At 48.9% G+C, this 66,978-nt stretch overlaps 7 protein-coding genes across 22 annotated transcripts in view; 4 read left to right on the top strand and 3 right to left on the bottom strand.

Annotated features, from left to right (window-relative positions):
* The window catches only part of LOC119133922 (cullin-5), a 7,949-nt gene extending 2,865 nt beyond the window's left edge, over nucleotides 1–5,084 (top strand). The window contains exons 10-19 of one of the 2 annotated variants that reach the window (XM_037270216.1): nucleotides 105–212; nucleotides 287–351; nucleotides 412–544; nucleotides 771–902; nucleotides 987–1,110; nucleotides 1,881–2,056; nucleotides 2,132–2,293; nucleotides 2,405–2,523; nucleotides 2,773–2,896; nucleotides 4,017–4,211. In XM_037270216.1, the coding sequence (XP_037126111.1) occupies nucleotides 105–212; nucleotides 287–351; nucleotides 412–544; nucleotides 771–902; nucleotides 987–1,110; nucleotides 1,881–2,056; nucleotides 2,132–2,293; nucleotides 2,405–2,523; nucleotides 2,773–2,896; nucleotides 4,017–4,211 (1,338 nt within the window). Of the gene's footprint in view, nucleotides 1–104; nucleotides 213–286; nucleotides 352–411; nucleotides 545–770; nucleotides 903–986; nucleotides 1,111–1,880; nucleotides 2,057–2,131; nucleotides 2,524–2,772; nucleotides 2,897–4,016 lie in introns of both variants that reach the window. The other variant, XM_037270214.1, reaches the window with a different exon arrangement.
* Nucleotides 5,085–9,069: 3,985 nt separating this feature from the next.
* On the top strand, nucleotides 9,070–21,585 carry capn5b (calpain 5b). Its single transcript, XM_037270246.1, has 13 exons — nucleotides 9,070–9,289; nucleotides 12,553–12,719; nucleotides 14,679–14,810; nucleotides 17,697–17,905; nucleotides 18,072–18,264; nucleotides 18,653–18,846; nucleotides 18,978–19,055; nucleotides 19,254–19,449; nucleotides 19,522–19,644; nucleotides 19,817–20,013; nucleotides 20,361–20,482; nucleotides 20,613–20,749; nucleotides 21,069–21,585. The coding sequence occupies exons 2-13, from the start codon at nucleotides 12,555–12,557 to the stop codon at nucleotides 21,249–21,251; spliced, it is 1,929 nt and encodes a 642-aa protein (XP_037126141.1). The 5' UTR covers nucleotides 9,070–9,289; nucleotides 12,553–12,554; the 3' UTR covers nucleotides 21,252–21,585.
* On the bottom strand, nucleotides 16,235–17,198 carry LOC119133963 (olfactory marker protein-like). The gene has a single exon (XM_037270332.1). The coding sequence runs from the start codon at nucleotides 17,180–17,182 to the stop codon at nucleotides 16,610–16,612; it is 573 nt and encodes a 190-aa protein (XP_037126227.1). The 5' UTR covers nucleotides 17,183–17,198; the 3' UTR covers nucleotides 16,235–16,609.
* Nucleotides 21,586–25,111: 3,526 nt separating the features above from the next.
* LOC119133905 (unconventional myosin-VIIa-like) lies at nucleotides 25,112–40,302 on the top strand. 7 transcript variants are annotated; one of them, XM_037270135.1, is made up of 49 exons: nucleotides 25,112–25,141; nucleotides 25,354–25,770; nucleotides 25,895–26,008; nucleotides 26,224–26,376; nucleotides 27,103–27,287; nucleotides 27,460–27,581; nucleotides 27,775–27,917; nucleotides 28,108–28,221; nucleotides 28,286–28,439; nucleotides 28,588–28,664; nucleotides 28,741–28,860; nucleotides 30,141–30,286; nucleotides 30,349–30,559; nucleotides 30,622–30,757; nucleotides 30,941–31,047; nucleotides 31,226–31,267; nucleotides 31,570–31,707; nucleotides 31,798–31,956; nucleotides 32,029–32,121; nucleotides 32,270–32,364; nucleotides 32,442–32,526; nucleotides 32,631–32,849; nucleotides 33,571–33,888; nucleotides 33,958–34,167; nucleotides 34,246–34,422; nucleotides 34,496–34,585; nucleotides 34,673–34,800; nucleotides 34,861–34,987; nucleotides 35,084–35,203; nucleotides 35,266–35,439; nucleotides 35,498–35,725; nucleotides 35,801–35,971; nucleotides 36,036–36,153; nucleotides 36,226–36,352; nucleotides 36,417–36,586; nucleotides 36,803–36,993; nucleotides 37,057–37,181; nucleotides 37,269–37,426; nucleotides 37,606–37,759; nucleotides 37,818–37,973; nucleotides 38,046–38,151; nucleotides 38,234–38,347; nucleotides 38,414–38,501; nucleotides 38,571–38,677; nucleotides 38,759–38,944; nucleotides 39,029–39,145; nucleotides 39,225–39,308; nucleotides 39,461–39,580; nucleotides 39,775–40,302. In XM_037270135.1, the coding sequence occupies exons 2-49, from the start codon at nucleotides 25,753–25,755 to the stop codon at nucleotides 39,865–39,867; spliced, it is 6,588 nt and encodes a 2,195-aa protein (XP_037126030.1). In that variant the 5' UTR covers nucleotides 25,112–25,141; nucleotides 25,354–25,752; the 3' UTR covers nucleotides 39,868–40,302. The 7 variants fall into 7 exon arrangements, with proteins under 7 accessions (XP_037126030.1, XP_037126029.1, XP_037126031.1 ...); XM_037270134.1 differs by having other exon boundaries at nucleotides 36,800–36,993; XM_037270136.1 differs by lacking the exon at nucleotides 31,226–31,267 and having other exon boundaries at nucleotides 36,800–36,993.
* LOC119133898 (glycerophosphodiester phosphodiesterase domain-containing protein 5-like) lies at nucleotides 40,300–43,740 on the bottom strand. Its single transcript, XM_037270094.1, has 4 exons — nucleotides 43,618–43,740; nucleotides 43,249–43,473; nucleotides 40,502–40,590; nucleotides 40,300–40,433 (listed from the first exon to the last, which is right to left on the bottom strand). The coding sequence occupies exons 1-4, from the start codon at nucleotides 43,738–43,740 to the stop codon at nucleotides 40,424–40,426; spliced, it is 447 nt and encodes a 148-aa protein (XP_037125989.1). The 3' UTR covers nucleotides 40,300–40,423.
* A 17,432-nt stretch (nucleotides 43,741–61,172) lies between these two features.
* On the top strand, nucleotides 61,173–63,025 carry LOC119133954 (aquaporin-11-like). 2 transcript variants are annotated; one of them, XM_037270310.1, is made up of 3 exons: nucleotides 61,236–61,994; nucleotides 62,402–62,518; nucleotides 62,636–63,025. In XM_037270310.1, exons 1-3 carry the CDS (start codon nucleotides 61,403–61,405, stop codon nucleotides 62,734–62,736), a joined length of 810 nt encoding a protein of 269 aa, XP_037126205.1. In that variant the 5' UTR covers nucleotides 61,236–61,402; the 3' UTR covers nucleotides 62,737–63,025. The 2 variants fall into 2 exon arrangements, with proteins under 2 accessions (XP_037126206.1, XP_037126205.1); XM_037270311.1 differs by lacking the exon at nucleotides 62,402–62,518 and having other exon boundaries at nucleotides 61,173–61,994.
* A 21-nt stretch (nucleotides 63,026–63,046) lies between these two features.
* The window catches only part of rsf1b.1 (remodeling and spacing factor 1b, tandem duplicate 1), an 18,378-nt gene continuing 14,446 nt past the window's right edge, over nucleotides 63,047–66,978 (bottom strand). Inside the window, exons 7-17 of one of the 8 annotated variants that reach the window (XM_037270147.1) lie at nucleotides 65,759–66,001; nucleotides 65,564–65,668; nucleotides 65,412–65,491; nucleotides 65,294–65,348; nucleotides 65,051–65,228; nucleotides 64,768–64,981; nucleotides 64,490–64,692; nucleotides 64,243–64,422; nucleotides 63,863–64,098; nucleotides 63,785–63,826; nucleotides 63,047–63,715 (exon numbers count right to left, since the gene is read on the bottom strand). In XM_037270147.1, coding sequence (XP_037126042.1) covers nucleotides 63,563–63,715; nucleotides 63,785–63,826; nucleotides 63,863–64,098; nucleotides 64,243–64,422; nucleotides 64,490–64,692; nucleotides 64,768–64,981; nucleotides 65,051–65,228; nucleotides 65,294–65,348; nucleotides 65,412–65,491; nucleotides 65,564–65,668; nucleotides 65,759–66,001 — 1,689 coding nt within the window. In that variant the 3' untranslated portion in view covers nucleotides 63,047–63,562. Of the gene's footprint in view, nucleotides 64,099–64,242; nucleotides 64,423–64,489; nucleotides 64,693–64,767; nucleotides 64,982–65,050; nucleotides 65,229–65,293; nucleotides 65,349–65,411; nucleotides 65,492–65,563; nucleotides 65,669–65,758; nucleotides 66,002–66,978 lie in introns of all 8 variants that reach the window. The other 7 variants (XM_037270146.1, XM_037270141.1, XM_037270145.1 and 4 more) reach the window with 7 other exon arrangements.

The raw sequence follows: 66,978 nt of genomic DNA, 5'->3' as shown, positions 1-66,978 counted from the left end.
GTGCCGCAAAGGACCTCGCTTTAAAATGACAGAAGAGGCAGCTTTGGGATGGGTGGATTTTTGCTCTCACCCTTTCAGGACGGGTATTTGCTCTTTTGTTGCAGGACTCGGAGAAGTACGTGGAGCAGCTGCTCACGTTGTTCAACCGCTTCAGTCGGCTTGTGAAAGAGGCCTTCCAGGACGACCCTCGGTTCCTCACCGCCAGAGACAAAGTGAGCACGGGTCCTCATTGTCGCTGGCGCTGTTCCCTTTTGTTTTTTCTCAACTTTTTCTCACCTCTCGGCAGGCCTACAAAGCCGTTGTCAACGATGCCACCATCTTTAAATTAGAACTTCCTATGAAACAGAAAGGGTAAGACCTTGTGAGATAGCCCCACCCCAAACACTGTCTCACGACTTTCTGCGCCTGTAGCGCGGGCTTGAAAACACAACCTGAGTCCAAGTGTCCAGAGCTGCTGGCCAACTACTGCGACATGCTGCTCAGGAAGACGCCGCTCAGCAAGAAGCTCACGTCCGAGGAGATTGAGGCCAAGCTCAAGGAAGTGGTGAGCGTGTGTGTGTGTTTTTTAGTTTTTTGTTTTGCTCTGCCTGTAGGTGCACACAAATGACCTACTCTCTTAAATATTAGGTCCACGTGACACAATAGGTAGCTTATTGCATCATGTCTTTCTATTGCAGTCTGGAAAGGCATATTGTGCAAAGACACTTTTTGGTTTGGTGTGTACCTAATCAAAGTGAATGGCGATTCCTTCATGTCTCGTTGTCTCGTAGCTGTTGGTTCTGAAATACGTCCAGAACAAAGACGTGTTCATGCGCTACCACAAGGCCCACCTGACGCGCCGCCTCATCCTGGACATCTCGGCCGACAGCGAAATCGAGGAGAACATGGTGGAGTGGCTCAGGGTGAGATGAAGTGAAAAAAGTTGCCTCAAAAATTGGAACCTGGACAAACATCACCGAGGTTTGGCTGTCATTAATCCCAAACAGGAAGTGGGGATGCCGGCGGACTATGTCAACAAGCTGGCCAGGATGTTTCAGGACATTAAAGTGTCTGAGGACCTCAACCAGTCTTTCAAAGAAATGCACAAACACAACAAGCTGGCTCTCCCAGGTAAAAGACAGCGACACATCGTCGCTTTCCTCTTCCTGTAGGTCAGCGGTGGCCAACCCGCGGCTCGCGAGCCGCATGCGGCTCTTTGGCTGGTTTCATGCGGCTCTTCAGGAGATTTCACATGACAAGCGTCAAAATGCTTGGCTGGCGCTGCCATTTATCCCCCCTAGGTGGCGCGCTGACCAGTTGAATCGGTTTGAGTTGAAAAGAAGAAGAAGAATGACGTACTCTAAATGATGACAAATGCGCGCGATCATTTGAGTTGTAAATAATTTGTTTCAAGTTCGCTCTCAAAATGGCAGGGAAAAAAGCACAGCCAAACGAAAATATGAAGAACACAGGACGTTTTTAACAGAGTGGGAGAGTTTATATTTTTTTGTTGAACGTAATGGCAAACCATTCTGCCTTATATGTCAGGCATCATTAGCGCATTTCAAAGCTTCAAATCTTCAGCGTCACTTCAGCTCAGTCCATCCTAATATCGACCAGGAATTTCCAAATGGGACTGAACTTCGCAAGCACAGGTTGGTCACTTTGAAAAGTCAGGCAGAAAAGCAGATGCAGTTTTTCCAAAAATTTACAAACCACTCAGAGACCGTAACGCTTGTGTGTGTGGGGGGGGGGATGATGTGGCTCTTTGCGATGACACAGTAAAAAATGTGGCTCTTAGTCTCTGACTGGTTGGCCACCCCTGCTGTAGGTGGTGGGAGAACGCCGTTTTACGTGGCGGCTTAAAATGCGCTAAGCAAGCGGCCTCTGTGTTTCTTTAGCCGACTCTGTCAACATCAAGATCCTGAACGCCGGCGCGTGGTCACGCAGCAGCGAGAAGGTGTTTGTCTCGCTGCCCACGGAGCTGGAGGACTTGATCCCAGAGGTGGAGGACTTCTACAAGAAGAACCACAGTGGACGCAAATTACATTGGCATCACCTCATGTCCAATGGCATTGTGGGAGTCGCGCGCACGCAGATCTCACCCAATCGCACCGAACCCAGCCAGCGCTGATATCTGCCCTTCCCACAGATCACCTTCAAGAACGAGGTGGGCCAGTACGACCTGGAGGTGACGACCTTCCAGCTGGCCGTGCTCTTCGCCTGGAACCAGAGGCCCAGGGAAAGGATCAGCTTCGAGAACCTCAAGCTCGCCACCGAGCTACCCGATGCTGAGCTGCGACGCACTCTCTGGGTGAAAAGCACACAGAGAGGGATTGAAAAGACAGTTGAAACCGTCGTCATTATGGGACTCCTTCTGTGCACTTCTCACGCTCGGCGTGTCCCCCTCCCCCCTCTGTTGCAGTCCTTGGTGGCGTTCCCCAAGCTGAAGCGGCAAGTGCTGTCGTACGACCCAGCGGTGTCGTCGCCCAAAGACTTTGCTGAAGGAACGTTGTTCTACATCAATCAAGAGTTTTCACTCATGTAAGCAAAAGTCTTGAGTTCCTCCAATACCAGTCCCGTCTCGATGAGATACGTTCTCCATCGATCGAGACCGATATGCGCCGCAGTTGGATACCTCGCTTTGTCTCTGGGCCCATATGAAGTGCTTATTTCTCTTTGGATTTTTGTGTGTGCCACGTAGGACGATGAAATGCAATGTTAAATGTCGCAACATCCGTGTGGATTCATTGGCGCCTTTTTTTTTTTTTTTTTGTCTGCATATCTTTTCAGAAAAAATTCCAAAGTCCAGAAGCGGGGAAAGATCAACCTGATCGGTCGACTGCAGCTCACTACGGAGAGAATGCGAGAGGAGGAGAACGAGGGCATCGTGCAGCTCCGGATACTCAGAACCCAGGTTCGTCGCCGCTGTCGTCCTGCTGTATAGAGCTAGCGGTCGTGCATTCCCTTTTCCAAACAGATTCTCCAAGTGTTGAGTGTGAACAATTTGCCAAAACCATCTTATTGCCATTATTTAATTATTTCAGTATTAAGATGATGATGAATTAAGCGATTACCGTGTTTTTCCATGCAAAATGCGCCCCCGTGCATAATACGCACCCTAGAAATGGCATGTCGATGCTGGAAAAAAGCCTGTACCCATGTATAATACGCACCCAAATTTTGACTCTTACTTAAGTCCGTAAACGTAAAATTATTTCAGAAAAAAGATAATCTTTGGGAACAACCGGATGTTATTCAGTATCACTGCGCATGCCTAGCAAACTCGATAGCGAAGAAATGTTTCGGATTTGTGTAGGGTACCTTGTGACAGCAAACGAGCAGGTGATCGAGCAAGCGTCTGATACGAGAGCATTGTGTTCGTATGGAGCGTGTTTGAAGTGAACAGCAGAGAAGAAAGGAACAAGGCAAAGTGTTGTTAAATAAAATATTACCTGTAATACGCATTTTGTTATTTGCTGATTGAAACTGCTAATTAAACTGTGAATTGAAACTAATAGGTAGAGAACTGAACTCTCGCTCTTTATATAGCTGACGTGTCTTGCGCATCCGTTCTGCGCATACTGTCATGGCGGCCTCCGTATGATATCCGGTCTGCGATGGAGATTAAAGAACAAACAATATTTGACAATAACACACCATCAAGGATTGCACCATTGCATCAAACGATGTGTCGTCAATTATGAATTTTACTGACTAAGTGTGTTGGGCAGGATGGCTGAATGCGATGCACGATTGACAACAAACAAGAAGAAAGGTGTGATTTCAAGTTTTATTTCGAGGGAGATTTTCTTCAAAAATTGTTGTACCCATGCATAATGCGCACCCCAGATTTTAGGACAATAAATTAGTTAAATTTTGCGCATTATGCATGGGCAAACACGGTACTCCTCCCATGTATTTTGGAACACATTTTTTTACATCGTTTTTACTCCGATACTTCCTGTGATTTTTTTTTCTTTGCGTATAGAATCACTCCTTGCTCTTAATGCCATCCCATTTTCTTTTGCACACAGGAGGCCATCATCCAGATCATGAAAATGAGGAAACGCATCAACAATGCACAGCTGCAGACAGAGCTCGTGGAGATCTTAAAGAACATGTTTTTACCACAGAAGAAGATGATCAAGGAGCAGATCGAGTGGCTTATCGACCACAAGTACATCAAGCGGGACGAGGCCGACATAAACACCTTCATCTACATGGCATAGCACGACGCTTTGGACAACCCCCCGCCCCCCCTCCACCCCCACCCCCACTCAAAGGGGCCTGACGGACGCTCGACCACTTCTCGGCCCGCTCTGCCCCCGTCGCACCATTTCCCACTCCCCCGTGCTCTATTTAAAATGAAATCCTGTGCAGGGAGGCATGAATCAAAAGACTACTTCAAAACACTTCCTGCCTTAAGGTTGCATCAAGAAGAAAAGCAAAGCCTGCCCCTCATGGTTTTCACTGTTTTTATTTGGGAGGCTGCCATTCATGTTTTGTTTCACCCCTTCCGAAACGCTGCGACGGCGTGCCGGCTAGCTCACGCCTACCCGACGCTTGTGGAATCCTACAGACAAACGCTGCGGGATGTGGGGGAGGAAACACACAATTTGTCTTTGCCTGTGCGAGCAAAGCCTCCAGCTAGTCGCTTTAAGGCACTGTGGGACTTGGGCTTAGTTTGTGTTGTTCTTGTGAGAGTAAGTATCACTTAATCAGGAATTCCTTTTTTTGCGTACAGTGCCAGATCGACACGGGACCGCCTTTACCCCACCCACCCCACCCACCCCCAGAATTGAAATTTCGGTTTTCTGAGGGGGATAAAGGAAGAAGTGGGATGGACGTTTTGGATTGCGAAATGTCCTCAGGGTCAACGAAGGGCGGTGTTGAAGGTTTAAACCGGGTCAGAAACCCGAGTCAGTATTATCAAAAGCTTTTCAGCAGTGTGTACCGCGAGATGTGAATAAATAAAATAAACAGCACCTTAACATGAAAGATTTGCCGACGCGCCTCTTTGTGCTGCCTTAACTACATAGTTTGTTAATTCTGACCTTTAAAGCTTGCGTATCACGGTAATAAATTCTACTGTTTTACATTTTACTCATTCAGTTGTGGTCTATATGAAGTGGAACAGCGATGCTTCTGTCTGAATTCTTTGTTTTGATAGCATCACAGGTTTTCTACTTGTTCTGAGGTGCGGCTCAGAGCAAGCCGTTTTGGTGCAGTCTCTTTAAATGCAAATGAGATGCTTCATACCCCACTCCATCCTGGCCGCAAGATGTGCGCCTCCCTTTCCAGTTGACATATTTGTCGTTTTTTAGTCGAGGTAGCTGTCAGGTCTAAGCACCATCAGGCATTCGTTTACCCACTGAAACAGAGGAGAAGACAACGAGTAATTGCTTTACTCGCGAGGAGAACTAACAGAGAGCGTTTCAGTCACATTCTCCATCAATTCTGAAAACTCCCTGTTTTCCTCCTCTTTTTAATCTGTTGAGAAGCAGGTTACATGGGCGTTGCGACACTAAAGGGTAAGGGAAATTAAGTCAGTAGCAACGCTGTTCAGGTAACACTGCAATAAATGGATTATTGTTCAAGCAGATTGGGGCCTTTTCACTCCGTGACCCCGACAGTTGGGATCTGGTTCCTGTGTCGTTCCTCCTTCGCAGGTTGACATCTCCTCAGCTGTGGTTAGTGAGATATCTCGAAGCTGCTAAGTGCCGTTTTCCTGTGGAACAATGCAACTAGACTGTCTATTGCTAAGTTTATTTTCTTGCCAAACTAACACAAAACAGTAATATTGAGTAAATATGGGATAACTCATACAATTACTTCAACAGATTGAAGTATTGCTATAATACCTGCCTAATAAAGAAAGATAGGCCCGGGCAACAATAATCTATGCGCGGAAGGGAGGTATCGGATAAGAGCCAAAAGTGTAGCTTTGTTGGAGCAAGGGGGTTCTACTCGTAAATTGAGGCCCTCTGCCAGGGGCGGCCAGTTCTCCACTATACAATTATTTCAACAGTCGCGTCTACTTGCGCCACAAACGTTTTGATTGAGTAAAAGATGTAAATGGCAGAAGACTTGTCCATAACGCGTAACAAATCCCCTCACAATATTTATGAAAACGTCTTGTAAACAAGCACTGCAGTCAAGTTACGAAGTAAGCTAGGACTAGCGTTAGCGAGAAGCTAACGAATGCATTTAACACAATTATTAAAGTGAAATACAGTGTATTATTTTTGTCATCTCAAGCTTACCGCTTTACTGTGTCTGTCATTTCCATAGATTGAAGGAAGTTAACCATCAACGAAACAAAGTCTTTCGGCAAATCCTTCTCTAGACTGACAAAATATTTCTGAAACACTTGTCCTCGAACAAGCAGGACTTTGCCAACAGACGTGGGAACACTGCTTAAAAAATTAAATTTGACCAGGCGCTTCTTTGAGGATCTGATGTTGGGGGACGGTGCAATGATTTGTGTGGATCGATGCATCCAATAACGGAAAATTTTGATCTCTCCACTTCGGCATCCTTGAGTTATTTCGGATTACAAAAGTCTCTCCGAGTAATAAAGATGGCGGATTTGCGAAACCGTGTGGCAGCACCCTTACCTTGTTTGATTCGTCCCACGCCAACGGATGTGATGTAATAGATAGGGGTGTAACGATTCATCGATACACATCGATTAATCTATATAATGCTCTACGATTTATTGGCATCGATGCTAAACGTAAACATCGATTTATATCGCCGTGTTTGACCTCGGACATTAGACGCGACTTTATTTTGAAATCCAGTTCATTGTTGCTTGCTTCCTCTTTCCGGGAGCAGTACGCGGCGTGCTGTGTTGTGAGCAGAGCAGGCACGTGAAAGGGGAGCCGACAACTACGCGGCTCCTGGGCTGGTGCTATGGCTAGTGTCCAAGAAGACGAGGAAATTCGCTCCCCTTTGGGCTTCAAGTCATTCGTTTGGAAGCACTTTGGATTCCAAAGAAAAGATGGCTCAACGGACAACTAAAATGATTGTAAATAAATAGTTCAGTAATGCACTTTAAAGTTAATGGTATTACAAAAAAAGAAAGAATATTCATTTTTCTTTACTTATATGAGAAAAAATATAGGAATTCGATAAAGTTCAGTGTTAAAATAAGCACTTTGTATACTACAATACTCTTGTAATTTCCTAAATAAAGAGTTTGCAGTACCTTGTTGATTTTGCGTATGAATTGTTATAAATCAGGATATTGTTCTATATTTTTTATTTTAAAAAAATAAAATAAAAATAAAAATATCGATCGTGGAGCACTATATCGTGATGTATCGTGAATGAATCACAGCAGGCTTTAGATACCGGCAACAATCGTATCGTGATCCTTTGTATCGATATGATATCGTATCGTGGAAAAACCCGCGATTTACACCCCTAGTAATAGATAATACGTAATAGAAAACGGAGAAAACTGAACGGAGTAAAAAATAGCCCCCAAACAGATCATAAAAGTATCGCGGCAGCACCTCGAGGGATAGATTGCACTTTTCTACACTCTTGGAGAGTCCTAATACACAAGAAAATGAAAATAAAAGCAAGAAAAGTGGATTTACCATGAGACGTCTCCGTGGATGCTTCAGACCCCACCCCCAGAATTTTTTTTTATTTTTTTATATATATATAAGTTTTAGGCGGCTCGGTGGGGCACTGGGTAGCACGTCCGCCTCACAGTTAGGAGGGTGCGGGTTCGATTCCACCTCCGGCCCTCCCTGTGTGGAGTTTGCATGTTCTCCCCGGGCCCGCGTGGGTTTTCTCCGGGCACTCCGGTTTCCTCCCACATCCCAAAAACATGCTTGGTAGGCCGATTGAAGACTCCAAATTGTCCCTAGGTGTGAGTGCGAGTGCAAATGGTTGTTTGTCTCTGTGTGCCCTGCGATCGGCTGGCAACCGGTTCAGGGTGTCCCCCGCCTACTGCCCGTTGACGGCTGGGATAGGCTCCAGCACTCCCGCGACCCCCGTGGGGACTAAGCGGTTCAGAAAATGGATGGATGGATGGATGGATATATATATAAGTTTTGTCCTGTTTCCAGGACATTCCATTTATCTGGTGAATCGCGGAAGCCAGAAGGGGGCGTCAGAGCAAAGCTTTAAAATTATTCCGCACATTTGATGGCTGTTTCTTGCGGACAAGTAGGCAGGGAAAGCAGAGTAGCAGTTTACGGAAAGAAAGAAGCGATTGTGAAAGAAGAAAAGGCAAGTCTGGCGTGGAAGGAAGACATAAAAGCAAATTTGGCAAAGGAAGAAAGGATGAATGCATGAATAAAAAGGACGTCTGAGGGCAGGAAAAACGGTACGAACGGGGTCAGGAAGGCAGAGATGCAGATTGACATATTCTTTCTTTTCTAATATAGACAGAAGGCAGCTAAGGAAACTGGCCCGACTTTAATTAGACGGCTCGTTTATTAATCACAGTATATTGCATCCTCTTATTTGTGTCAAAAGAGCCTAGGGATTTGAGCAGGCCGCTCGGCTCTGCGCATGACCAGTCTGTCTGCTTTCCCTCAACAGACGACTTCCTGGAGGTTGCTTTCAAAATACATTCAAAACGATTTTTAATGAAAATGGGTTTATTTGTTATTTAAGTCACAAACCGGCACATGTGAGAATCGAACTCACGGTACCTGCACACAAGACAGGCGAGTGTACCATTACACCATCAGCCAAAACCTAATAAGGTGAGAGTATAATACCAATTTTAACTGCTTCGTGACTGTCAGTATTAGAAAATATACGAGGGGTTGACGAATGAGCTTTCTCTTATTCAGTGGAACAAAGCATCGAGTGTTGTCGATAAGTATTTTTAATGGAGACGTTAGCTCAGCAAGCTAGCTCTGAAGTTTGCCATTTCGGGATAAGGCTGACCTTATAAAATGTTTTTTCGGTGTTCATAATTATTTTTCACTTGAATAATATACATGATTTCTTTAAAGCATCTTAAAATATTGTACAATGTTTCATTATTTGAGAACCCAGTAAACGTCCGATGTCACCGCGGAGTGATACACGCCAGCTTGACTCTTGCTTTTGGCGGAGGAGGCGGAGGAGGAGAGCGGTGCTCCGGCGGAGGAGAGGACCAGACAGGGAGCGAGGCGAGGAACCCGGCCAGCCCACCTCCCCCGCCCCCGCAGAGAGCTAGTGTCGGACCCGCTGGACTCCCCACCGCCCCCTAACCCCCGGAGGAGGACCCGAGAGAGAGAGCGAGAGAGAGAGAGAGAGAGGGAACCGCGTTGCCACGGGAGAGGCCTCTGTGCAGGTAACCGGGCGCTCGACGTCGCGCGCCGCCGGGGGCGCAGGTGCTCGTGGGGGGCGGCGACGGTGGGGCGGCTCTGAAAATCGCAGGAGAACCACGATGCTATTACTTACTCACTGCTTCATTTTTTCTACTTACAAATCATAGGATACAGAAACACACCACTAAAGCATCCTTTCATATGTACAATGTGCATGATATAGCAGAATATATGTAATAGGAGCACTATGCTATTGTTTCAATTCGATTTTTTTCCTCCAGCACTGACTCAAAGAAAATAAGGAGAAAAGTATCACTACTTGACAGGATTATTATAGACATCCAATAATCCAGTGTTTTCCAATCTTTACTGGGGCAAAGCACATGCTTTACATGAGCGAAAATCTCACCGCACACCAACAAGCAAAAATGCCACCGAATTAGCGCTACCGTGGTTTTAACCTCGCCTTCATTCTTTCCTGAAATTCTTACCCAATTTGCTTGATTGGGCACCATCTTGTGAGATCATGCCCAGAGGAATCTTGTTAAAGTGAGGATTTTCTTCTTTCATTCAAGAATTTGTGTGATCTTTTGGAGCTATCTTCCTCCGTGGTCCACAAGTAATGAATTAGTTATCCCGCGAAGTAAGTGCATCGTTGTGCACAGCACAGAGAGCTGGGAAGACAGACAAGACACATTAAGTGCATGCATAGACACAGCAGCACGGAGAACAAGCTGGCATTTATTTGGCTGCGGATAGATTTATTGTTTTGTTTATTTTTAAAAAGGAGAACATTTGAGTTTTTTATCAGGAAAATAAAGCTAAAGATGTTTGTAATCTTACAGGTAGAACAGACTGGAACATCGGAGGTATATTTGGGGTTAACCAGAAGCACTTTAATTGTATGCCGAGACTGACGAATCATGAGTGGGTAATTCTGAACGTAACCACACCCCAAGTTGCAAGAGGGTGTGCACACTTATCTCAGCTCTCTGTTTTTCCTATATTGTTTTATATAGTTGACTTTAATGGTGGAAAAAGTTTTGAAATAATTGATTTTGGTCTCACTTGGGCTGGAGTGTGTAGACTTTCTCTGCTCTTTATGTGGGCAGAACGGTTTGAAGCGTAACTTTATTTGCCCCACTGGAGTGTGATTTGTCGCTTCCGCCGCCTCTGTTTTAAACAGCCGAGGTGTCTTTATCGGCCTTCATTATGAAAATATCAATCTTAAATGGCCCCAAAGTTTAATGGCTTCCTCTTTGTCCCACGCATCATTGACTATCTACTGACTATCGACCGGTTCATTTAAAAGTTTCGATTTATTTATTTTAATTTTAATCATCGTCTCTTTCATTATTTAACAATTGCTCAACTAAGAGCTTTTTTTTACACAGAGATCCAAAACGAGGAGTTTAAAGGCATAATATAATAAACATACATTTTCCGGCCAAAATACATTTGTGTTCTTTGAAATGACAGCCTAGTATTACGCTGTGTTTTGAAGTAGAGTGTTTTGCCGATATGAGTTGAAAGCCAAGCAAATTTCATTTGCAAAAATGCTGCTAATGCTGCTCACACTATTAACACGGCTTGATATTGTGAGGATTCTAAGGCCTCCTCTGGTAATCAACCAGATGGGTTTCCGCCGGGGTTAATTTGGCTTCAGAACGAACAGGCGATCACCAAGGAGCCAGGCAATGTCGGAGCCAAGCCTGCATTTGAGCCAGCAGCGGGAGACGTTGGTGCCGCAGAGGGCGGGAGGAGATGGGAAGCCTGGGATAGCCCGTCGCTGCCGCCGCCACAGCCGCCGCCACAGCCGCCGCCACAGCCGCCGCCACAGCCTCTGCCACAGCCTCTGCCACAGCCTCTGCCACAGCCTCTGCCACAGCCTCTGCCACAGCCTCTGCCACAGCCTCTGCCACAGCCTCTGCCACAGCCTCTGCCTCCTCACTCAGTTGCAGGGTAGATGAGGTCTGATGTGTTGGAACACACTCTCTCTCTCTCTCTTTCTCTCTCTCTCTCTCTCTCTCTCTCTCTCTCTCTCTCTCTCTCTCTCTCTCTCTCTCTCTCTCTCTCTCTCTCTCTCTCTCTCTCTCTGTGTCTTTGGTGCATTACTGCTCCTTCTTCACAGCTACAAGTTTAATCAGTCTGACAGTGGAAGCAGACTCAATCAGTCAGCCACCCCCCCCCCCCCCCCCCCAAACAGCAGCGCACACTCAGAGGCCAGCCGCAATGTCACACTGCCTACCTGACAGCTGCGCGCGCTCTTGATTTGACGCTTGTCGTTATAATCACCCTTCCCAGCAAGGAAAATTGCTGTTACGTCCAGTTTGTTTGGTTGTCACGACTCCTCTCAAAAGCATCAGCGGATATGTCCATGGTAACGGTTTGACGGCCCCCCCTCTCAGTGTCTCTGAAGTTTAGGTCCATCCAAGTGCGAGGAAAGAATGACCCCCCCCTGGATAGTACATCATCTATACTGTAGTGTCTCTTCATTAAACTTACAGTATAAGATGATATCCTATTACTGCAAGTCTCCCGCATGAGTTGTCCTCAAATGTGATAGGCAGATGCTTTGTGTCGATGGATATAAATTCTTTTTTTGTTGTTGTCTTATTTGTAATTCATGTCATTAGAATTCATTGAGTGTTCATTTTGTGGATCCAATGGAAAAAAATCCTTAATTCCAGGCAAAACACATTGGTCCAAGAGTTGATTTTTGGACTGTGTTTGTGGAGTTTGCACATTTAGAAATCCAGCCTCACTCATATCAATCTGATACGTCGACGCTAGCGCCAGGTATGACATCAGTATTGAAATTTACAAGATTGACCAGTGGCATTTGCCAGAGACAAATTAGGGTAAATGGTAGAGAGCGCTGTCCAGTGGCACGGTTATCTATCAAGACGGCTCCATTTGAGAGCGACCCGGCCCCGTTATCAATCGATGTCTTCCTCTCTGCATAACTGTGATAATTAGACGGATTAATCATTGGGAATCCAGAAGAATCAGGTGCACTCACAACAGGACCTTTAGTTCCCGCCGAGATGGCTAACGATGAAGGTGTCAGTCAAGCGAGGAGTGGGTGGTGGGTGGGACTAGGAAAACAGAAGAAATAATTTAATAACACTTTGCGCTCATTTTCTCAGGTGACCAATCTACTTGCGCTTGTGGACTTTGTCCCTGCTGTGCCATAGGAATATGGGAAGCCCGGGCTTTCTGATAAGCGGAAGAAGTTGGATGGACGGATGGTCGCTTTTTTAAAATGTCCTCTCCTGCGCCGCAGGCATGTTTGCGTCGGTGAAGGCCTTCGAGGGGCAGCAGTACTCCACCATGAAGAGGCAGTGCCTGCAGAGTGGCCTGCTCTTCGAGGACCCCTGCTTCCCCGCCGTCGACGACTCGCTCTTCTACCTGGGCAACAGGATCGGACGCGTGGTGTGGAAAAGACCGCGAGTGAGTCGCTCCAAACAAACCTGCAAATGCGTCAGAACAAGCACACATGCGTTTCTCCGAGTACACGGGTAAAATTGGAGAAAATAAGCACACACGTTAGCTTAGCCTGTGTCTTCGCCGGATGTTGCAGTATTGCGCTTGACTCCCCGATGAGCATAAAGGGTAATCGTCCAAGCACACTGATGTGGTTGCGGATGGAGTAGCCTCTTTTTGCAGCGGCGGCACGCATTGCCATGGAAACTGGGTGACAGAGATGATATGTTTCGCTCTGCGCAGACGTCAGTCACGCGCACTGAACGCCGTGAGAGGAGAAAAGCATGGAGGAACCGAACTGGGCACGCTGTAGCATTTCGACACGATTAAATGACGCGCATTTGATTTTGTCTCGGTCTTTACATGCCTAGATAAACACGATTCCCTCTATTCATTCCTTGGCCTAAGTAGATAACGACTGCACTCCCGCAAGAAGGTTAGACTAATGTACCTTTTAATAACAAAGCCCGAATGAGCACTACCGCCAGAGCAATAATGGACATTTACCACACAAGTTCACCCCCAGCGTACATTAGTTCCACAGGAAGCATTAAGCGGGTTTCCCCGTCTTCCTCCTAATGGCCACCGAAAGCTCGCCGCCATGGGGAAAGTGCACAATCATCAAGTTTAACAGCAAACCACTGACATGTAGCCGCCCAGAGAGAAGCAAATGTTCCAGACATTGAAAGTGTAGGGGGGGGGGTCATTTTTGTGGGGGGGAAAAGTATTTTTCTCTTGCCAAAGTCCCGGTGGCGGCATCAAGCGTAGGCACTTATAAAACGGTTCCTCATCCAGAGCCGTCTCACTGAGCTGCCACTTGACCGTTTTTCCTCGTTCAATTTGTTGAAAACATTGCGCCCCGACACGCGTCTGCTTGGCTCCAGTATGCCGTCTCCGTTCCGCCCTCGCCCTCATCGAGGAGAGTCACGACAGGACACACTCAGGTCATTCCTGTTGCCATGCGGGCATATTTACCAAGTGTTTGCAATACGGTGGGCACTTTGTCTGCAGGGTTGATGGATGGATGCATGGTGCCGACTGCAGAGCGGGCCAGCGAGCGGGTAAATCATTAGATGGCGCACGGCCGCGGCATCGGCATAACTTTCCCGTCTGCGGAGGCTGCGTTGCCATCAATACTCTTTTAATACTCTCCTGCCTGAGATGACCCCCTTCATCCGGTCGGGAAGAGCCACTCTCTTTGTTTCCGCCACGCCGCGACAGTTGATGCCGCCGTGGACCGAAACCTTAGCTGTTCTACAAACAGTCATCGCCGGGTCGTGCAACGTCGGCGATGAGGCGCCATTCTGACATCATAAATAAGCTACATTCTGTATTGCCTCTGCTGAGTCATCCTTGTTTTTAATGCATTTGTACAAAAAAGTGCAACATGGACAAAAAAGGGAGGCGGGCGGCGGCTCGTCTCTCTGTAAACAGTGAGGTTCCGAGCCCAACTTGCACAATGCAAGTGTGAGAGAGAAAACACTGCAGCAGCTAATTGAGCGCCACATTGTTAGTTGTAACCAAAGACCGCACAGAGGCCCCAAATGGACCTGGACACGTGCGCTTGCTCGCTGGCTAAATGTGATTTCTCAAATGCATTGAAGGTCTCCTCCACGTCAGCAGAAGACGCATGCGTTGGTCTGGCCTGCCTTTGTTAACAACCACCCACTCCCTCTATGTGAAGTGGCATGGGACCAAAAGTGATTCCTTCCGCTGTATATACACAGTTTGCTCGCCACACATTTTGCACACATGCAAGCCTGAGATGACACAAGACAGCACCAAAGTCTAAGAGAAAGATAGTGAAAAAATCAGCCCTCAGGGAGGAGCTTGCATTAGCCCGGCCTGTTTTTTTCAAAATCCAATCACGTCTGTCTTTGAATGTTGCCAATGAACGAGCCCTTTCTTTTTTACACACGCATGCAGGAGCTGTGCGAGGATCCTCACCTGTTTGTGGACGGCATCAGCGCTCACGACCTCCACCAGGGGCAGCTAGGCAATTGCTGGTTTGTGGCGGCCTGCTCCAGTTTAGCCTCCAGAGAGTCACTATGGCAAAAGGTGAGCAGCGCTCGCCTTGCGTTGTTTGCCCGCCTGCCCGCCCACTACGCTAAACGGCTAGTATTGACTTTTTAACATTTGGGGGACCAATCAAGCAGTTAGCAAAATTTTTGATAGCGGATGTCAAATGGCCATCTTGGCCTACTCACTCGAACCCAGCCTTTTTTCATCCACGCCACACCTTTTTATTGGAAAAAATCTTGAGGCACTCCACCAACAAAAATCTGTTGTGTTACACCAGCTTCTATATTAAAATGAGTTACCGTATTTATTCTAATTATCGCCCATATTCTAATAATCGCCCAGTGTGTGTTAGCGATGACATAAATAAAAAACATTGATACCTCTAATTATCGCCCATGCTGCTAAAAATTCCCCACAAAACCTACGTTTTCCTCCGCGACCGCATGCCGACGTCATTGCGCAAGTTTAAATATGACTGATTTGACAGCACGTCGAATGTCCCTTTTAGATTGGTTTTCTCCATAAACTATGATACAATTACACTCGTCACTCCGCTACAATATCGTTATCGGGGCATGCGCTCGAACAAGACTATCGCGATAACATGACGTGCGCAACATGTGATGTGCGACAGTAACGTGTCGCATCGATGGATAATCCCCCACCCCCCCTGTTGGACATAAACCTTCTCTAATTATCGCCCTGGGTATTACAATGAAAGACATTGTGAACGCTATAAAAACAAAGTCCTATTCCTATATATGTATATACAGTATATGGAAAGAGTGGAATAATTGAATAGAAACAAATAAATGTATATCTTTTAAATATATATATATATTTTTTTTTTTATAAAAGTGACAGTTTTTTAAAAAGGGTTTAGACAGTGTAAGGAATAAACTATTGAAAGTGATTGTGATTAGAATCCAAAAGAATCAACATGACTTTGTTGACTGTTTTAGACTAGCTCAATAAATATTGCGACAATAAGAAAAAAGTCACGTTTAAAGACGCTCTGCTGTTCTGGCAGCATGCTGAGTGGTGATCACAGTCAAGGTCAACTTGACTGTGTATTCATGTTGGTGAAAATGAACAATCCAGGTTCTCCGGTTGAACTACATTCTGGGATTTCCGTCATTCCACAAACGCACCACGGCCGTCAGAGCATCACTGTTATCAAAAGCACAAAGCCGCAAACTGAATATGTGCCGATTCAGCACAATCAGACCGACACAACATGAAATCTCAAGATTGTCTGATTAGCTATGCATGCGCAATTAGCAAGTGGCTGACCAGGCCTTGCGCTAACTGACCAGTGGTTTGGAGATCCTTTTTACAATGCGCTCCGTAATTATTATTGGACAATTTCCCACGGCACACCAGTGTTCCGCGGCACAGTGGTTGGGAAACAGTGCACCAGATAGAACATGTGAAGATGACTTCTTCGCTGTGAAGAAATTCTTTGTCGAGCAGATGAGCCGTCAATTTTAAGCCGGCCAGCCGGGTGCTTTGTGGAACCAGATCCTGAAAAAATCCCAGTCATTCAAAGTATTGCACTCTTTTTGAATCCGCAAATCCACAATTGCGTTATCCGGTGGTTCTGAAACTTTTTGCACCAGCTTAGAAGAAGCGCTCATACGGACACAGACGAGATTCCTAAAAAGTCAGTTGAATGAGTAAGCCTTTGCAGCATTATGCACAGTCTGCTTAATGATGGGAGAATCGATTTGAAAAAACAACTTTGACTTAGATTCACAGACGGTGACGGAGTGAACTACGTATTTCCAGCTACCCGGGTAGAAATGCAAGCGTTAAGCGAGGCTTCACAGAAGCATTCAGCTGCCAGCCGTGAAGGCGATGGAGCAGTCCACCGCGTCGGGGCAGCAGCCCTCCCCAAAGGCAAACAGGAAGTATATGACCTTCCTCACCTTGGCCAGCTCAGTGATGCGCTCGCCCAACTCGCACACGTTCGCCTCGTAGCACTCGGTGCCCGTCTGGCGGGGGTTGCCCACCACGCTCCAGAAGACCGCCGGCGGCTCCAGGAGCTGCGGGGTCATTAGGTGGGTTAGGTCCGGCGTCCACAGCTGCGACGTGGCCGTAATGGCCAGGCGACCTGGCCTGGCCAAACGCACTGTCCAATGGGAGAAGCGCAGCGACTGCTGGGCAAAGTCCAGGCGGTACACGGCCTCGTCGGGCCGCAGCAGGCGCTCACCGTCCTGACGTTTCTGCCCACGCTGCTGCAGGGACTGGACCCGCAGGCGCATCACCTCGCTCAGCTGTGGGTCCGGGCCGAAGCGCAGCTCCAGGGTGTTGGCCATGAACGCCAAAAGAGAGGAGTGGCTCATTGTGCATCGTGTGGTGCCGCGTCTTAACTGCCAAAGACACCTGGAAACAAGCGCTCGTGACATTTGGCTTTCGTCCTCAAGGGGGTGCCGCTTGCCTCAGTTTGCTCGTTCGTTGCTTGGAATACGTGGAACCCGTGCGGGAATCCACCCCGCAGGCGTCCTCTGGCGACGTTTGCGCGTGTGGCATTGCTGGCTTTTGTTTTTGCTTTCTTTTGTTTTTGTCATGAGTTACTCTGTTAACGATTGCAAAGGATCGTTGGCGGTAAGACCTGAAAATCCATCTAAGAGGCTGCTCGACACTTCTGTTTGGTGTATCAAGGGATTCTTGGAGCAAGGGTGGGAGGGAGGCCTTTTTCTCTGTGCCTGAGAGACAGCGTAAATTAGAGGGAAATCTTCGTTCTCATTTCCTTTGGATAGGAGAACAGCGGCTTCATGGTTGTAGTTACTTTACGCATCATTGACTCCCACGCCGTTCCAGCCGGATTTCGGAGTGACGACGGCGGGGGCAATAAAGCCTTGACGTGATTGGCCATCGACGAGTTTGGCTAAGCAACTCCCCGCCCCGCTTCCTTTTCAGGTGATTCCCGACTGGAAGGAGCAGGAGTGGGACACGGAGAAGCCCGACTCGTACGGCGGCATTTTCCACTTCCGGTTCTGGCGCTTCGGCGAGTGGGTGGATGTGGTGATCGACGACCGACTGCCCACCGTCGAAAACCAGCTGGTCTACTGTCATTCCAACGACAGCAACGAGTTCTGGAGCGCCTTGGTGGAGAAGGCATACGCCAAGTTAGTTCCCCCAGCTGAGTTACGGCGAGTTTATGAAGTAAGCGCGGACGAGCCATAAGCTCGTTTGTTCGTGAGAGTAAGTGAGAGCATTTGTTAGCCGCTCAGCTCGTTGCCACTCATTCGTTAGTTCCAGGACAGGCCTGACGGACTTGTTTTTCTCTCTCAGGGTTTACGGCTGCTACGAGGCTCTGGACGGCGGCAACACGGCGGACGCACTGGTGGACTTCACGGGGGGGGTCTCGGAGCCCGTGGACCTGCTGGAGGCCCAAATGGCAATGGACGAGGCGGCCCGCAATCAGTTGTTTGAACGAGTCCTCAAAGTGCACAACCGAGATGGCCTTATTAGCTGCTCCATTAGGGTAAGCGTACTCTGCTTTTTGCAACAAAACTTGCTGAATGCCAAACATCTCCATCCGATACAAACATCTCAATCGGTCAGTATTAGGAGGCTCAAGCTCATGCACGAGTCCAAGCACAGTAGGTAACGAAAAGAAAGGAAAAAGGAGGTGTCGAAGAAGTCATCCCTGAGGCACCCCTGTCAGTCAAGGAGCACGGATTGCAAAGGAAAAGGAGATGTCCAAGAAGTCATCCCTGAGGCACCCCCCGTCAGTCAAGGAGCACAGATCGCAAGGAAAAAGGAGGTGTCCAAGTAGTCATCCCTGAGGAACCCCCCACCAGTCAAGGAGCACAGATCGCTTCTTTTGGACTTCCCTGGATGTGTCTGATTATGCACATTTGCTTTCCCAGGCAACCACGGTGGAGGACATGGAGGCGCGGCTGGACTGCGGCCTCGTCAAAGGCCACGCCTACGCTGTGACCGACGTCCGCAAAGTGCGCCTGGGCCACGGGCTGCTGGCGTATTTCAAGTCGGAGAAGCTCCATATGATTCGCATGAGGAACCCGTGGGGAGAGAAGGAGTGGAGCGGCCCGTGGAGTGACAGGTTCCCCTGCTTGTCACCCACATTCCGCACAATCACCCTTGATGCTTAGCGAAGGCGCTCAAACATTGGCATGATGCCAGAAGGTGCACTCGACCCAACATTTTTTTGTTCCTCCTCCGTCGCTGTTGCAGTTCGAAGGAGTGGAACAAGGTGAGCAAGAGCGAAAGGGAGAAACTCGGCGTCACCGTGCAGGACGACGGCGAGTTCTGGTGAGGAAAACAAATGTCCAACACATCAAATCAACATTTCTGTAAATATCGGAAGCTAAAGCCATGTGTAGTGGGTGTCAAAAGTCTTTTTCATAGAAAGAATGAAAAATTGAACAGGGCTTCTGACAATTTCTGTGACATGCTCTCCATTCTAATGATCCTGAATGTTTTGACGTTTCCCCTCTGGGCTCTCTCCAGGATGACCTTTGACGACTTCTGCCAGTACTTCACCGACCTCATCCTGTGCCGCCTCATCAACACGTCGTACCTGAGCATCCACAAGACGTGGGAGGAGGAGGTGATGCGGGGTTCCTGGCTCCACCGCCAGGACCCCCTGCGTAACCGCTCGGGCGGCTGCATCAATCACAAGGCCACCTTCCTCCAGAACCCTCAGGTGCAATGCCATGTTTCACCAACATTCGTTGAAGGCACAGCGCTTTTGACGTCGCCTCCCTTCTCCCTCTAGTACGTGTTTGACGTGAAGAAGGTGGAGGACGAGGTGTTGATCTGCTTGCAGCAGAAGGAGAAGAGAGCCACGCCCAAAGAAGGCAAGGGGGAGAACCTCGCCATCGGCTTTGATATCCACCAGGTAAAGAAAAGTAACAAAGCGGACCCAGAAAATCCATTTTCTGGCGCTCCTCTGGGGCCGGGTCGCGGGAGCAGCCGCTCGGGCTTCAGCGGGCAAGATCGGACTTCCCTCTCCCCGCCATGTAAGCCAGCCGCGAGCATCCTCCCTTCTGACGTGCGCTTTGCTTTCTCAGGTGGAGCTGAACCGCAAGTACCGCATGCACTCGAGCCAGCAGAAGGTGGCCGGCTCCATCTACATCAACTCGCGCTGCGTCTTTCTCAGGAAGGAGCTGAAGGAGGGCCGCTATGTCATCATCCCCACCACCTTTGACCCGGGCCAGCGGGGAGACTTTCTGCTCCGCGTCTTCACCGACGTGCCTTCGGACTGCAAGTAGTGGACTTTCCCTTCTTCTCAATTAAGTCAGAGATAATATGGATGACATCATCATATATTTTCAATCAAATTTCATGACTCCATTGTAAAATGGGTGGCTCCACGTTGAGTTTGAACCTCCAATATTTTACTTTTCTTTGCCTTCTTTCTCGTGCTGGCAAAAGTCCGGCAGTAAGCGCAGAGCCGGAAATACAACTTGACGTGGCTAAAATGACTTTTGGAACGCAAATGTCAAATTTCCTTCCTCAAGACTCAGGTGTGAGCACTCTTAGCTTAGAGTGCCCTCTGGCGGCCCTCCGCGGAATGACACGCGCGTTCCCTTCTCTTCCGCTGACTCGCTTCAGAGAGCTGAGTCTGGACGAGCCTCCTCAAACGTGCTGGACGGGCATGTGCGGCTACCCGCAGCTGGTCACTCAGGTCCACGTTCTCAACGCCGAGGGTCTGCAGGGACAGGATTCCAACGGAGGTCATTGAAATGATTTCAAATTGAGCACTAGAACGAGCCAAACTCTGACGACCGCCGTGAAATTTGTACCTCGGTCATTTACATATATAAGATTCGATAAGATAAGAATCTAGAATGTCGTCACTTCTAGCCCTGGACCCGTACGTGATCATCACCTGCGAAGGCGAAAGGGTCCGCTCGCCGGTTCACAAGGACACCCGCTGCCCCAATTTTGATGTCAAGGCTCTGTTCTACCGCAAGAAGCCCAAAGAGGGAGTCCACATCGAGGTGAGGGCCACCCGCTTTGGTACTTTGGCTGAGTCCGAGCCCTTCAAATGTCATTTGGTTGTTTTCACTCGGTGCTCTCTTTCGTCCGACGTCGCAACCCGACGGATTGGCCTGCTAGACATCCGAATGGCGAGCTAGCTGGAGAGATAGCAAAGTCCCCTTGCAAAAGGGCAAATGTGCCCAGAGTCACGTTTGGCCACGTCTGGATGAGTTGTCCTGGTGGCTGTTTCTTTTTCAAGCTGCAATTCTTCCTAAGCTTCCTCTTTTCTTCTTTTTGCTTCCTGCCTGCCTCCCTCTCCCTCTCTCTCTTTGGGGTCAGATCTACAACAAGAACATGATCGTGGACACCTTCCTGGGTCAGGTGGTGATGTTGAGCGATCCCAACGAGCGTCAGGAGCAGCACACGCTGCACCTCCGCGACAAAGGCAGTCGGCAGGACAGCGACTTGCCCGGCACGCTCACCGTGCGCCTCATCACCTCCACCACACTCACCAACATCTGACCGCCCCCCCCTTCACAAATGTCATATTTATTCCGACTTTTTTGGCCAGTTCGTTCCCTCCTTATTTCTTTCACACACCCCGCCCCCGCAAGGGTTTTTTCTTTTCTTGTTTCCCTCTGCATTTTTTATGTCTTTTTTCCTGCCAATTTCTTCAACCTTGACACTAACATTTGAATGGCCTTTATTTCCCTAAAGATCTTTCTTCAGTGTCATTGCCCGTGTTTTGTCGCTGGGAAAAGGCCAGCGAGGAGCACTTTGTCTCCCCTTTCTGTTGTTTTGCTTTTGATGGATGGATTTTGGTGTGAAGTGAACCCCGCACGAGATGCAAGCGTGATGCGTATGCAGACGTTTCTGCACTGGCGTGCCAACAATTCCAAGGGCTTTGCCTTGCCTTAAGGCTGCGTCTGTGTCTTTTACGCGGAGGAGCGGGAGAGGCGGGGGGGGGGCACGGCTTGGCTTTCGCCGCGTGTCACTTATCTTTCTCGGTGCTCTGGTGGCCGCCGTGTTGTCCCAAAAGGTCAGTCCCAAACCTTGGTGCATCTCCCCCGAAACAGGGACGACGCCCCGTCGAGCGTGTCGCTATGCTGACTTGACACCCTGTCTAAATCCCTGCGGAAGACACACTTTGACTGCCGGCCTCTCCCACCCGTTAATACCGATGATACATTTTGTATCCGTGGCTGCAGTCCAGTGTTTGGTGAGCAAGCGCCACCCGTCATCCCTGAAGCAAGCCAACAGCCTCGCTTTTCCCCTGTCTTCCTTCACTTTCAAACCAAGACACGTCTCTGCCAAACGCTATGGACGACCGCATGGCCCAGAAAGCCTTTTTGTCTTTTTTCCCAACCTGTGCTGCACATCTCTTCGGTCGTAGCTTAGCGGGCAGTGTCTAATCTTGGAGTCCCTCCCCCCCCCTTGTAAACAAGTGCTTTGCGGGACCAAGGAGCAGCCTGTCAGCCCCCGCTCCTTTGTGACCCTTTGCGGCTGCCACACGGGCTGCCACACGGGCCGCCCCCGAGCGGCGAACTTGGGGGCCCGAACCACCGCCCACCTGGTGCCGCTGCATCATCATAAAGGCAACATCACTGCCTGACACTGCGCGCGCACGCGCGCAAACTTGTACATCTGCTTCTGGGAGGAAAGACTTGAAAGCGACAGAGGGGCCCGCATTGGGATCGCACGCCTCGCACTCATGTCGCTTTTGTCGCACAGGAGGAGAAAACTTGCCAAACAAACGGTGCCATGGCGCGTTCAATTGCCTCTTTAAAAAAAAAAAAACCTTTGGAGTCATTCAAGGATTTTGCATTGAACACTCATTGATACTTTGTATTCTGTCTGATTTCTTGGGATGGGCCCTAAATTCAGCAATCGATTCATCGAGCGTGGATCATTTCAAGGGGCAAGAGGCTCTTTAGGCTTTCTTGCATTGAGAAACATCACTCATAATTTCCTAACTGGCCCTTTGAAATTGGTTGTCGTTTTTTTGCAGAAGATGTTTCAAGTCAACGCGCTCTAGTCTTCCTTTACTCTCGCCGTTCGGACGCACTAGTCAACTTTAGTCGGTTGTATCGGAGCTGCATCCAAGTTGAAGATGGCTCCGACCGAGATTTCTTTGAAAATGGCGTCCCTCCAATGTTTCAACCGCTATTTTGGTGCGCGCCTCAAGAGAATCAACAATTCATGCGTCACAACGGACGCGCTTAACAACCCGTCGACCGATCGAACAATTGCTCTGCCCATCCCGAATTCTCGACAAATAGAAAATGTGCGCGTTTCTTTTTACGTTGAATGTAAGAACAACTTTTCCATTTGGCTCCGATTGCATTTTAATCGAGCCGCCCGCCATTACTTGAAGTGTCGCACATATTTTCTCGCCGTGCAGCATCTTTACAAATGCACGACTCGCTTTTCCGCTCTGTCCGCAGCCTTGTACTGTAGCGTCGAGACCCTATCATGCTTTTTTTCTTCTTTTTATCTATGCGCTAATGCCAGTCGCCCATTATATCAGAGCGCTAGATGGATGCCGGGTGCGGAGCGCGAGCTGCTGTTTTTAGGCGCTGGACGAAAAATGAGAGTCTTCTGGCGGCCAACGTTCTGAGGCTGAAGTGTGATTGGTGCCAAAAAAGTGTTCTCGAAGACACTCGGCTTAGTTTTTTGCCAAATAATTTCCATAATACAAAAACACAAAAAAATATGTTCAAGCTTGCGGTGCGACCGCCTATCACACGGCCACAACGCTTGGCTGTCTTCAATGTTGTTCGCGACTTGCTTTACGGATTGACCGAAATGTTAGTGGGATTCACGTATGTGCTATTTCACAGTATTTGTCGAGGTTTTGCTTTCGTGTATCATTTGTTTGGATGCCACATGCCAATTTTACAGCATTGCGCGTGGTAGTGATTTCACTGTCATGTATAAAACACCGTTGGGACTTTGACCTACGTATACATCTTGACCGAGACTTTTTATACGTGAATGCCATTGCATGTAGCAAAAGCGGCTTTGAATTCATAGCAAAAAATCTATATTTATATTTTGGGACTGTTGAAGAAAAAACGAGAGAGAGAAAAAAAGCTACCTGGCAGCGCGCTATTTCTACTTTGATGAACCCATGCAGCGGGCTTGCGTCGTACTCACGCATGCATCCAGACAGACGATAGACTGTTTCAATCAAATGTTATTCTCTTAAAAGCGTTCTCCAAAGAAATCCCCATTTTATGGCTGGAAAGTACAACTTCTTGTAAAATGCCGACTTGATTCTCTGCAAACGTTTACTCTGTGATCATCCGCTGACTTGACAAGAGGACGTGATTGGCTCGCTCGCTGTTTGGCTGTTCTTACAACTTCTTGTAAAATGCCGACTTGATTCTTTGCAAACGTTTACTCGGTGATCGTCCGCTGACTTGACAAGGGGACGTGACTGGCTCGCTTGCTGTTTGGCTGTTCATACAACTTGAAAACAGCGGCCACGTTGCACATCGTTGCACGAAAACAAACAACACTGGCCGATGACGTCATCGCGTCGGCTTTTCTCGCCGCGGCCGTGACGTTCTTGTACTTTTCTTCTCGAAAACTGGAATATTTTCCTGCATGGTGACACTTTTATGAATATTTTATAGCCTTGTTGATTTTATATGGCTACAGTACGTACATATATCCAGCAAGTATATCAAGATGTATACAGTATATCTCTGGAACTATAGCCGCTCTTTGCGCTAAAGCTGAGTGCGATTGGCTGTGGAGCTTTCGAGGTGGTGGCTGAGGGAAGTTGCTGGCTGAGCGACACGGACGTGACATATTTTTGTTTTACCGGAATCAAGACATGCAAAGAAAAATGCAAATAATTAAATGAGTTCAAGTTTTCAGAACTCCATTGTTTGTTTGTGTTTATGTTTACATTTGCAAACATGCTCGAAGCGTGCTGTTGATGCTTTATGATCGGCATCCAGTGGCAGCTGCACGCTATTACAAAGCACTTCCTAAGTGACTCCCATTTTGTGGCTGGCTACTTTGGAACCCAGACACACAACCCAAGCTTAATTTTGCATCGTGTGCGCTTAACAATGTTGTCACCGCCTCCTCCTGTTCCATCTACAGACTCCACCCAGCACCCTCCTAATCAGGATCAGCGGCCATGAATGGTTCAACGAGAATGCGGAGGACTCTTTTGCCGGCCCGCGCCACAAAACCCTTGAAAGAACCCCTTATCGGACCCACCACAGATTGAGGATTGAACGCAAGGCACAAAGCATTTGGCCTCTTCCAACACCATCTTGTCAACGCAAGGTCCTGAAAGGCGCAAAGCATTGTGCCTCTTCCACCATCTTGTAAACTGGGCCCATCCTTGTGGCGATCACCGGAGGAGACTACAGGAGGGGTCTTCCTATTGAGAGGTTAGTTGAGATGATGGTGCTAGGGCGGGTCACAAACAGAGGCCTTTTGCTCACCCGCCACCGGGCCGCGTCGACTCGCCGGCCTCGCTGGCCCCAGCTTTAGGCCAAAGCCTCTTATCCTGGCTGTGTTCTCATTGGCCAGCTTCACTAAACTGCATGGACACTGCCGGGAGAACTTAAAAGATTGTGTCTCTGTGTTTGTTTTTCTTCAGAGGCACTCATGTTGGACAATCTTGAACACGCTCGGTTGACAATGACAATGGTTTGCGCTTCCTACCATGTGAGTTGCACCTCTTCCGCTATCATTCGCTGTGGTTGGAGTCCAAACTGGCTTGATTGGGGGTGCAAGTGATCGAACGGTCAGTCTTCCTAGTGACTGCTCAGTCGAGAAAACTATGCTGGCTGCCAAAGTGGCAGGATTAGCTCCAGGAATCCAATAAGCCCACGGAGGCAGCCCCCACCCGGCTTATTTAACCGTGCCCGTTTTTCCCTCCACTTCCTAGTCACGTTCAAAATGTCAGGTTTGCTTTCTTGAAAATCATCAATGTTAATCTAAGCGCACTTTGCAGGGTCCGCCCGCGTGACGCCCAGAGTGTCGTCGACAGTCAGCCATGGTCATTTTGCAACAGGTACGTCGGCACAGAAAAGGCGAGAGGGGGGTGAGGAGTAGAGGATGCCGTCTGTGTATTTCCACAAAAAACACGGAATGGATATTTTGAGTGGCGCCTTGAAATATTTGGGACCCGCTTCCAGGGTGACTATGTGTGGTTGGACCTCAAAACGGGCCGGGAGTTTGACGTTCCTGTGGGGGCGGTGGTCAAACTGTGTGACTCGGGTGAGATCCAAGTCGTGGATGATGAAGGCCGGGTGAGTTGCGGCACACTGAGCGAGCGCTTGAAATGTATGCTGTTTTTGAGTGACGTAGCTTGCAGCTAGTGCGGCCTCGTAATGCCACATGATCAACTCTGCCGCCGTCAGTGCTTTGCTGCCTAGCAGTTGTCTTGCAACTTTTGAGCATTTTATTTTTGTTTTTTGGTGACTGACGAGTAACACCACCTTTGTGCCCGCCCGTCCACTTCCAGGAACACCGGATCTCGCCTCAGAACGCTGGCCACATCAAGCCAATGCACCCCACCTCCATCCAGGGTGTGGAGGACATGATCCGACTAGGAGACCTCAACGAAGCCGGCATCCTGCGCAACCTTCTGATCCGCTACAACGAGCGCGTCATCTATGTCAGTAACGGCGCGGCGCCTTATGACCTTGCTGGCTCTTAGCCGCCCGACTCCATTGGCTGCGGCCGCCAGCCTGACTCTTAAGCTCTTACTTCTCTTAAGCTGTTTGCGCTGGCTCAAAAATAGCAACTGCCATCACGACACATACTACCTGCTTATTATTGGCACAGCCAGCGGAGTCCTTTACCACCAAGCTTGCACTATATTGCTATTGATGTCAGCCTGTTTCCAAGTTATTGGTGTCATGTCTCTCCTGGTTGTTGTGTCTGTGTGTGTGTTTTTTTCCCTCCGTGTAGACAAATTGTGGCGGAAGGGTAAGTGTGATGGAGCATGGCGCGCGTACACGAATGTACATTTTGACCAGCTGCTCCTCCTTGTGCTAACGCCGCCATTATCTCAAGCGGATGGCAAAGAAAAGTTTGATTTCCCTGCAGCCGAATCACGCACATTCAATTGTTGGCTTTGCAAACCACTTTGTGCCACTTAAAAGATTTTTAGGCCGTAGATATGGCTAGCCGCTGGAATCGATTCACGTCACACTACGACGACCCGCCTTATGATTTTTCTGATTGAAATGTGTCTCATGTATTGCCGGAAAAGATATTTTGCTGCCCATTGAAGTGTTTTCCTCGCCTCTGGGGATGCGCGCTGTATGTGTCCTGTCTGGGAATTGCCAAGGCATGGCATTTGTAAGCAGCTGTTCCCATGTTACCCTTGGCTTGGCAGACGTACACGGGTTCCATCCTGGTGGCCGTCAATCCCTACCAACTGCTTCCCATATACACACCCGACCAGATCCGCCTGTACACCAACAAGAAGATCGGCGAGATGCCACCGCACATTTTCGCCATCGCTGACAACTGCTATTTCAACATGCAGCGCAACAACAAGGACCAGTGCTGCATCATCAGGTGCCAAGTTTCAGCCCTGGGTTGCCATGGAAATCCAATTTGCTTCCAAATCATCAACTTAACAATGCTCATTTGTGGAAAAAGGCCAACCGAGTTAATCACAAATCCTATGAAATCATAGAAACAAAGTTCAAAAGTGGACCAAAGTCTGATCTTTTTCTCCCGGTGGCAGCGGCGAGTCCGGAGCTGGCAAGACTGAGAGCACCAAGTTGATTCTTCAGTTTCTGGCGGCCATCAGCGGTCAGCACTCCTGGATCGAGCAGCAGGTTTTGGAGGCCACGCCCATCCTGGAAGGCAAGGAGACCGATTGGTTTGTGCTCTCACTTTTGAGGGCGTGGTCCCGTGTCACCAGCCAGTCGGGCTTGGGATCTCAAAACGAGGCACTGTCTGAGTGTCTTGTCTTCTGATTTTGATTCTGGACAGAATTGAGGAAGACTTGAATGTGGTTGCCCATCGTTTTGTTTTGGGGTTTTGTTTTTGCATTCAGCCTTCGGTAACGCCAAGACCATTCGCAATGACAACTCCAGCCGCTTCGGGAAGTACATCGACATCCACTTCAATCAGCGAGGGGCCATCGAAGGTGCCAAGATAGAACAGTACCTGCTGGAGAAGTCCCGTGTGTGTCGACAGGTGGGGGGGCTGGGGGGGTTGACATGACATGACAAATCATTTGAGTCATCTCGGTCACAAATTTCAGTTGTTTTATTTGCAATTTTTTTATTTGATTGAATTACTTTTTTTCAGCCCAGGTTGATACGGTCAGTGCATTTGCATGCAGGGTGGAACTAACTGGGCTGGTGTCTTTTTGGTCCCTCTCTAGGCTTCAGATGAGAGGAACTATCATATTTTCTACTGCATGTTAAAGGGCATGCTCCCGGAGATGAAAGCCAAACTGGGCCTGGGTCAGGCCACAGATTACTGCTACCTCACCATGGTATGGTAGCAGAGCAATCCGCGGGTGGAAACGTCCGCTCTGACAAAAAGGTGCCACCTCACAGGGTCACTGCACCGAGTGCGACGGCCGCGATGACCTGACCGACTACTCGGGCATCCTGGCAGCGATGAAAGTGCTCATGTTCACTGAGACGGAGACCTGGGAGATTTCCAAGCTGCTGGCCGCCATCTTGCACATGGGCAACCTGACATTTGAGGGCAAGTCACCGTACTGATAAACCGCTCTTGCACCTCGGGGGTTACGGTTAGGAGAGAAAGTGAATTCTCGAGACCAAGTCACTGCGGAGACGCGAGATGGTGGCCACGACGCCATTTGGATTTTGGATTTTCTGCCGTTTGCATCTAGCTCGCACCTACGACAATTTGGACGCCTGCGTGGTGGTCAGATCCCCTGACCTGCTCACGGCCGCTTCTCTCATGGAGGTGCGCAAGTCCCTGGCAAAATGCGACGCCGAGTTGCGAGAAAGACGAAGCCGTCTTGATTTGCCGTGTCCCCTAGGTGGAGCCCAAGGATGTCATGGTGTGTTTGACCACTCGAACCCTCATCACGCGTGGAGAAAGTGTGGTTACGCCTCTCAGTGTGGGACAAGGCCTGGATGTGCGCGACGCCTTTGTCAAGGTTTGGACCTGGACCTGCGCCAACTAGAAAAGTGGCACTTGAGCACCATCCGCTAAATGTTTAAAGCAGGGGTCACCAACCTTTCTTAAACCGAGAGCTACTTCCTGGGTACTGATTAAGGCAGGGGTCTCAAACTCCAGTCCTCGGGGGCCGTATTCCTACATGTTTTCCAAGTTTCCCTCGTTAAACACACCTGATTCAAATGATCAGTTCATCCTCACGTTCTGCAGGAGCCTGATAATTGAATCAGGTGTGTTTAACGAGGGAAACTTGGAAAACATGTAGGAATGCGGCCCCCGAGGACTGGAGTTTGAGACCCCTGGATTAAGGCAAAGGGCTACCAGTTTGACACACACTTCTGAAATAGCCAATTTGTTCAATTTGGCTTTCACTATGTGTTATTATTGTCATTTCCAGTTCACATGTAAGTGTGATTTTAACAAGGATAGCAAAACTACAGTCAAACCTTGGTTTTTGACCACAATCCGTTCCAGAAGGCGGTTCGAGAAGCGAATCGGTCGAATTCCGAAACTATTTTTCCCATTACAAATAACATTTTTAATCTGTCTCAAGACAAAAAAACCCCGCCTTTTTTAAGCATTTTTTCAACTGCACCGCGCTGGTCGCGTTATTGTGACAGAGCCGTCGCTAAAATTTAGAAAATATTCTTAAAATTAAATTAAATAATTTAAGTGGACCTCAGTGCGCAGGGAGCTTAATTTGGTCCGATCACGCAACCGCAGCGCGCCGGGCGCTCACTGTCCCATTGCTTTAAGACCGTCTTTGTGTTTTAGGATGGCTTTACTGCTCCCACTTGCTTTCTTTGGAGGCATGATTAGGGGTTAATACAATCCTCAAAGTAACGGAAATACAATAACAACGGAGTCAGTTGGCATCCGGGCCGCGCGGTCGGGTTTTCTCGGGTCCTCCCGGCTCATCTCGCAAGGTTCGAACTCCAAATTTTGTTCAACAACCGAAGCAAAAAAATCTTTTTTGTTCGAATTCCGATTTGTTTGAGAACCAGGACGTTCGAAAACCTAGGTTTGACTGTAAAATAAATAGATGCAGCTCACTGACAAGTGCCGCTATTTGAGCTAATTTTAGAACAGTCCTGCGGGCGACTCATGCGGTCCTCACGGGCGACCTGGTGCCCGCGGGCACCGTGTTGGTGACCCCTGGTTGAAAGAGTCATGTGATCCCCACACAAAATATTGATACTCTTAATACTCACTCATGACCTGGCCAAAGTCTGCAAATTGCACTTTTGTTTTTTTCTGTAGGGCATTTACGGCAGATTGTTTGTGTGGATTGTGGACAAGATCAACGGTGCCATCTACAGACCGCCGTCCTGCCACGACGACAACGTCACGCGCCGCTCTATCGGCTTGCTGGACATCTTTGGCTTTGAGAACTTTATCGTCAACAGGTTGGAGGCTGGGTTTTGCGTCAGGCATTTTCCCAGTCGCTCACGTCGCTTTTTTCCCACAGTTTCGAGCAGCTCTGCATCAACTTTGCCAACGAGAACCTGCAGCAGTTCTTTGTGCGCCACGTTTTCAAGCTGGAGCAGGAAGAATACAACCTCGAGGACATCAGCTGGAAGCACATTGAGTTCACAGACAACCAGGATGCGCTCGACATGATCGCCAACAAGCCCATGAACATCATCTCCCTCATCGACGAAGAGAGCAAGTTTCCCAAGGTTTGAGAAAAACACCAGAAAACAAAGCGCTGCCCTCTGATCTCATCTTTGTCATCCACCAGGGAACCGATGCCACCATGTTGTACAAGCTCAACTCGCAGCACAAGCTCAACTCCAACTACATCCCCCCGAAGAACAGCTACGAAAGCCGCTTCGGGATCCAACACTTTGCCGGCGTGGTGCATTACGAGACCAGAGGTCAGTTCAGTTACTCTTTTGCTTGGAGATAAGCGCATCTCTTGTAAAACGGGTGGGCTCGACCAAGCGGATGGAGAAGGCCGTAGCGCGGACGTGTGGGAGAGTCTCGTTCAAGCATTGTCTTTGTCGCGAGCCGCGCTTATGTAGCTCAGACCCAGCAACTGCTTCTGGTACGTCTCAAAGGCTTCCTGGAGAAAAACCGCGACAGCCTCCACACGGACATCATTCAGCTCGTCCACTCGTCCAAGAACAAGTTCATCAAGCAGATCTTCCAACCCGACGTGGCCATGGTGAGAGCAAAAGACAGGTTTTCAACAGTGCTCACATTCTCTTACCAAAGTTGCAAGCTAGTAGGAAGCCTGCCGTAAAGGTCTGAAGGGAAAGGCATCTAGGTCTCATGGAGGTTTGCTTTTGCTGTTGTCACTAATGCGCACTTCCTCCATCAATCTGCTCTTTCTTGGCCATCAGTTTCTGTGTGGCTATCAGCAGCCCAGCACACCTGCTCCAAAGGTAACCTTGGCTGTCGAGTGCCCCCCCTGTGCCGCAGTCCCCTGCATAGTAGCACCCTCTTCTTTATTTCACACAGGCACGTGCGGGAAGTCGCACTTTTTTTTTTAGATGCCAATTCTTAAAGATTTGTGCAGACGGAGCATGGCTAGAGCCCAACGTGATGTTTCCTTCGGCTGTTGTGTTATTTCCTGCGTCGCGAGTGGTGTATTTAGACGCTCCGCGTGCAGTCTTGTATCGCGCGACACTCCAGCACAAGGACGAGCAGAAGAAGTGCAAGCGTGCTCTGTTTTGCTCCCGTCCAGGGTGCCGAGACCAGGAAGCGCTCGCCCACGCTTAGCAGCCAGTTTAAGCGCTCGCTGGAGATGCTGATGCGCACACTGGGCGCATGTCAGCCCTTCTTCGTCCGCTGCATCAAACCCAACGAGCTGAAGAAAGCCATGGTGAGGCGCTCCCGTCTCGGCCGGAGACAAAAGCCGGCTGCTGTTGGCTGCCCGTGGCCTCCACTCGCCTTTGCCTTTCTGGCCTTTCAGTTGTTCGACCGAGAGCTGTGCATCAGGCAGCTGCGCTACTCGGGCATGATGGAGACCATCCGCATCAGACGAGCCGGTTATCCCATCCGATATTCATTTGCCGAGTTTGTGGACCGCTACCGAGTCCTCGTGCCCGGCGTCAAACTTGCCCACGTACAGGTGAGTTCTCTTTCCCCCTGTTCCTGCAGCTCCTTTGGAGGACCGACCGACCGTCTAGGTTTTTCTATCCAGGAAGACCTGCGAGGAACTTGCCGGCAGATCGTCCTGGCCACATTGGGAAGGCACGGAGACTGGCAGATTGGAAAAACCAAGATTTTCCTCAAGGTACCGAGCCGAGCGCCACAACGGGAGTCTGAAAGCTGCTTGTTGGCTGACAACGGGCATAGAATGTCATCGTTCTTTTCCATTTGAACAACGAAAGCAACATCTTGGCAAGCCACGCCTTTTTTTCAATGGCTCCATTTCCCGTCAGGACCACCACGACATGGAGCTGGAAATGGAGCGGGACAAGGGCATCACCGACAAGGTTGTCCTCATCCAGAAAGCGGTGCGCGGACTCAAGCAGAGGTCAGAGATGCTCCGGAAAGGCCTCCTCTTCTTATTCCGTTGGGCTCCACCTTGCGCTGTTTCTGGCATTGCTCCAGGACTAACTTCCTCCGCCTGAGGAGTGCTGTGACCGTCATCCAGAAGATGTGGCGAGGTTATCGCTGCAGGAACCACTACAACATTGTAAGTCGGACAAACCGGCAACCGCCTACTTCGACCCGTTCACACTCGGTTGTTACGTCGGTCCCTGGAGCACAAACGTGGGTGTCCTTCCGTGTGCCTCTTAGATGCGGCACGGCTTCCTGCGTCTGCAGGCTGTCTACCGGGCAAGGAAGTTCTACAGCAGCTACCGGGCCACCCGCCGGTGCGTGACCCTCATCCAGGCCCGCTGTAGAGGCTTCCTGGTCCGCCGGGCCTTCTGGCGCCGTCTCCAAGCCGTGTTGACCATCCAGGCCCATGCCAGGGGCATGATAGCCAGACGCCTGGGCCGCAGGCTCAGGGCGGAGGTAAAAAGGCCTTCTTTTGTCTACTACTGCTATTTGTGGCACCTGAGTGTGCCGCCCAGACCCGCTTACTACTGCTGAAGGGAGGGGGAGTGCGCCCCGACGCCTTACCGGCACTGCTTATTTGCGTCAAATACCTCATGCGTACCATTACCGTTGCAAACATTTGATGGACGAGACGAGGGATTGCCAGGCTTGTTTGCAAGCTTTTTTATCTGGAAAACAAAAGGTTGCCTTGATTGCCGTAACAGAAGAAGAATTTTGGGCTTTTCATTCAAAACAACCAAAATGTCTTTTTTTTTGCTGTGATGTGCCATTCATTGGCTTTTCATCTCCGCAACATTTAATTTTATGGATGAGTTGAGTCCGACCCCCACCAACGCCTTTCTCCCCTGTGATTGTTGCGCTAATGTGCTTGCATCACCTCAGACTCTTACTTGGTACCTTATGGTTTTACTGCCCGGCAACATTTTTTGTGTGCCGAGTTTATTTTCCCTTTGTTTCCTTTATGTGGCGTCAAAACGTATAAATGTCTAACGAAGCTAATAAATGGCATGTACTTTTGTGGTTCAAATGTCAGTTTCTTTTCGCGTCTGTCCCGAGTAGCTTTTACGTCGCTCGTCCTAAGAGAGACGCGTTGGCGATCCGGTTCCGAGGCGACGACCAGCGAGTCGCCGGGTGTGAGTTCCTCGTGTTGAGAATAGTTTCAACCCTCGCCGCACAGCTGCATCATCGCTTGGAGGCCGAGCGTCAGCGTCTGGCCGAGGAGGAGCGGCTCCGCGACCAGATGACGGCGAGGCGCGCCAAGGCCGAGGCGGAGCGCAATCACCGCCAGCGCCTGCTCCAGCTGACCCGCCAGTGCGAGGAGCGTGAGCGCCAAGAGCGGGAGGAGGCACGCAGGAAGAAGGAGCTGCTGGAGCAGATGGAGCGGGAGCGCGAGCAGCCCGTGGACCACTCGGACATGGTGGACCGCGTCTTCGGGTTCCTGGGCAACCCTGGACCGCTTCCCCACCAGGACGGGCAAGCCCCCGCCGGCTTTGAGGTACGAGGGGAGCAAAACACCTCAAAAAAAGCTGCGAGTTATCGCTGCGCCTGTGCCGCCTTTGCTCAGGACCTGGTGAACGTGTCCCGGGGCGACGAGGCCGCGGCCGATGTGGTGAACCAAACGCTTCCACTGCCGGATGAGGACGACGAGGATCTCTCAGAGTACAAGTTCTCAAAGTTCGCGGCAACGTATTTCCAAGGCGTCTCCACTCACACGTACATCAGACGGCCGCTGAAGCAGCCGCTGCTCTTTCACGAGGACGAAGGAGACCAACTGGTGAAGCCGCGCGCCGAGCCACGTCCGCACCTGCGCCACAGCCGCACCCGCGCCAACACAACATGCTGCGTCCGCTAGGCCGCCTTAGCAGTGTGGATCACCGTTCTGCGATTCATGGGCGATCTGCCCGAGCCCAAATGCCAGCTGGTCCTCAATGACGGCAGTGAGAAGATCCCCGTCATGACCAAGATCTACGAAACCCTCGGGAAGAGGACGTTCAAGAAGGAGCTGCAGGAGCTGCAGTTTGACGCAGAGGTTTACGAGCCACGCATACAAGTCGGAACTGCTGCCAGCCACATTTTCACAGAATTTTTGATTGTGTCTGCAGAACAGCTCCGTAGATACTCAGAAGAGGAACCGTATCCGACACAAACTTGTGTCTCTCACCCTGAAGAGAAAGTCCAAGATCACAGAAGAGGTGTGCGCACTGTGCAGGATTCCTTCATCCTTAAAGTGTGCCGATATGATCTCCCTAAAGAAACGGCCGGCTTGTGAAATACGGCAGGTGACCAGGCGCTTGACCGAGGGGGACCACGGCCTCCAGGGGAACAGCATGCTAGAGGAGCGGCCCACCTCCAACCTGGACAAACTTCACTTTATCATTGGCAACGGCATCCTCAGGCCCGCCCTCAGGTGAGCGCTCCCCTTCCACGTAGCCAGGCTGAAGCTCATTCTGGATGCGCTCCCCTCCAGAGATGAGATCTATTGTCAGATCTGCAAGCAGCTGACTCAGAATCCGTCCAAAAGCAGCCACGCCCGCGGCTGGATCCTCCTCTCTCTCTGTGTGGGCTGCTTTGCACCCTCAGAGAAGTTTGTCAAGGTGAGTCACTAGAAGCCCAAAACGTCTGATTCCGGTCCAGTACGTCTGGTCGTTGTCAGCAGTTCCTGAGCCGAGCCGTTGCTTTCTCCTTGTCAGTATTTGCGGACCTTCCTGGTCAACGGCCCGCCCGGCTATGCTCCGTATTGCGAGGAGCGACTGCGCAGAACGTTTGTCAACCGCACGCGGACGCAGCCGCCGTCCTGGTTGGAGTTACAGGTGAGCCGAGAGGCCTAAATCAAAGTTTCCCCCACGGCTCACCGTTTGTCACCTTTTGGCAGGCCACCAAATCAAAGAAGCCCATCATGCTGCCCGTAACGTTTATGGACGGAACCACCAAGACTCTGCTGGCCGACTCGGCCACCACGGCCGGCGAGCTGTGCGGCGCTCTGGCTGACAAGATCAACCTCACCGACCGCTTCGGGTTCTCGCTGTACATCGCTCTCTTCGACAAGGTATGTTGACGGCCACTGACAAGGAGCCCAAGCGGAAAAAGCACCCATCTGTGCTCAGGTGTCATCGCTGGGCAGCGGCAGCGACCACGTCATGGACGCCGTCTCCCAGTGCGAGCAGTACGCCAAGGAGCAGGGCGCTCAGGAGCGCAACGCCCCCTGGAGGCTGTTCTTCAGAAAGGAGATCTTCACGCCGTGGCACGACCCCACCGACGACGACGTGGCCACCAATCTCATTTATCAGCAGATCGTGCGAGGGGTGAAGTTCGGAGAGTATCGCTGCGAGAGGGTGAGCGACCGTTGCTCGCTCGCGTCCGGCCCTGGCTGCCATCCCGTGCCGATCCCCGTTGTCTTTGCCTCCAAGGAGGAGGACCTGGCCGAGCTCGCCTCTCAGCAGTATTACGTGGATTACGGCGTGGACATTCTGTATGATCGCCTCCTCAGCCTCATCCCCTCCTACATCCCAGACAGAGAGATCACCCCGGCCAAAACGGCCGAGAAGTGGGCTCAGCTCGTTGTCAGTGCCCACAAGAAGGTAGCGCTGCCAGGCCGAGCGGATCTTTCCTGGTCTTGGCTGTTAACTGCCGGTGTCCGTCCAGGGCCTGCACGACAAGAGAAGGTCGGGTATGCAGAAGGTCAAGGAGGATGTGGTATCTTTTGCTCGACTCAAGTGGCCTTTGCTGTTCTCACGCTTCTACGAGGCCTTCAAATTCTCAGGTGGGTCACGTCCAAGCACTCGCGGGTCGGGGCTCAAGAGGATTTCAAGTGGAGTCGTTTGCTTCTCGGCAGGGCCCAGTCTGCCCAAGAATGATGTGATCGTGGCGGTAAACTGGACCGGCGTTTACTTTGTCGACGAGCAGGAGCAGGTCCTGCTGGAGCTGTCTTTCCCGGAAATCATCGCTGTCTCCAGTAGCAGGTATCGCGCAAGGAAGCGCTCTCCCCAAGTGTCCTGCTTCAAAGCTTGCGCAAAACCTTTGCAGAGGAGGGAAACTCCAAGGCCAGAGTTTCACATTGGCCACCATCAAAGGAGACGAGTACACCTTCACGTCCAATAATGCCGAAGACATCAGAGACCTCGTCGTGGCCTTCCTCGAAGGTCTGAGGAAGCGCTCCAAGTTTGCGGTGGGACTAGTGAACTGTCCTGACCCGGGTGAGTGAGTGAGTGAGTGAGTGAGTGAGTGAGTGAGTGAGTGAGTGAGTGAGTGAGTGAGTGAGTGAGTGAGTGAGTGAGTGAGTGAGTGAGTGAGTGAGTGAGTGAGTGAGTGAGTGAGTGAGAGGGACAGACAGAGAGAGAGAGTCTGAGAGAGAGAGACAGAGAGAGAGAACCAAAGAAATGCTAGCTCTCCTGTCTTCGCCCTCCCAGCAGGCATAGAGTCCACATTCCTGAGTTTCTCCAAGGGGGATCTCATCATCCTGGACGAACACGACGGTGGTGAGCGCGTGATGAACTCTGGCTGGGCCCACGGCGTCAACGACAGGACCAAACAGCGAGGAGACTTTCCGGCTGACCGCGTCTACATTCTGCCCACTGTCACCAGACCTCAATATGACATTGTGGTGAGCGAGGCAAGGCAGGTTGGGTCGGGCCCCTACCCATGACTCCCTTGACTCTCTCCAAAGGCGCTGGTGACCATGACTCCGGATCAGCGCCGGGAATCGGTTACGTTGTCCCATATGGGCCTCGCCACCAGTGAGGATAAAAGCAAAGACTACACGCTGGAGGAGTTCTCCTACGATCACTTTAGGTTGTCGATGCTCCCCGTACATAGCGTGCTAGCCGAGACGTGGCTGCGTGCCATAACACAGCCGTCTGCACGCGGCCATGTCTCCAGACCTCCTCCAAAGAGTACTCTGAGCCGGGTAATGATCTCCAAGACTCGAGGGAAGGAACGTCTGTGGAGCTGCAGCCGGGAGCCTCTCAAGCAGCCTCTCCTCAAGAAGGTCTTGGCCCACGAGGAGCTTTCCCAGGAGGCGTGCCAGGCCTTCATGGATATCCTTCAACGGTGCAGCGCTAGCTAAGAGCCACAGCCTCTTCTGTGCTAGCGAGTTTGTCAATGCTGTCTGACTTGGTCCTCAGGGAGCAAAAAAGCAGAAGATTGTCCGCAATCCACCCTGCCAGCTTGTTGTTGCCGCCACCTTTAGTGTTTGTGACCTTGACAGCGGCCTTACCCATGATGAAGTACACGGGTGACTACCCTTCCAAACGAGCGCGCTCGCTCAACGAACTCACCGATCAGATCTTTGAGGGGGCGCTGAAGGCCGAGCCACTCAAAGATGAGATCTTCTGTCAAATTGTCAAACAGCTCAGCGACAATCACGTCAAGTGAGTTGGACCGACTCGGGGCTGCTCGTGCTCCTTGTGCAACGTCGTGTCGTCTCAGGTACAGCGAGGAGAAGGCATGGGAGCTGCTGTGGCTCTGCACGGGCTTGTTTCCTCCCAGCAACATCCTGCTGCCACACATCCAGAAGTTCCTCCAGGCCAAGAAGCACCACCCTCTGGCTCCAGACTGCATGCAGCGCTTGCAGAAAGCCCTCCGGTGCGTGCGCAAAGGCCGCCGCGCCTCCTCGTTGCCATCCGCTCTCCTCACGCACCTCGTCCTCTGCGCTAGGAACGGCTCAAGGAAATATCCTCCTCACTTGGTGGAGGTGGAAGCCATCCAGCACAAAACCACCCAGATCTTCCACAAAGTTTATTTCCCGGATGACTCGGACGAGGCAAGTGCTCCATTCCGGAACGCTTTGATGGCAAAAAAGTTTCTTTGTGCGCCGGCTGTGTTCATTTGGGCTCCATTGGCAGGTCTTCGAAGTGGAGTCGAGCACCAAGGCCAAAGACTTTTGCTACAACATTTCGGGACGCCTGATGCTCAAGTCATCGGAGGGTTTCAGCCTTTTTGTCAAGATCACGGATAAGGTACGAGCAGAAAGCACTGACGTTGCGACCGCCGTGCACTTGCTTTCCTTTGCTTTTCCACGACAGGTCATCAGTGTGCCAGACGGCGACTTCTTCTTTGACTTTGTGCGCCACTTGACCGACTGGATCAAGAAAGCCAGACATGTGAAAGAAGGTGAAAACAAAAGACACTTTGCAAAATTTCTGCTTTCCTCAAGTTGGAGTTGACAGCATTTGTGTGCAGGTGTGCTGCCTTTGCTGACCTACCAGGTGTTCTTCATGAAAAAGCTGTGGACCAACACCATGCCTGGCAAAGACTCCATGGCTGACTCCATTTTCCACTACTACCAAGTCATTAGCCTTTCTTGACATCTTCCCTAAGCTTGAGAAGTGCCCTTGAACCGTGCTTGCTCTTCTTGCTTTTGTGAGTAGGAGCTGCCAAAGTACCTGCGAGGCTACCACAAGTGTTCTCAGGAGGAAGTGCACCAGCTGGCGGCGCTCATCTACAGGGTCAAGTTTGACGACGACGAGTCTCACTTCCACAACATGGCCAAGATCCTCAAAGACCTTGTTCCTCAGGACCAGAGCCGTCATCTCTCCGCCGATGACTGGAAGCGAGTGAGACGGACGGGGGAGCCGGCGCTGACTTTGCTCTCCGCACGGAGCTTCCCGTTAATCCGACTGTCTTTGTTCGCCCATCAGTCCATCATGTCACACTTCAACAAGCAGTCTGGAAAGACGAGAGAAGAAGCCAAAGCGTGCTTCCTCAAAATCATCTACAAGTGGGCCACTTTTGGTTCCGCCTTCTTTGAGGTCAAGGTACAACCGCCGTCACCCCAACGCCGCCACCGCCATGCTTGAGCCCAGTGGCCACTTTGAAAGAGTTGCTTCCGCGCAGCAAACCACGGATCCAAATTACCCGGAAAGCCTCCTGATCGCCATCAACAAGCACGGGGTCAGTCTGATTGACCCAAAGTCAAAGGTTCGTTTTGAGTAAGGCTCGCAAACCTATTTCCGTTTTTATCGTTTGAACTTTGCCGAGATTTGCTTTTAGAATGGCACGGCCTGCGTTTTAAGCCCAGCGATAGCAGCGGCCGGCCCGTTTGCTTTGTTGACCTGCGCTGCTTCCCGCAGGACATCCTGACCACACACCCATTCACCAAGATCTCCAACTGGAGCAGCGGCAACACTTATTTCCACATCACCATTGGCAACCTGGTGCGAGGCAGTAAACTGCTGTGCGAAACCTCGCTGGTGAGTGCTCCGCAGATTAACATGAGCTAATGGCGTTAGCTTGTGAAATGCATCAATTGGCGCCACCAGCCAATTGACTCTTGCCAAGCCAAAGCGTGCGTGTGTGTCGATAGCTCCAGAGCAGACTCCAAAACACACGGCGACTGTTTTTAATTGGGTGCCAGCTCATGTCACATTTGGGCACCTTTGTGCAGGGCTACAAAATGGATGACCTGCTGACATCATACATCAGTCAGATGCTAACCACCATGACCAAACAGCGAAGCTCTCGAGGTAGCAGCAAGTGAACGACCGACCGGCGGTGCCATCTTGGCTTTTGTGACAGAGCGCCGACGCCATCTTGGCCCTTAACGCTCACCAGTTGCCTTGCGGTTAGCCTTTCTTTTACTTCTTTTGTTAGTTTCACCCAACGACTTCATGTTACAATGTTATCGACGAACTTTTTTCGGACTCTTTTCATCAGCGGATCCATTTTTTGTGGTTTTAGCAGCCGTTTCGGTAAGCTTGATGGCGAGCTCGTGTCTATGTGTTTTCACCAAGCTAGCTAGCCAAGCCACTCTAAGTAGCTTCTCATCTTTCAGTGTGTGAACAAGTAAGCCAACAACACACGACAGAGGCTTCCCCTCCCTTGTGACACACAATCCCTTTTACTTCTACTTGGATGTGCTTTAACCCATTCAACATGTCCTCATGTGGTTGGCAATAAATGACCTTGGAACATAGTACAACATGTTTTTATTTGAGCAAATGAGGGCTAATGAGTTTGCCGCCTTAAGTAGTCACTGGCCAAAGTCGTGCTTTTGCCCCGCTGGCGGAGTCCCGGCGCTGGACACGGACCAAACGTCAGTTCGCTCTGTAACATACGAAGCCAGTGTTTGGTTTCATTCTGGAGAGAGACGTGTGGTGGAAAAGCCCAGTGACCTGATTTGAGCTGAATGTACTTGTCTTCTTCCACCATATCTTTGAGTCCCGAGAGGCCATTCAGGTCCAGGGGTCTCGTTGCTCTCCCCCTTTCAGGCAAAGGCAACACAAAGCATGCAGCTAGGTGCAGTTCTTAAAATGATTTGTACTAGGGCTGTGGACTCGGTCGGATTTTTGCACCGAGTCCGAGTCCGGCCTCTTGACCACGAGTCCGAGTCCGGCTGTCCATTTTTTTCTGTTAATTCATGTGACTGCTTAGTCTTTATTCAAGGCTAATTTAGATCAAAATCTAAATAATTACAACAGTTTTGTGATGGCTTTGTCTTTATTAAACATATAAAGTTTATATCTGTATCTGTTTATTGTATTCGTTTATATTATAAACGAATACAATAAACAGATACTTTCAAGTTTTAATCATTAATTACACCATTATAGCTCAGACATTTATCTAAACACAAATAATTAGTGACGACCCCACAACTATCGAAACACATCAATGATATAAGCTGGGTGACATAATCGTCCTTGACATTGGTACATAATGTAAACATTAGCCTAAGTGCAACTCAACGTGGCCGCATTGATCGTAACTTACGCTCCGTTTCCCCCCCAAATCTAGAGGCAAAACATTGTTCTCTCGCTGCTCCTGGGTTCTTCCATCTTGGCTGCGCGCGGGGCATTGTGGGTCTTGTACGTGCACGCACGCAGGCAGGCAGGCACGGGCGCGCACGCAACAACTAAATTTGTCTTCATAACAAGCAAGCAGGGCTGTGGACAGTATTCCTACGCGCATTCTCAGCAGCATGATGAAAATAAAATTCAATAACGTCACTGAGGCATATTTTAACGAACTCCACTTCATTGTATGGCTTTTTAGCCCGTGCAATGTTCCAAGCCAGTTGAAACAATGCAAGTGTGACAGTCTCTGAGTGCTTCGTAATTTTTTTGAAAAACTGTACCTATTTTTCTGCCTGACTTTTCAAAGTCTCCAAACTTGTGCTTGCGAAATTCAGTCCCTTTTGCAAAGTCCTTATCGATATTGGCATGAAGTGAGCTGAAGTGGCGCTGACCATTTGAAGCTTTTAAATGCGCCAATGACGTCCGACATATCAGGCAGAATGGCTTGCCATAGCGTTCAACAAAAAACAACTTTAACTCTGTTAAAAACGTCCTGTGTTCATCGTCATATATTCGTTTAGCTGTGCATTTTTTCCTTGCCATTTTGGCAAGCGTCTTGTCAGCTTTTCTGGACCTAATGGGCCCCCGTAGTCACAGTCGCCATTCATTAAAAAGCCAGCAAAACCAATCGCTCTGTTTGTCCCTCCTCCTTTGCGGGATTTCCCCTAACGCGCATGCGCGTTTGACCGGTTGGCGAGGTGGCGGCCGACAAACGCCGGCGGCGCTCAATGCTGTCAAGTTCTTTTTCAAACTTGATCGTAAGCAGGGCTGTGGACAGTATTCCTACGCGCATTCTCAGCAGCATGATGAAAATAAAATTGAACGTATTTTTTTTATTGTCGGACTCGGTGGACTCGGTCAAAATCAGCACCGAGTCCGGCAAAAATGGCCGAGTCCGAGTCCCCGAGTCCGAGTCCACAGCCCTGATTTTGTACCTAAATAAAAGTAAAAAGTTTTGTTGTACCTGTGCAAGGTGAAGATGGTCACGACCAGAAGCAGTGACAGCACATCAGTGACCAGCCACATGGCCTCATACTCGTCGGAGCTCTAACAAAGTCAGAGGACAGTGAGTTCAATTGATTGTTCAGCCGTTGTCATTCACCTCAATTTGGTTATATGTAAATGCCGCTTCCATTTGATTTCGTTTGGCCCTTGGCAAATACGTTACTGCAAATAGAGCATCTTTTCTCCCCGACTTAGAAAGAAAGAAAGAAAGAAAGAAAGAAAGAAAGAAAGAAAGAAAGAAAGAAAGAAAGAAAGAAAGACCTCCTCTATAGCTGGCTAAATGGACCTGATTTGGCCAAATACAGTGAGATGAGTGTAAAAGAATGACCATGAGAAAGACAGGCTGCTTCAGGGGTTTGAGAACATGTTGGTGGTGACCGAGTGGGATCCTGTGCACCAGGCCACCGAGTAGAGCCATGCCTCGCTGACCACGTACAGGTTGGTGGTGATGTTTGCCGCCGCGTAGTGGCTGCGGGCACACACACACAAAAACCATCACAGATTATTGCAGATAAATCCAAAGTGACAACTTCTTCTTGCGCGCGCGCGCTCGCTCGCTCGCACGCACGCGCACCATGCACACGCACGCACACACACACGCACACACACACACACACACACACACACACACACACACACACACACACACACACACACACACACACACACACACACACACACACACACACACACCTAATGAGCTGGACCGACATAGAAGTGTAGTGCAGGTTGAGCCTGCTGATGTTCTGCCTCTGGAGGTTCTCTATGGAGTCCACTGAACCTGACGTCTGCTGGAAATGCCCTTCCTCTTCCTGGACAAACTGGCGCAACTCGGGAGTCAACCACAGCACCTGGAATGGAAACACACGTGCACGTGCGCACATGTGCGTACACAAAAAGAGCCAAAGTGAAAGGAGAAGGGATAATACACTCAGTCCATTGGTGCCACTGCGCAAATCTTTCCTTGCCTTGATTTGACTTGTATTTCTGTTGTGGTTACCTTCTCTTACTACACCAAGACAAAGAGCAGAACATACAAACAAATGTTGCTATTTTTGCACCTGGGAGGGCCTAACAGTCGACTCATTCAAGATGACGTCCAGGGTACGCTGGATCCATGAATTTCTGTATGGGTGTCCCAGGGGGGGCCGGTAGAGGTCGAAGATGACCAACTTATCATAGCGGACCGCCAGCTCCAGGAATTCCAGCAACGTGCAGACGGGCTGCTCCCCAGCCCACTGACGATCCTCCGCCCCCAGAGAGGCCGCCGTGCCGTACGGGTCTGTCTGTTTTGGGCCCAGAAAACCAACGTTACAGCTTGGAAACAACTCCTGAACCTCCACTAAATGACATTGATGCAGCATTTTAGATTTTTGTTGAGTAAACGTCAGAAACTCAAAATCGTGTTTTGTTCTAGGATGGCAACTCACGGAAAGGAACCAGGTGCCCGTGTTGAGTTTTCTCAGTTGCGGCCACATGTCGGACGGCTTGTCGCCATGGTCGGGAGACACCTCGTCGATGTTGGTGGTCCGCCGCAACGATCGGTCGTGCATTAGGAAGGGAACGCCGTCAAAACTAACAAGAAGGCACCCGCAAAATTAGTGAGCTATTTAGATCGGTACCGTACAATCGTCTACTATTGGTGGGGGACATCCAGGGAGCAAGCCTTCCGATAAACGCACCAAATCTGCAAGTAAGTGATGCACGAGGCGGGTTGGCCGGCCGCCTGAGGTTCAATGCTGCAAAGTGCTTTTTTGCCTTCGGCCTGAGTGCATCAACAGCAGCAGGTTGTGTTTGAAGGTGTAGTGTAATTTGGATTCTATGCGTCTCTGTATGTCACCTTAAATGGCGACCTAGCAGCAGTGAGAAGACCCTAAGCTATTTTTGCGGTATAGAGAAGCTCTAGTTTCAGTAATGTGTAGGTACTTAGAATATGGAAGGGCCATTCGTCCGTGACCAGGAAGACCCTTGTCCATGCCCTTTTAAGGGCATCGGAAGTAACCAGTAGAGTGAGACTCGAACCGCAGCTGTTGTCTTACGAGGTACAAATGATGGGGGAGAAGAGATAGAGAGAGGCGCGAGGGCTTTTTGGGGCGAACATCTTTGCTGTTGAGGGCTGAAACGTCTTTGCTTTTGGGGCCACTCGAACTTTTGGAGAGACATCACTCTGACATCGGTTGAATAAAATCTTTTCCCAATCAGCCGTGTGTCACTGGAGTGCTTCCCTGGGACAGCCATCGTCCACCGAGTGTTTTTTTTGGAGACCAGCGAAACAACAAAGACCATTCACCACAAAGGCCAATGGTGGAAGGTCATTGGCACATTTTCTAATGACTTTGTCACGCAACGGAGTCATCCAGCAACGCCCCCTTATCACTAGGATCGCTGTCACCTGGCGCGGGCTCATTGGGAGCGCTATATTAGCGCGGCCAGCCACGTTCAGTCCTCGCCAGTGTGAAGTATAGCCGCCAGCTCCTTCCCCTGGCTTGCCATCCGGCTATCCACCCCCAACGAGCGCAGCCTTGACCGTTCGCCGCTTCAGCCCTCCAACGTTCCCCTCTCCCTCCACAATAAAGACTGCTTCACTTTGCATTTGGCTGTACTGTCCGATCTCTCACAGGCTTAGTCCATTCCAGATCGCTTTTTTTTTTTAAATCAGCAAAAAATCAGTAGCATCGTAATTAATTGCAATATAAGCAGTTTGCGCTTCATGGATGTACTGTAGGTACTTTAACGTAACTTGGCCTAACTTGGCCACCAGGAGTCAGGAATGAAGAAAGATCTGAACAAGATCAGCAAAGACACCGCATCATAGTTTAACTTTTTAGCAGGGCCTGTGAGTGTCGTTGCCGATGTTTTCTTTTAGATTCCGTTTTAACATATCATGCAGTAGCGGTTTTTGGCATGGGCAAAGTGGGCGGGCGGCATTTTTTATGTCACGTGGAGGGCGGTACGAGCCCCCCCCCCAAATAAAATTGCGCTGCAAAGCGGTTTCAGCACTGTGAGGGGAATTGGAAATTTAGCACCCTCTTCAGGGGGAATTGGCAATTTAGCGCCCACTTCAGCTGCAGACCGGGGGTCCATGCTTGTTAAGAAGTTGTGCACAGAAACTGACTTAATGCCTTTTGGGGGGCAATTCACCTGCGAGGAAAAGTGGTCATGAAAAAGGGGGGGATCCACTGTATAGTGCAACATTATTTGTGGGCTAAAGCCAATCACACCTCAGTTTTTTCCCAAGAACACACGTCATGAATAGTATTATAAATACAGGCCTAAAATTTTGTCAGGTTTAAGTCGCTGACTGAATAACTATTAAGAGAAGAGCAACAGCAAACAAACCACAAGTGAGACAGAATATTAATTATTTTCTCGCGAGGAGTGCAGTACAGATCGCTTACAACAATCTCACTACACTAAATATCTGTATGCACTCCTGCTCTTTTTATTTGGATTTGCCCTACCCACAAAGTGAGACAAACGCCCCTAAAGGGAAGGGGGAAAGCACGTGGGCTTTGTCTCGTAAGCAGAAAAATCACAAGGTGCTACATACTGATATGGAACAGTGGGAGGAGGAGTTTGAGTGATCAGCAACAATTCTTTGTCTGTGATAAAATCAGGAAACATGATGGTCACTTGTAGGTTCATCGGGGGTGCGAGATAGCGATGAGGCATGTTGTTGATCATAAGGGTCTTTGTTAAAAAGGAACTGTCTCGGTAGATGTCTTCTTTTTGCTGAGTTGTCAGCTGCGTCCTGTCTGACCCAGCTGTAACCTCTCTCTTCTGTGGTACATCATAAAAACAGCAAGGCCAAACAGCAAGCATATATTGCAGTAATATTGCGGTAAAGCATTGATTAGAGAACGCATGATAACATATATATATACTACATTTTTCTAACAATTCCCTCCTGTGTATCATAAGTTCTCAGAGACCATCTTATCACCCAAAAGCGCCACTTCAAAAAGATTTTCAGCCGTAGGATCACAATTCATAAGAACAGGTTTACACTCGGGAGGAGATTGAGCCTTAATAATCAATGTCAGAGTCGGGAAACAAATTGGACAGGTTTACCACAGGAGCTTCAAAGATGGAGCCATTGCTAGAGCGACAACCCTCGTCAGTCGCAAAGTCGTCCCCTTGGAGCAACGGAAAAGTCTCAGCTGCTGGAGAGATAGCTGTTGTAATTAATCTGTTAATTAGAGACCGGAGACACGGAATGCAACAACATTCACACAAGACCAAAACAGCAGAAAAAACGGCAATGGAGACTAGGACCGAGGAAACCAGGGTACGGTACTTTCCGAACACATTTAGCCAGTTGTTCCAAACCTCCGTGTTCACCCCACTGTGTTCCTTCATCTTCCCATTCAAGGTCCTCAGGCCCTCGAGAGCCTGGGACAGGCTTCCATCAGCGGCAGTATTATTTGGAATAAATGTGCAGCATTGCTCACCAAACATGGCGCAGACACCGCCCTCTTTTGAGAGTAGCATGTCAAGGGCCATTCGGTTCTGGAAAGCCATGAGGGAAGTAGCGGCCAGTTGGGAGTGGACCGCCTTGAAACCCGCCTCGGTCCAATTTCCAAACCTCTGCACGTTGTAATGGATGTAATTGATCCTGTCGACATTTTTGTTAAGAGTACACCACCAACACAGGGCGGATTCAAAACCAGCTGCTATCTGATTCACCAGCTTATACTCATCCGGTACTCCTCTAGGAACACCAATGGCATCTATGTATGTTGGATCTGTCGCACCCTGCCATTCGCCGCTTCGCTTCGTTCTTAACCAGAATTTGGGTACCATAGACTTAACAAAAGATCCCAGATCAGAAGGAGTCATGGGTATCAATTGAACAGGAAGCAAAAGGGTCACCAACGCGCAAACTCCAGAGCTATTCAAAGGCAACCTATCATAAAGTTTGTTACTATTACACCAGGCGGCTCGGTGGCGCACTGGGTAGCACGTCCGCCTCACAGTTAGGAGGGTGCGGGTTCGATTCCACCTCCGGCCCTCCCTGTGTGGAGTTTGCATGTTCTCCCCGGGCCCGCGTGGGTTTTCTCCGGGCACTCCGGTTTCCTCCCGCATCCCAAAAACATGCTTGGTAGGCCGATTGGAGACTCCAAATTGTCCCTAGGTGTGAGTGCGAGTGCAAATGGTTGTTTGTCTCTGTGTGCCCTGCGATTGGCTGGCAACCGGTTCAGGGTGTCCCCCGCCTACTGCCCGATGACGGCTGGGATAGGCTCCAGCACTCCCGCGACCCCCGTGGGGACTAAGCGGTTCAGAAAATGGATGGACTATTACACCAAAACCAAATATCACTACGAGCAATGGGCGAAAAAGGGGCAGTAACATTTATCAGAGAAGCACACATTGGTGCAGCTAGAGCACCCAGTTCACACCGGTACCAAGCAGCTTGATGCACGCGAAATTACCCTTAGCTACAGTGGAAGAAAAAAGGGGTTTATTTTTCGTCATGGAAGAAACAGGATAAATCCTATCCCATATAAAACAGTCATGAGTAGGTGGTATGGATGAGTTCAACATTAAAACAACAGCACACTTCGGAACAACGTTTGCAGGTATAATTTTTAAAAGGGGTCTTGGTCCCATACACACGACGCAACTGGTGTTAGCCATCTTCGCGGCTTGTTCAGTCATAAGGAGCCAGTTGTTAGTCTGAGCACTTATTCCTGTGGAGGCCATGAAATAGCTATCTATATCAGTGAGGAGCACACTCGTGATCTTCACTCCAGCTGTTTTAGTATAATTATTCATACCGGGACGGTCGGCCACCGACATAGTTTTGTTAATGCAGATTACGACAGGGAAATGAGGATCAACACCGGAGGACCAAGCCCATAACTAAAACCCCCAACAGGAAGTGTTAAACAAAGTGGCATTTGGAGGCCGAATTTGGCCATCAGGGAGTGCAAAGGTCAAAAGGAGGCTTGTGCCTTGGTTCTTTAAGGTTACTCGCTTAGCAAAAAACACAGCCTCTTCACTGGATCCAGAGGGCCAATATTCTAACGCTTGTGTGGTGACAAGGGTGCTCCAGTCAGTGCTAACTGGGTGACCAGTCAAATACCACCAATATCCGAGCCATTTGTCCCCAGTAGTGGGTTGGCCATTTCGAAAACCCTTTTCATAGGTAAGGTAATAGAGGAAGATGTATTAGCAGCCACCGTGAACATTAATGAGTTTTTGTAAGTCCAAGACAAAAGCCACGGTACGCAAGTCGGAGCGTGGATAATGTTTGGCGTGCAGACAACATGATCAAAAGGGGATTGGGTGTCACGCTTACGTCTAGCAGTCTCATCCCATGAACTATATTGGTTAGTATGAGTGCTAGCCAGGTTATTGTGTTTCTGATGAAAAGAGGCTAGAGGCTCATAGCACACAACCCATGCTACTACAGCAGCACACGTGAGAACAGTCATCCAGAAGGCGCAGGCCCGCACTTTCTCAAAACATTTATACAGTAACATCTTAATTCTCATTTTTAATCTTAACTTTTGTTTTTAGATCTCCTCAGAGTCAACGCCCTGAGCTTCAGGTCGGTGTCTTGAAATAGCTTCTGCTAGCCTTCGTGTCAACCCTGGATCTTGGCACCAGGATCAGGCACTATTACCAGTCTTTGCTCACCTTCCTTACTTAGGTTGGGTCTGTGGAGATCACCTTTTTACAATGAGATAAATGAATCCACGTGTTGCGTTCAGCTATTTTTAAAGCATTTGGCGTTGTGAGCAATACCAAAAAGGGACCTTCCCACTTGGTTTCAAAACATGGTAATCTATATTGTCGCCCAAACAATTTTTTTTATACGGGGTTAAACCCACAGTACTTGTAATATTTATGTACAGTTTGACCAGGTCTAAACATTTTGTCCATGATCTTCCAGTTTTTTCCATGCACATTTTCACACTTTATACCAGTCCTGTCACGAGAATTAATTTCTGAAATCCCATATCTCGGTATTATTTCTTTACATAACGTTTTTGCCACTGTTAAGGCATTCAGTGTTTTTGTTGAGGCCAATTCAAACCATTTTGAGAATGCAACTATTATGACCAGGCAGTATAACCCTGTGGATTGTGTTTAGCGCATGTTAAACAAGCTCTACAAAAAAAGTTTTTGTTTTGAAAATGTTTTGAATATGAATCAAATCCGTATGTTGTATAAAGCTGACTGACCTGCCCTTTCATCCCCCCTGTTGAGCCAGGTGTCAACACCACGTGACAACACCATGGCTCAATACAGCTGCCCATTTGTATCGGTTCATATGTATGGGCAGATAATATCGCTGCCCATTTGTATCGGTTCATATGTATGGGCAGATAATATCACTGCCCATTTGTATCGGTTCATATGTATGGGCAGATAATATCGCTGCCCATTTGTATCGGAATTTTTCCTTTCTCAAGGTGACAAACCAATCCACTAATCGGAAAAAAAAAAATCAACAAAATAACTGCCAGTAAAGTAATATAATAGTTAATTGTTGTTGTTTCTTAACTTTAACTAACTCAATCGCTCTCTTATTCTCAAATTTTAAATTTAGCTTTGGAATATCATTATTTCATAATTTTCCTTCATCCAGTTCCAGAAAGCAAGTTCTTTCCATCTCTCAAATTTTGTTTCATCAAGGCTAGGCATTAATGCAGTGTGGACCAGTTTAGTGCGAGGTGGGGCGCGGCATCAATGTTGATTGGTCACAGGCTGGCCATTTCCTGCAACAATCATGATGCCGGCCCACCGCCCACACGAGCATAGCACAGGCCCACGCGCACAGCCGCGCCCCGCGATTTATCAGTCTCACCTTCTTAAAGGGCAGGCCAACTTTGCTGTTGCGCCCTTCGTCATGTTCACATTCGACATCTTTCAATGATTTCTTCTACACAACATTTGTTGTCTCAATTGTCCACACCCTCAGTTACGGCCCTCAAGCGAGGTCGTGCTGATATTGTTTCATCATAGTTTCTCTAACCAACTTAAACACACCATCGTCCACTTCTTAATTTTACTATTATCGCTCAACAGCCTCCTGAACATTCTCCATTACTGATTTCTTCCATAGAACACACATCTCACTCACACACACCCATATACACACCCACTCATGAGGATCCTCTGCGCGCACACATACACACACCAGCACAAAAAGATGACGCACAACATACAAGACCACATAGAGCCCACTAAGAACACACCTATTTGCCCGTTTTCATTCATTTTCTTTTTGTTTACGCCATGTCCGGCATTAATTAATTGCCTGAGATTATTCAATGATTTTGAGGTCAACTGACCGTCGAAGTTGTAATCAGTTGTCCATTTGTCAAGATATTTTACATTTTCTGGGTCGACCCATTCCATTAATTTCCAATCCTTGCATTTTAATTTATATCGGGGTAGGGACTTTTGCTTAACATTTAAGTTTCCCATGGTTTATTTTTCTAAATTTCGGAGTTGGCAATTCGAATGGCACCTACAGTGTCCTAAAGCCAAATTTATTCACAGGACAGTGGTTAAATATTCGATGTGTGGTAAGTCTCCTTTCACCTCCCCGAAGGGAGCGGAGAGTTCTTGCCTCTGCACCCACACAAAGCCACTGTTTACAATCCTGTGTGTTTATATAGAGGAGCGCTCAAATGAGATCACTCTCAGTCAAACCGTACACAAACACACCACGCGCGTTTTTTAGGAATAACAGAGGAGTCCGCCCTCCCACTGCGGAATTTAACTAACCTGTAAGTTAGGGGGCTCCACAACGCCCCCGCGGAATTTAACTGCTCCTATTTGCCTGTACTTCATTAGAAAAACAGAGGAGTCCGCCCTCCCACTGCGGAATTTAACTAACCTGTAAGTTAGGGGCCTCCACAACGCCCCAGCGGAATTCAACTGTTTCTAATTGCACTTGATAGGGTCTAGAATTCTCAAGGTTTTAAGTGACCTCTTGTCACTGCTCGTTTTAAGTGACCTCTTGTCACCGCTCATTCATTCCTTTTTAGTAGAATCAATACTTACTTTCTCACGTTCTATTAAAAAACTTCTGTGTGAAATGAAATTAGATTTTTTTTAATGAGGGGGGGGCACTTGGAAGTAGTCTCGCCCAGGGCTTAAATTTGAAAAACTGTTCACGTTATACTTGTGTGTTTAAGGCACAAAATGACCTGATGATGACATCTGTCTCCAGACCTTCACATCCCGCCTCCACCGCCTTCTCGAAAGCCATCAGTGTGTTTTCCGGAGCCATCTGAACGTGAAAATACATAACATATACAACAAAACGGAGGCCTGCCGCGTGAGTCACATTTGCTTGTCTGATGAGCAAAGTCCACGCTCACCATGGGGGCTCCTCGGTGGCCCAAGAGAGTCGGTGGGGGGCCCAGGGTACCGCGCTTCCTGACACACGGCGAATACATCCCGAGAGGCAACAAGTAGAGGGCCGACAGCATGCTCAGATATGCCGCCAAAATCAAGTACCGCCTTTCTGTCAATGACAGACACGTACGCACGCAAACCTCGCTCATACAGTCAATTCAAAGCAATCTTAAAATCTGGATACAATTTAGATCAAACAGAGAGCTATGTTTGTGCTTTTCCAGTCCCAACTCACTTATCTGGAGCGTGCTGAAGTGCAACGCCACCGGCCAAGCCAGCACCGTCATCAGTGAAACAGCGCCAACGTGGAGGTACGGCGCCGTCACCTGGTGGCAGAAACGCCGGAAGAAGCGCAACCACGAATGGTGTTGACCGCGGATGGCGTGACCGCGGATTGCCCGACCGCGGATTGCCCGACCATGGATGGCGGCGACCGCGGATGGCGGCGACCGCTGATTGTCTGACCGCGGATTGCCTGACCGCGTATGGCGGTGACTGCGGATGGTGGCGGCTCACCTGGAAGGAGAGCTGCACAGTGATCCACTCTCGAAGCCACAGGTGGGACATGATGGCGGTGGCGGCGATGGTGAACGTCAGGCTTAGCGACACGCCAATCTGACCGCGGAGAGGACATGGCGCTCATTGTGCAAGTACGGCAATCGAGCCCGAATCAGGACACTTTGCAAAGTGTACGTGACAAAGACAAACCCGCTCCGGAGACGACGACATTCATACAGTCGTTTGACGTCTTCAAAGTGGCACAATCTTGTTCAATACCAGTCCCGTGTGTGTACCTTGTGACTCCAGTGGAGAGACAGTCTTTGGCCCTGCCACAGCAGACACGTGGCCAGCAGCTGCAACGACATGCGGCACATTGGCCATTGCTGCACATCAACGTCAGCCCTTTGTTTTGCCAAATAGAGGAGACAGCCTTCAATTCTCGGTCGGTCAGGCGACGTGTCAGCATCTCACCGTAAGCGCGGCCACGTAGGAGAATAATATGGCAGCGATGACCAACAGCACCAGTGACCACTCCCACCAGAAGCCCAAGTTGCCATAGTTGAACCTGAGCAAGTACACACATACGCAAATGGCCCTTGGCCGCTGCTCGCGCCGCCACCCACCAGTCAAAATCATTGTAGTCGTTCTTCGCTTGCGTCCAGAAGTAGAGAAAGATCAATGTGAGGCAGAAGGCCGCCATCAGCGCCCAAGACACTGCCTTCCGCTGCACAGACGGCAAGTGACGAGTTCAAGGTGGGGTCCGTGTTTACGGGGTCCGCCTACCTTGCCGCAGCAGCAGTGGCCGGGCCGCGCCGACAACCATACAGGCCCAGCAGAAACGTGGTCAAAGGTCGGCGCTCGCCGCACAACGCCATGACAGTTAGTAACCTTCTCAATCGTCAAAGAAGAACAAAAACCTGGAAGCAGATATTGTGCGAAGACGACTTTTTAGCAGGCCTGCTAAATTAATCACCGATATTAGCTCAGAACTCAGTAAGAATTGGGAGAGTTTTGCCGACAACAAGGAGAATGACGTGACCACATTTGACCTTTCAAGACCCAGACTTGCAAAGACAGACGGACTAAACAGACTAAAAGTATCGCACGACAGTCAAATGTGCTTGTGAGCAAAAATTTGTGAATTTCTCCGTCGGATATTACGCAGGTCTGCTTTTAGAAACACAGTGCAAACACTTTTTATAGCAGCTGTGAAACTGGCATAGATAAGATATGATGTCCATAATTGCCCCATGAAGAGTGTGTCATTTAAATGTACAGTGCGTGGCGTGAGTGTGGTTGCTCAAAGACCAAGTTCCTCCAAGCAGCCTGCTGGTCAAATTTGTCGAACCCTTCTCCGTTGAAATTCTGTCTAACGCAAAGCGCATTTTCATTTGTTGCGCCTTAGCGCTCGCTCGTTCGTTCATTTGAAGCGGAGAGACAGCGACGCGTTTTGACAGTCTGTTCAAAATGAGCGCAGGTTGGACAGCGTGACATCAAAAGCGCAATTTCTAAGAGAATCAAAAGCATGGACAAGTTCCTACCTTCCAGTTGGGTGGCTGTCGCAGCTTTCTGCAACCTGTCGGCAACCTCCTTTTCCTCTGTTAGCGGACCATTATACATGGAAAAAAACGGTAACTACACATTTTTGATAGGGGGTAATGACAAAGGTTTTTATAACTTTATGATCTGATATGTATATCTGAGCACTTTGAAATACATAACAAATGTTTTTTGATATATTGCCTGAATAGCTTAATTTTTAAAGTTTTTTAAAGTCTCAATGATTGTCACACACACATCTGGGTGTGGTGAAATTTGTCCTCTGCATTTAACCCATCCCCATGTGATTTTAATCCATCCCCTGGGGGAGAGGGGAGCAGTGAGCAGCAGCGGTGCTGCGCTCGGGAATCATTTGGTGATCTAGCCCCCCAATTCCAACCCTTAATGCTGAGTGCCAAGCAGGGAGGCAATGGGTCCCATTTTTATAGTCTTTGGTATGACCCGGCCGGGCTTTGAACCCACAACCTTCCAGTCTCAGGGCGGACACTCTACCACTAGGCCACTGAGCTGGTCATGACCCTTAAGGAACTGTTTAATGCATGCCTGATGATTTTCTAAATCACGGACACTGCCAAAGTCGTCTAAAAATGTTCAGTACTTGATTATATCTTATGTTTTGACTAATGCTAGATGCCAGTTTTCGATTACTACTGAAAGTTCGGGACAGAGGGAAATATTTTGCCTAACAAAGAAAAGATATAGTTGAAAGCATGATTAAACTAAGAATATGATGACGTAAGCAAGTACATGGAGTATCAAAAGAACAAACAAACAAAAACATGGTAAGTGGTGAGTACAAATTTTGCATAGTCAGGGAACATTAATAAATTGATGATGTCACAGCCAAAAGCTCACATAATTCGGTACAAAATGACAAAATTGAAAGAATGATGAATGGGCGGTGTGCGACAGTGGGCGAAGTGGATGTATGTGCAAGAATGGTTTACAGCAGGGGTGTCAAACTCAAATTCACAGTGAGCCAAAATTTTAAATTGAACAAAGCCGCGGGCCAAGGTTGAACAAATGAACCTTTTAATATGGAATCAAACAAGTTTTGATTTTACAATGAATATTGAACAAGCAAGGCTTATATAACTTAAAAGTGCAGGCGTGCGAAATCAAGTTGATAATAACACTAATAATACTAATAATAACAATAATAGTAATAATAATAATAATAATAAAACATATCAATGGCATATTAAATAAAATTTAAATAAAAATTGAATGCCTCCTTTCTGTTTGCAGCCTTCTGAGGTAAATGTCAAAATTAGCTTCTTACACAGGCTAATAAATTTGAAAATAAAATAACATAACAACTATGAATAAATCAACCATTCAGGCCTTGGAGTAGCAAGAAAAAGTGCATAGAAAATGTATTTACTGCTCATTTTGCGACACATCTACTCTGATGCGGCCAAGCCAGATACCTGGCATCTTTTCTTGGATGCCAGTTCATCAATGTCGAGGCTTAGGGTTTGAGCTGAGGAAACCGTCATTATCGAACAAAGGTGTTCGTCAGTCAGACGTCTCCTGTGAGAAGTTTTCGTCATCTTCATTGAGGAAAAAAGTTGCTCACATAGGTAAGTGCTACCAAACATGGAGAGCAATTGAGCAACTTCAGTGCGAAGCTGAGGCATCGTGTCAGGGATGAACTGTGGAAACTGTGCGGCCCCAACAGCATCAAACTTTGACTTCAGCGTTTCATCACACTGGAGTTCAATCAGCTCCATTTGGAGGTTGGTTGGTGCTTTTTCCACATCAACTGCGAAGGGATTACTAAGCAGTTCAAATCTAAGTTTCTGGACATCAAAGTCGCCAAACCGCCGGCTAAACTCAGCGCCGAGCGCACTGAGTTTTTCAGCAAACTGTGCGCACACGGCGATAGAGATCTGCGTTTTTATGGTTTGGCAGCAGGGGAAATGGCCAGCTGCAGGTTCAGCACATCGAGGTGGCTTGAGATGTCACACAGAAAGGGCAGCTCACACAGAAACTTTTGCTCCCGGAGCTCTGCTGTGTCCTTCCCTTTGCTTTCCAGAAACTGGCATATTTCTTCACGCAATTCGAAAAATCTGTTCAGCACTTTTCCGCGGCTTAGCCATCTCGCCTCTGTGTGATACGGCACATCTGTGTATTCTGAATCACACTCTTCCAGAAAAGACTTAAACTGGCGGTGATTGAGACCTTTGGCTCTTATGAAGTTAACAACTTGTGTTACTGTGGACATAACATCCTCCATCTTCAGCGCTTTACCACACAGGGATTCTTGATGTAAGATGCAGTGATAAACAGATAATTCACCTGCACAGTTCTCTTCGCGCATCTTTTCACGAATCCTGCCCACCAGTCCATTGCTTTTACCACTCATGGCTGGCGCACCATCAGTGGTTAATCCCACAAGTTTATTCCACGGAAGGTTTATTTCAGTTACACATTTGCAAACCTCCTCAAAGATTTCTTTCCCTGTGGTTGTGCCATGCATTGGTTTAAATCCCAAAAGCTCCTACGTAACACACAGATTTGAGTCCACGGCGCGGACGAAGACAGACAGCTGCGCAGTATCAGACGCGTCAGTGCTCTCATCCACAGCAAGGGAAAAAGAAACAAAATCTTTTCCCTTCTCCATCAACTGGACATGCAGATTGGTGGCAAGCTCGCATGTGCGGTCAGCTATTGTGTTTCTGCTCAGGCTTACGTTTGCAAAGGCTTGCTTTTTCTCTGGGCACACTTGGTCACAAACCTTCATCATGCACTTTTTTACAAACTCTCCCTCATTAAAGGGTCGGGCTGATTTGGCGATTTCTTGTGCCACGATATAACTTGCCTTTACAGCAGCCTCACTTTGTGTTGTGGCTTTTGTGAACATTTTCTGTTGTGAAACCAAACCTCTTTTCATCTCCTTTACTTTCTGGCTCCTTTGAGCCGTGTCCAGGTCCTTATACTTGTCCTGGTGTTTGGTTTCATAGTGTCGTCTAATATTGTACTCCTTAGTTACTGACACGTTGGCTCCACAAACAAGACAAACAGGTCTGTCTTGTATACATGTAAACAGATATTCTGTCTCCCACCTGTCCAGAAAAGTTCTATTCTCTGCCTTTCTTTTCGCCATTTGTTGGTAGGGTAACACAGTGACAGCTGTCGTTTGAGGTCGCAGTGTGGGGGAGAGGCACGGAGATGCGGGGTGTGCACATAGACTGTATATAAGAAATGGACGTAACATCCGTGATGTCACCCATTGGTTTGTGGACTGCTGCTCGGAAGCCAATAGTATCGAATCTAGGCAGCGCCATCTTGAAAATTTCAGGTGCATTCTGGGAAAAAATGAACACGGATTCTACTTATATGGGCATGAGGCGGAGTCATGAACGGACGTATGGGCGCCAAAGCAACAGCAGAGCATTATGAGATTTGTAGTACAAGCGATGAATGCGGTGTTACAGCGCTGCCGCCGTATAATACCGGCGGGCCAGCTCTAATATTACCGTTTTTTTCCGCGTATAATGCGCCCCCATGTATAATACGCACCCTAAAAATGGCATGTTGATGCTGGAAAAAAGCCTGTACCCATGTATAATACGCACCCAATTTTATTTTATTTTATTTTATTTTTTAAGTCCCAATGATCGTCACACACGCAGGGAGGCAATGGGTCCCATTTTTATAGTCTTTGGTATGGTCTTAACTAGGCTGGATGTATTTTTTTTTGTTGCCGTTGATTTCTCCGACTGCCCGTAAAGGCACCATCGCGATCAGATGAAAAGAGAGGAAAGTGACGTGCGTGTGTGAAAAAGGCGGCTCTGTATGGGAGAGACGTTGAAGAGGAATAAAAACACCCTTGGAAACCAAAACTTGCCCCTCGTCGTGACTCGGAGCCGCAACAAATGTTTCGGATTTGTGTAGGGTACATTGTGACAGCAAACGAGCAGGTGATCGAGCAAGCGTCTGATACGAGAGCATTGGTTCGTATGGAGCGTGTTTGAAGTGAACAGCAGAGACGAAAGGAACAAGGCAAAGTGTTGTGAAATAAAATATTACCTGTAATACGCATTTTGTTATTTGCTGATTGTATTAAACTATCACATTCATTGTCAGTCAAGAAGAGGACTATTATCCCTTCTTTGACGAAATGACCAGAGCACAGTACAAACACACTATTGTCGGTCAGTCCTGTTGTTGGTTTTGTTGTACCATGATTTTCTTAAAAAAAAAAAAAATTCAAAAAAAAAAAATTTCAAAAAATGTGTACCCATGTATAATGCGCACCCCAGATTTTAGGACAATAAATTAGTTAAATTTTGCGCATTATACACGGAAAAAAACGGTAATTTGAAATTGCCTCGCGGGCCAAATATAATTACACTGCGGGCTATATTTGGGCCAGAGTTTGACACCTATGGTTTACAGGAAGGACACTTGGAGATAAAACCGGTAGAGGTGCCAGAGGAAGAGCGGCAGGAGGAAAAACAACCAAGAACCTGGCCAAAGGTGATCGCCAAGGCCGAAAGACGGGATGGAAGACAACAGCCCCCACACACACCAAATCGCCCATAATCAGCACCCACCACCACGGAACCAGCTCTCACCGAACCAGCACCCACTCCCATGGAATCAAAATCTCCTGCGAACTTGCCACACCCCCTGACTCATCACCCATCAAACTCGGCCCACACTGGCATGTGCAACTGAATATAAGCTGACCAAAGAACCTTGAACGTTGCCTTTTCTGAATGGAGACTTTCTGCTCTTGGTTGCACGAAAGGCCCAGCGCTATATTGTACTTTCCTGAAAACAGAGCTTTCTTAACAAGAATTGTGTTTGAACTCAACCAACCTGTGTAAGTCTAAATTTTGTTTCGGTGTCTTAGCCTTTTCCTAAAACTGAAGAAATAAAACGAGCACGCGGTGAGTAAATTGGATAACAGGTGATTGGCTATGGCTTTTGCCGTGAGGCGCGGATAGCACGCTTCCCAAATTGTGGACCAAAAATCCAACACCGGTTCTAGGAATGCACATAAGAAGGGGCAGTCAGAAATGTGAAGGGGGCATGTTCTTTTTTTGTTTGTTTTTTTACACATTTTTAACACTGTTAGTGTTTTCTTCACGGCAGTTGTTAGCTGTGTGTCCAGATCTCAACCTGGAGAAGTGGATTGCACTCTATCAGGCCTCTACACTAAGACCTGTCCAGCTTGGGTGTCCCACCTGAAGACTAAAGCTTCTGCTGGTATAGCTCTTAGGGCAGGGGTGGGCAAACTTTTTGACTTGCGGGCCCAATTGGGTTCTAAATTTTGACCGGGGGGCCGAACCAGGAGCAGATGGATGTAGTGTTTGTGTGAAGTAATATAAATGACAGGTAAAGGTCATTGCATAAAAGGTTTTTACTTTTAGTAGATACTAAAGCATGGATATTAAAAAAAAGCTTTTTGAAAACAAATGCATTTATTAACAGCATTAAAAAAATATTTCACCAAAAAACTACTATCAGTGATTCTTATTAAATACGACACTGTTATGATGAATAACATTTTCCATCACTTCAGCGCCTGCAGGTCAGATTTATGAAATATGTTTATCTAATGAGGCGAAATCACATCCAACGGCAAACATTCTGACTAAATTCATCATCTTGAAGAATCAGTGAAAGAATACATCAAAATAAAGTAATAAAGAAATCAATAGTATTGTTGGTTTCCCTTTTTTGCTAGTGCATCATAGTCTGGAGTAAAATTTGTTGTGGTAATTCTTAGGATAGAGCCGAGGTGTCGGTCCGTTAACCTAGATCTGTGACGGGCTTTGTTGACGTTCATGTGGTTGAACGTCTTCTCACACACGTAGGTCGAGCCAAATTGTCCACTCTTTTTTAACATTCGGCACTCAGTGTCCACCTTTCTTTTCTTCGGGCCACTCATTTTAATGGAAGGATTCCAGGGGAAGGTTTGTGGGTGGCATTAGCGTAAAACTGTATCTGAAAACTCAGCGCGCGAATTACGAGAATATTGACGTCACAGCCGACACTCGAAATTCGGCACTGATAGATGAAATTACTACGTACTACTGAGTACGCACACGCACTTGAGAGTGTGCACCGAACTTTCTGACACGGCTCCCGGGAGTAAATGCGCGGACATTATACTCTTTCATCACAGCAACATCTTCATTACAAATCAAACAGACACACTTTCTGTTGATTTCTTTGAAGAAATACTCATTTTCCCAACGTGTTTGAATTATCTACACTCACTTGCTATTTTGCGTTTCTTCGGTGCAGCCATTTCTGGGGACTCGCGGTAAAAGCTTTTCATTTGTGTGGCGGGCTCCATCTCGTGTTGAAACTGAAAAGTGCAACAGAGTTGAGCTCAAGCTTCTTGTGCGGGCCATATTCAATTATGTTTTCAGAATTTGCTACGGGCCAATAAAAACTGGACCGCGGGCCGCAGTTGGCCCGCGGGCCGTAGTTTGGACACCACTGTAGGGTCACTGAGGCACGCAAACCCCCTGACCACAATAAGGTGGCAATCCCTCAGGGGGGAACATATAATATGAATGTTATATCAACTATTACTTGAGTTGTTGTTAATCATTAGTTATATCACGGGTCGCTACGACGAGTTTGGTGGAATTTTTACTGCTTCTTCCAACTCCTACCGCGCTGACTGTAACTTGACACCCTCTGGCTGCGTCTTGCCTCATTTGCATACTCACAGTGATTGGATGTTTACGGAGGGGCGCGGACTCCTGACAGCAGGCTGTGAGGACACACACTGCACCGACATGAGAGAAGAGAGGGGACTGATTAACGTGTTTCTATCAGCGGATTTTTCACTTCTAAAAGTTTGATTTGTGGGGGCAGGACATCTGTTTGAGGGGACGTTGCCCCCTATTGCCCCTGCGTAGAGCCGGCCCCGAATTTTGGCCGCGTCCTCCTCCAGCGCCTTTCTTTGTTTGTCCCTCTCCGCACCGCCTTTCCTCATCTTTTTACCAGGTTCGAAGTCCATTATCCTCACTTGCACCGCTTGCTAGCTACAGCGGACGGCACCTGACATAGTAACACACCCCTTCCTCCACACGCGCTCTGTGTGGTTGATACGGACTGTGGGGGCGGGTGTTAATTGATATAAACCAGGGGTGCCCAAAACGTCGATCGCGATCGACCGGTCGATCGCCAAGCCACTATTGGTTGATCGCGTGATATTAAAATGTTGTTGTTGTTTTTTCCCGCACTTGACGCGTGTACAAACAACGGCGCTAACAACACAACACAAACACGCTAGCTCGCGAGTTCCCTCCAATTGTCAGAACCCTGTTTTTTCTCTTAAACTTAAGAAAGGGTATAAAAATGAGTGGGGCAGCTGGCCATAGTAAGAAGTATCACTTACTTTTTTTCCCACGATGACATATATACTATATATATATATATATATATATATATATATATATATATATATATATATATATATATATATATATATATATATATATGTGTATGTATATGTGTATGTATGTATGGATGGATGGATGGATGGGTGGATGGATGGATGGTTGGGTGGATGGTTGTTAAACTGCCCACCGTAATGTAAGTTGAAATTTTAGTTTGAAAGTCTGCGCCTCACTTCCGTCACACGTGAAAGTACTTTGGCGTGACTTTTTCAAGTTTGTCAAGTGGGAGGAGGAAGTGCTCCGGCGTGGGGAAGAGTTGAGCTGGTTAGTATGCGCTGCCTGCCGATCGGTGGCGGGCAACTTTGGAAGCGGCCGCTGCGCGGACGGCAGGCTGCAGAGGGGAATGGACGACATGTGGATCTCTGTGGCGGCGTTGGCGGGCGCGGTGCTCCTTTGCGAGCTTGTCCGCCGCGCGGCTGCTCGCTGCCTCCGGGGAGCCGCCGCAGCTCTGGCGCTGGAGGCAGCGTCCACCTTCCAGCTTTGCTGCTGCACGCACGAACTCAAGCTTCTGGCGGACTCAGCGGGGCTGGAGCCGGCCTACGGCCTGACGCTGGGCTATGCCATCACGGTCGTCCACTTGATGTCCTTCCGCGGAGCTTCGTGTAATCCCTGCGGCGTGGCGGAGCGCTTTTACCGGGGGACCTGCCAAGGCAGCGCGGCCTTGGCGTTCGTCGTCGGCCAGTTCTTCTCCGCGCTTGCCGCGCGCTACGCCGCGCTCTGCGTGTGGTCGCTGGGGCTGGCAGAAGTCCATGTTCGCCACCGGCGCTTCGGCTTCAGGTGCTTCGATCAGCTCGGTGGCACCGTGCTGGAGGCCGCCGCCGTGGAGCTCGCCTGCGCCTTCGCCGTCCAGACGGCGGCCCTTCACATTCACAAGGTGGACGACAAACTGCGTGTCCACGTTTTTGCAGCGCTCATAACGGCGCTGGCATACACAGGTGGGTTCTGCTCACGTCACCTGCAGCCGTACATGCCTGAAGTCCTCTTGAACAAAGAAATATCCCATAAAGAAAAAGATGACAAAGTGTGCAACGGGTAAACAGGTTCACATTTAATGGACATACTGCCAAAAATAAATACAAAGCTCTCAGAGAGGAAGAAGGCAAGATGTCATGTGGAACATTTTCTTGATCAAGCTCCAAAATGTAATGTGAAACATTTTCTTGATCAATCTGCACAACGTAATCCAACCAAATGTCGTTTACTCGATAAGCTGTTTGCTTGTTTTTAGAAAAATTCAGTTTTCCTCTGGTAATTTTGTTGAAATGACAAGATATAAACTTTGTCTCATGACAATATTTGCTGTGCGTAAATATTAGTGAGGATCTCTTGTTTTCCTTTTGAGGGGGAAGCATTTCAGGGGCCCTGTTTAACCCGGTCCTGGCCTTCTCCATCAACTTCCCCTGCAGCAGCCACACATACCTGGAATACTGCTTTGTTTACTGGTTGGGACCTGCCTTGGGTACGCTTGGCTAACAGCTCATTAGCTTGTTCACAAGATGAACGGAGCATTATTTGTTTTTCTGTTGGTTTTTTTCCCCACTGTTGAGTAACTTTGCAGTTGTGTGGTTGCCCGCAGGCGTCGCCAGCTGCATCCTTTTCTTCGAGAAGATCCTCCCATTCGTCTGTGGGACGCACACAGTGGGCCGAGGCGCCGACAGCGAGCGGAAATTGCAGTAGGCCAATGTTGGCTTGAGCGCTGCATCCAAATACGACTTGGACGAACACCGTTGCCGTGAACCGTGTGAGGCTGTTACACAATGTCACCTTTGCACCGTAACACCGCAAACAGACATGGCTTCGACTTTGGATTCAACGCTTTGACAAAATCTCACATGTGTATGTGAGCGAGGAGAAACATTATTTTTGCCACGAGCCACTGTTTGAAGGCTAATTGCTTTAGCTTAGCATGTTGAGACAAACCGGAAAATTCAGACCATAGCAGGCGCAATAAAGTCTCCCAATTAAAGCCACATTATTCCAATTAAAGCCACATTATTCCAATTTTATTATGACAAATGCTTGTAAGAAATAGCAATTGCAAACAAGGGTCAGCTTGGTTTGATCCTGAAGGATGGGTTTGGGGGGGCTTCTTCTCACGTTCATTCTGAGGTAATAGCCAAGAGAATCCACTCAGTCTTTTCCTTAGTTATGGAAAATGATGCGCTCAACCCACTGTATCCAAAAACCAAACGCAATGATGGCGTCATTGAGATTGTTTTACTCTCAAAACGTAAAAAAACAACAACCATTCAACAGATGGTAGTTCAAATGATTTTGTATACAATATACAAAAAACGAGTCATCGTTTCATATCATTTTTCACACCTTCACATATATGCATAACGCCACGTATAAAAACGAGGGAGTGGTGTTTTGGCACCCCGCCGAATTAAAACTGGAGCTGCGCGAGGAATGGGCGAGCTGGACCTTTTTGTTTTGAGGCAGGATAATATTAAGAGGAATATAAAAATAATGGAAATGGTACACGACGATTTGGTTTTCTTTACAACTGTTCATTATTGCAGACATAGTCCACGAGGTCAGTGACGCCCAGCAGGTCATCTTCGTCTTCGTCCTCCTTGGCGGCCTGTCCATTGTTGCGCTCCGACAGCTCAGTTGCCTTCTCGGACACCTTCTTCTCCTCCCGAACCTTCTCCTCGAGCGCCTCGCCCTTGTCCTCGCCCTTGTCCTCGCCCTTGTCCTCGCCCTTGTCCTCGGCCTTGCCCTCGGCCTTGCCCTCGGCCTTGCCCTCGGCCTTGCCCTCGGCCTTGCCCTCGGCCTTATCCTCGGCCTTATCCTCGGCCTCCTCGTCGTCGTCTGAGTCGATGCGGTTGACCCGTTTCCGGACAGGCCGGTCCTCCTCCGTGGAGTCGTCCGAGCCGTGCTCCGAGTCTTCCTCTTCGGACCCTCTCCGGCGTTTCAGGGCCAGGCAACGTGGACGCTGCTTCCCAGACTCCCTTCGCTCATCTTCAGAGGAGTCGAGCCACCGTCGGGTCGGCCGCTCGTTGGAAACGTCCTCGGAATCTCCGGAGAAGCTCGCTGCCGACCAAGAAAAGGCAACGTTTGGACCAATGTGATGTATTAGAAGCCACTTTACTTGCCTCTTACCTGGCAGTCCCCTCAGCCAAGTAAAAACAAACAAACAAACGGTTGATTAATCCTGACTTTTGCCATTATCTGTACCTTCGCTTTCCGAGCTGTCCGGCCGTCGTCCAGGTTTGTTTTTCTCCCGGTGGCTTCCAGCCCGGGATCCGTCCGACTCGGACGTCTCGTGGTAGTTTACGTGCGCCTTGTGACTCCGCCTGGAGCGTCGCCGGCTCACATCCAGGTCACTGTCGCTGTAGTCGCTGGAGCCTTGGCTCGCTGCGGAGATGCGTCGTTAGCGACCAAGGCGCCTCGCGGACGCATGGCGCATGCGCGTGGCTCATACCCATTTCCTCCTCTTCGTCGTCCTCGTCCGTCTCCACTTCCTCGTCGTCCGAGTAGCCTTTGGGTCTGCGGCGCCTTCGGGAGCCACGTCGGCGCGCTGGCAAGTCCTTGGCACGGGACTCGGCTGAGCGCTGTTTGCCGCTGACGTCAGAGTCGCTCTCGGCGGCCGTCTCATTGTCGGACACGGCAAAGTCTTCCTCTGAGCTGGAGGCCCATTTGAGAGTGTGCCCCATAGTCAGTATTTCTTTGTGGCTCAGGCGCCCATTAGTCCTGCTTTACCTTTCACTGAGGCAGAACTCGTCCTCGCTCTCGTCATCGTCCATGGTGCTTTCGCTGTCCAGGTCGTTGAGGCGGCGGTGCCGCCGCTTCTTCTTGCGCCGGGTGGCTTCGGGCCGAGGGGCCCGACCGTTCTCCTTGCCCTCCTCTGACTGGATGATGGCGCCCATGTCCTTGCCCCCCGTGATGTTGGCCATGTCTTTGCCGCGACCAGCACCTGCCGAGCGAGCCATTGACGCCTTTGGGATTTGGCCCTTGCTGACGCTTTGGGCGCAATTTGGCTCACCTCCTCCCTCGGCTTCCTTGACGTCCTCTTCAATGGCCCCTTCGATGGCCTCGTCAAACTCGTCAAATCTGTAGCTAATGTTCTTCTTAGCCCTGGTGGAGCGACGCCCCCAGCTCCTCCTTCGCTTCGCCTCCTTCTCCTTCACCATCACCTCTTGCTTCTCCTCTTCCAACTCGGTCTGAGCGCAGAGAGCAAAATCAGGACGCCACGACGGCGGCTTTGGCGGCCTCGGCGCTTCCTTACTGAGGGCGCGATGATGTTTTCCACGCTGATTCCGACATAAATGAGACGCTCCTTCCTGGAGAAGGAAAGGGGGAAAGGTGAGGCCCGACGGCAACGAGGTGCGGCAGCGTGACTTTACCTTCTCTCGGCCCGCTGTTTCCTCTTCAAGGCGGCGTCGAGGTTCAGCAGCTGCTCCTCCAGGTTGTCACACAACTTTTTCTGCAGAGGCGGCCAGTCTGGCTTTAGAGGCAAAGACAAGCGAAGCTTGCGCAAGCGCTGCCAAAAACGTACGTGCTGGCAGGGTGGGCAAAACCACTCTCCGTCAGGGATGAGCATGAGGGGTGGCCTCAGGCAGGCCGTGTGGTAGCCACTGTCGCACCAATCGCACAGTAAGATCTGCGTGCGCAAAACAGGATGGCAAAACTTGCATCCTTGCGCCTGTCTGCTTTCTACCAAAGAGCGAGCGAGCCAGCGACATGGGCTCACCAGCTCCGGGTGGTTGGGGAGCCCACAATGTTTGCAGGGGTCGTCGTTGGGCGGCAGGTCGTCGTCCGAGGACGAGTCGGAAGCACCTCGGCGCCTCTTAGCTCCTCGCTCCACCTTGTAGTCCTCGTCACTGTCGTCCTCTTCTTCCTCGCTGTCCTCGGCCGACTCGTCGTCATCGTTGGAGCCTTTCCTTTTGTGGTGGCCGTGCATGTTGGACCAGCGGGCCTTTCGCCGTTTTCGCCCCTTGACACCGCAACACAGGAGGACGACTTTAACCCTCGTGGAATATAAGAAAAGTACCGTATTTTCACGACCAAAGGGTGCACCGTACTAAAAGGCGCAGTCTCAGTTATGTGTGCCATTACTGTATTTAACACATACATAGGGCGCATGCATGCCATGATCTATGGTAAACAAACAAAAAATGCCACAGGAGCAAGAAAGTGAGTTCGGTTGTACTTTATTCTACTGTTTAACCATGTACTCTACTGTACTCACATTATTGTTGATCGATATTCATATGCAAATCCGTCCAAGTCATCTTCTGTATCCAAATTAAACAATTGGGCAAGTTCACCATCTGACATGCCAATTTCCCTCGTCATTGTCTTGTCGTTGTCACGTTGCTATTCGGCAACAATCCCGGCTTTCCAGGAAGCTTGAATTGTGCCTCGTAAGCATGTCTCTTTGTCTATGCCATTTTAGAGGGTCCTAATGCTGTTTTCTTTGCACAAACGATTGTATTTATTTATCAATGGCGGCGGAGGTACTTACTCTACGTCTTACGTGAAGTCCTCTGATTCGTTTACCGCCCCAATCTACGTAAAACGTAATGTCCTCTGATTGGTTCATCGGGTCTACATATTACGCCTGTTTATTACGTCTCTGAGTGGCGGAAGCCACACAAAACAACTTTACAGATTTGCACAAACAGTAGTATTTATTTATCAATGGTGGCGGAGGTACGTCCTTTGCTCAAACGATAGTATTTATTTACCAATGGTGGCGGAGGTACGTACTCTACGTATTACATCCAGTCGTCTGATTGGTTTAGCGCCCCGGTCGACGTAATAATAATAAATTATATTTATAACGCGCTTTACATTCGGAGGAATCTCAAAGTGCTACATGGCAAGTAAAAACAAGAAAACAAAGCAAAGACAAGTATAAAACAACTGAACGACAACCAGGATATGAGAACAGGAATTACGGAAATGCTA

Source organism: Syngnathus acus, chromosome 14 (assembly GCF_901709675.1).
Source record: "Syngnathus acus chromosome 14, fSynAcu1.2, whole genome shotgun sequence".
NCBI classification, from domain to species: domain Eukaryota; kingdom Metazoa; phylum Chordata; class Actinopteri; order Syngnathiformes; family Syngnathidae; genus Syngnathus; species Syngnathus acus.
The sequence above is the reverse complement of the archived record's forward strand: the minus strand, read 5'-3'. Positions and strand labels throughout refer to the sequence as shown.

Coding starts and splice junctions, on each gene's coding strand:
- LOC119133898 (XM_037270094.1), bottom strand. CDS start 43,740: ATGCACGACCGATCGTTGCGGCGGACCACCAACATCGACGAGGTGTCT. Junction 43,474..43,617: donor CGGGCACCTGGTTCCTTTCC/GTGAGTTGCCAT, acceptor GGCCCAAAACAG/ACAGACCCGTACGGCACGGC. Junction 40,591..43,248: donor CGACTGTTAGGCCCTCCCAG/GTGCAAAAATAG, acceptor TTTGCCTGAAAG/GGGGAGAGCAACGAGACCCC.
- LOC119133963 (XM_037270332.1), bottom strand. CDS start 17,182: ATGTCACGAGCGCTTGTTTCCAGGTGTCTTTGGCAGTTAAGACGCGGC.
- LOC119133905 (XM_037270130.1), top strand. Junction 34,423..34,495: donor AGCTGCAGTTTGACGCAGAG/GTTTACGAGCCA, acceptor TTGTGTCTGCAG/AACAGCTCCGTAGATACTCA. Junction 36,353..36,416: donor ATCGCTGTCTCCAGTAGCAG/GTATCGCGCAAG, acceptor AAACCTTTGCAG/AGGAGGGAAACTCCAAGGCC.
- LOC119133954 (XM_037270310.1), top strand. CDS start 61,403: ATGGACGACATGTGGATCTCTGTGGCGGCGTTGGCGGGCGCGGTGCTC. Junction 61,995..62,401: donor AACGGCGCTGGCATACACAG/GTGGGTTCTGCT, acceptor TTTCCTTTTGAG/GGGGAAGCATTTCAGGGGCC. Junction 62,519..62,635: donor CTGGTTGGGACCTGCCTTGG/GTACGCTTGGCT, acceptor GGTTGCCCGCAG/GCGTCGCCAGCTGCATCCTT.
- capn5b (XM_037270246.1), top strand. CDS start 12,555: ATGTTTGCGTCGGTGAAGGCCTTCGAGGGGCAGCAGTACTCCACCATG. Junction 17,906..18,071: donor GTGGAGAAGGCATACGCCAA/GTTAGTTCCCCC, acceptor TTTCTCTCTCAG/GGTTTACGGCTGCTACGAGG. Junction 20,014..20,360: donor GACGTGCCTTCGGACTGCAA/GTAGTGGACTTT, acceptor GACTCGCTTCAG/AGAGCTGAGTCTGGACGAGC.